Genomic DNA, 55,539 nt, shown 5'->3' on the forward strand with positions numbered 1-55,539 from the left:
GCAATCTCTTTTATTAGGAATAAAATCATATATATAATTTTATAATAAAACTATTTTTATATAATGCTTGTAAGGATTTTTTTTATATATATAAAATACCTATCTATCTATTACATATTACTAAAGGCAAAATTAGGATGGACACTTGGCAGCAATACATTAGATATTTTCCCTCCAATAATACTTGCTTAAAAAATAATCTTCTCCAACAATACTTGCTTAAAAAATAATCTTCTCCAACAATACTTGCTTAAAAAAATAATAATACTTGCTTAAAAAGGGATAGTATTTAAATTATCACATATTCCTAACATAAAATATAAATTAAACTTTCTAAAATATTAGATTGTTCATTACTATAATTTTATATGTGGTTATTTAGTAATGTACTTTCATACTACTTACGCTTTAATAATTGGTGTGTCGACTCCTTAAACTACACTTTTTATAATTTATCATCAATAAAATTATTGTACAATCGTGCATTTATTGCACGGGGTTTAACCTAGTAATTAAAAATGAGTCAATATAGATCGTGTTCTTTTAACCTTATTCTAATAATATTCAGTAAATATTATATTTAAATAGTTGGTTGGCCGGTGTTTTGGTAAGGGGCATAGAAGAGGGGTTTGGGTAAGGAGAGTTGACAAGCTAGAGAAAGAAATTAAAGAGGCTTAGGGAAGGGAGAGCTGACAAGCTAGCAGTGCCGTCTTGGACACTTTTGGGCCCGGAGAAAAAACTAAACAAGGGCCCCTAAACAACGAAAATGTATTTAATACATAATTTACCTACAAAATATTTTACACCTTATAACGAGGAGTTATTAATACGAATTATTTGACTTTTTTTTGGCCATTGTACAGTACCGAAATTTTGTTGTGTACGCCACAAGATTAAGATGAGAGAAAGTGAAGAGGGAAAAATAAAAACTATTGACGTGATTGTGGATATAATTAGAAGAAATAAATAGAAAAACCCGTAGATAAATACTCCACATTTCTCATATATAGTATTTATTATCTTAATTAAAAATTTAAATTAATTATTTTTTATAGAATCAGATTATAATTAAGGGGCGGGGCCCGTCTAAAAGGGGGTCTCGAGCGGTCGGTCAAGGTGCTCCCCCTTGTAGCCGGCTCTGCAAGCTATAGAAACAAAGGGTTAGTGGTGGGGGTGGTTAGTAGTTAGGGTGTGTTTTTTATTTTTTTGAATTTTTTAAAGATAAGAATTAATTAAAATAAATAATTATAGTTAAAAAAAATTGAAAGAAAATGACTTGTTTGGTAGGTTGTAGGCCATTTTTGACCTAATAAAAGAAATTCCCCTTAAAAGTCAATTTATTACTTCATTAATCGAAAAGTTAGCTTATTTTGAGTTATCTGAGGAATGCTCTTGATAATATTTTATTTATTTATAAATCTAATTTAATTGAATTGGACAATCATTTTTGAGAGATTTCTAATATGAATTTATATTATTTATTTACTATTTATAATATAAAGGTGATAGAATGCAAGTCATTACTTTGTGTAATTAAATTGTCTTTGTTACACAAGTTACAACCTCATTTGGTTGATTAAAATATAAGGTTTTTTTTGGTTTTAGTTTCATGTTAATGATAAATGTTTTGAAAATACCTTGATCCAAACCTAGCTTGTCTAGCAAACGAGTAAAAAATCAATCCTAATATAATATTTTTAATCATTTTTTTAAAGGTAAGGAGAAAGATCCTAACAGTTGCTCAACCCTCAACCGTCATAGAGAGTGATGGGAAAAGGGTAAGGGATCCCCACCATCGAAGTGTCTCCAGTAGAGATTGAACCCTCAACCTCAAGGTTAAAATTGAAGGTGTAATCTTTCCCACTATACCATGCTTAGCTTGGTAACTTTTAATAAATAAGTTAACTGTTTAACCTATTTCTTACAAAGGAATGCTACCATTAAAAAGAGTGAAGAATAGCCCAAGTGGTTAGAGCTAAGGCATTTTAGGATCGATTTTCATCACCCGCCACCCCTTGTGGCTCGCTACCAAAAAAAAGTAAACTAATAAAAAATAAAAAATCAAGAAATCAAATTCACAATTTATAAAAGAAATGGGCATGATTTGAGGTATATATAATTGTAATTTTTTAAGGCATGATATGCGGAAAATCTAAACAATAGTGTAATACCAATTGTTTTGTTTTTATGTTTATACAAGTCTAACTTTATAAAGCTCCATATGTACTTGACTTTTTTTTCATCCTCACATTTTCTCGATCTCACATGAAAAATAATCTAAAGATTATTTAACTCCATTAGAATACTTTTAACTTTTCTAGTTATTGTTGAAACAAACAGATCCTTAGTTAGATTTTCTATATATTGTTTCCATTATGGCGATGATCATAGAACAATCTTTGCTAGTTAGATTTTTATTTATCGCCAAACACTACCTTCTATTAATCTCGTGAAAGGTAATAATTAAACTCCTAAATTTTCATACTTCAAACAAAAATTTCCTTACAAACTTCGTAATAAAGATAATCTAACAAGACTATAATAATGAATTTTATAACCATTATGAACTTCACATTCTTTCGCGAACGACTTAAAAAAGGGAAAAATAAAAAAGAAGCTAGGTTATAAGATTGATCAACAATAATTGATTTACCAAATATTTCGTGATTCATCATAATCCATTTTTCTCCTCTATCTCAACTTCTCAAGTGTCAAACACATTGTCTGCATTTGCCACCTTCCTTGATTCTTACTACAAATTTATCCTCCCAAATTACCGCCTTTATCCCTACCCTTCTGCCCTTCTTCTCGTCTCTACATGCGTGAACCCTAATCTCAATCTTTTGGTATATCTCTTTGTCTCAATCTTCTGATTATTGTTAATTTGTTGATTATTTATTTCATTTTCATGTTTTATCATTTGGGAAGTTGTCAATTTGTCTTTGTCATTTGAATATTCCTGCGTTTGTGTATTAGGGTTTCATGAATTGGTAATTGATTTAGTTTTCCCCTGTAATTTCTGTATATTTTTAATTGGAAAATTTGGGCTTTTTTTTTTTTTTTTTTTTTTTTTTTTTTTTTTTTTTGTGGGTTTGAAAAAGCGAGTTTGTGAATTGGGTATTTGGATGATCGTGTGATTATTTGTTTTTGGTTGTTGCTGAAGAATTTGTGTCAATTGTGATTCTATGATATTATTTGGGGCATTTTATTTGGGCGAGGAACTGATCACACATAATGTACTGTGTCAGTGGCAATGGGTGCTCCGAAGCAGAAGTGGACTGCGGAAGAAGAAGCGGCCCTTAAAGCCGGGGTTCTTAAACACGGGTCCGGGAAGTGGCGCACTATACTTAAAGACCCTGAATTTAGTGGAGTGTTGTATTTACGATCGAATGTGGATCTGAAGGTACTGCATTTCTTCGTTCTACGAGGATTTGATTTCACCTGTGTTTGCTTGAAATTGCTTGGATTGTCACATTTAGGAAAGTGTAGCATGTGAAAAGGTCTAATTCTGTTATATTCTAGAGCCTTTCATATGTTTTTAATCTAGATTGGATTGTTTATTACTGAATGATTGAGTTGATTTTAGGAGGTCTTTCAGATATAGTTAGGCTGTTGTATTTTATCAGTGAATTAGTGTGAACTGTAATTTTAAATTTGGTTGTGGTGATGTCGTTGTGCTAAGGCTTTTCCCGGTTGATTGATTAGGACAAGTGGAGAAACATGAGTGTGATGACAACTGGATTTGGGTCCAGGGAGAAGTCAAAAGTCGCCCTTAAAAGAGTTCCAATGCATTCATCTCCTGTTAATCAAGACGAGAACACTACTAGTGTTAGTGATGTGCCTCAAAGTGATGAAGAGATGCCAGACGTCAAGAATGTTGCTACTTCAAGTGCACCTGTCGAGATTTCAACTGCCCCCAAAAGATCCATTGTGAGGTAAGATATTCACTATGTTGACTTGTGTTAGATACTTGAATCCCATTGCTGTACTGTTGTATATTGTGGATAAGTTTTAAGTTGTTATGTTCCTCAACGTGTTTAGTAATGCCACTATCAATTCTTTTGGGTATATGTAGGTTGGACAATTTAATACTGGAAGCTATAACCAATTTGAAGGATTCTGGTGGTTCTAACAAAACTGCTATTGCTTCATACATAGAGGTAAACTGTCAATTGGTTTTCAGGGAGCATACATGAACCATTAAAATGCAAAGTACTGATAAATTTACTTATTAAGTGTTGGATTAAAAGTTTTTTTTTTTTTTTTTTTTTTTTTTTTTTTTTTTTTTTTTTTTTTTTTTGGCAAGCATCTGTTTGTAGAAGAATAGCTTGTATGATTTATTGTGTATGCCAGTGAATCAATTTCATGTCATTGCTTACTTGCCTAAACATATACTTCCTTCGTTTCTTATTTATTGCACCATGCCAATGCAGTACTTTGGTTATTTATATCTTTTGCTATACTTTTGTAAAAATTATAAAAAGTTTATATTTGAAAAGTAGATTTTGAGCCGAATCTAAGTAGGTTCCACATGATTATGTTTTTCCTTATTGATAAATCATAAAAGATGGTCAAATAAAATAATGTGAATAGTGTAAAAGTCTTTCTAGTGCAATGAAAGAAAAAAGGAGGAAGTAGTACATTTGGTTTTTGTTTTAAAAATGGATTCTTTATGGTAGTATTGGACTATTAGTAGTACATTTGGTTTTTGGTTTTTGGAGTTGTGCAATAAGTTTTTTCATAGTAAGCAAGTAGCAGCCATAGATAATTTAAAAAGACGGCTTGAATATTTAGCAATAGGGATTGGATATTGATTTACCAAGCTATTAAAATGACTATGATTTTTAGGATATCTTGGCTAACTTAGAAAAAAAAAAAACACGATGGTGACTCGTGATTAGAGGTAATAAATGTTGTGTAAGTTTTGATCTACGTTAGTTAAGCAACATGCTCACGGAATGTGTATCAAGCTTGCTAAGAATCTAAGATGATACTTCTTTTGTTTCAATTTACTTGACTAACATTCCTAAAATGGAATGTCATATTACTTGACTTATGATATATTTGGTAAGCTTTTGGTAGACAAATTTTCTAAAATATCCTTATAAAGTGCATATGGGGATAACTTTTGAGGCTAATAAGGTGAACCATGTGCACCAAATACAATTTCTCTCTCCTCTTCTTAAATGATATGCCAAAGGCTATGGGGAAACAAAGGAAGTATATTTTATATTCTCTTTGTCGCTAAATAAAAGTCTCATTTGCCTTTTGCATACAAATTTAGGAAAGGTGAATAAAAAATATCGAGGTTGGTAAGTAAAAAGGTGATAATGTAGTTTGGTTAATTAAAAATTTATAAGAACATATGATAATTGTTATTTTAAGTGAATAAAAAATAGATTTAAGTGAAAAGTGACCCTTCCCCGCCCCCGCCCCCGCCCTCTTTTTTCTTGGACAAGATTTTTTGGGTGAAATGTTTCTTACTTCCCTTGGAATAGTTGGAAAGGTGTTCAAGTGTTTTAAATGTGGGTTGACTCGTGGGCTTGCCTCATTTCTAGGCTTAGGACCACCTCACTTTTAGCCTTATAAAGTTTTTAATTCGATGATATGACATTGTGTTAAAAGCTTAAAGTTAATTGGAAAAGCTTAAATAGCCATATTGTACTTAGTCAAAAAGTGGACAAAATAGCAGTACCAAATTGCCCTAGGATTGTTTATGGTAATATTGTAACTTGTTTGTGGCATTAAGATGGCTTGCACCCAATGTTACATTAACACGAGTATGGGTTCACCTGTGAAACAGCAGTGTTAGGTATAACAATCCTAGGTATTGATGATATTGTCCTAGTTTTGGTCACAGATAAGGACATAATGTGATACGGTATTTTCAAATTATTTGTGCTTTATCTTTTAGGGTTATGGGGTGGATTCTTGTTATTGTAATTGAGAAGAGCTCTACCCTTTTCCCTCTTTATTATCTTAGCTTAAAGCAGTTGTATTGCTTGGCTTATATAAGACTTATTTATCTTCACTAATCAATGCAATCAAGTAAACACGATTCTATTTTATTATATGTAATTTTAACCAAGTTGCGGTGTTTTTTGTCGGTACTTTCTCAAAGTATAAAATTTAAAAAAAAAAAAAAAACCCTATGGATACCAAGATAAAATTATTGAAGGGAAATACTTTTACTTCTCTGATTAATAAAGACTAGTGTTTATGCATGTGATACATGCTTAATAATTTATATAAAAAGTATAATCCCATAAAAAGTCATATGGTTGGGGACCAACTGCATGCTCCTTATCCCATTTTCCGAGTTGCCGTGATAAATGATTTCACTTTAATACTTAGTTGGCCATTCCCTTTAATTGTTGATGAGAATTCCGAGAAGATGGAAAAAATTTCCCACTGATTCCATCTTGTCCAAGATATAGCAAGTAAAATAGCTTGACATCTCTTAAAGACAAACCCTTTAATCTAATACTTTGCGGAGGAGAGACATGCTACTCCTTTTGTTACTGTGGATATAAAGGCATTGATGGGAATATTGAAGGGAGGATAGTGTGGGTCTAAGGTGTCTCGAGGTTAGACTGGGTTGAGTGGTTAAAGGAGGGGAATGGTGGAACTCCGTGGCTAGTCAAGAGATTGATCTTTGGATAATGTTTGAGTTAGTTATATCTGGTGATTCCTCTCATTCCTCCTTTTTCGATGAAATTAAGGGATAGATTTTAAGAGATTTCGAGGTGGAATTGGTCCAAGTAGATTGGGGAATGGAGAGAAGGTTCCATTTTTTAAGGCCCTTACAAAATTCATTAGGACATGTAGTGGGTCATCCCTACAAAATGGATAGAAATTCTCAAAGTAAAAGTAGGTTTTGGATTCCTTTGCTAGAGAGGATTGATTTGGTAGGGATTGCATATTGAATGGCTTGCCATAGGAAGAAAGCTATTATTGGCGTACGGGATACCTTCCATATGATGGACCAATCCATTAGGGTGAAGATAGGTCGGATTTGATCCATAGATCATGGAGGAGTTAAAGGAAAACACGAGATGCATAGTTTCATATGATTAAATCAAAGAAAGATGGAAATATTTTGTTTAAAAGGATCCAATTTGGGGGATGAAGGAGGGTAAAAGATAAGAAATTTCAATTGCCATGGAGTTTGATTTGAGACAGTTTTTTGAGCCACATGTACAACATTTCTTTGAGGCCCAAATGGGGTCCATGGGTGTCATTTTCAATGGTCCAAGCAACATGTACGTTATTTTTATAAGGTCCAAATGGGGTCCATGAGTGTCATCTTCCATGGTTTAAATAGCAGAGATGAAAAAGTCTAATAGTTTTGCCAAACATAGGAACCTAAAGAAGTTTATTTGGGAATGGTTCGTTCCTAATGCAATATTGTAGGAGGAATGAAGTTTACATCCTAGTTTTACCATATAGAACTTGTTAGAAATGGTATTTGATTTATCCCTAATTTCCCCATGCTCTTTGATCGACATTTTATATTCCAAGAGACCATACAAGTTTTCCCCCGTTTTTTTTTTTTTTTTTTTTTTGCTTATTTGATCTCCAAATAATATTTCTAGCAATCTTATGAAGAGATAAAGGATAGCCTTAGGAAAATGGATACGTTGCATAGTATAAAGTGAGATAAAGTTTATTAGAAATAAAAAGGAGAGAGATAAAGTTAAAGTTTGGATTCGATTAGCACAATTCTTCCAGTTTTGGAAAGATAGTTTGTCTTCCATTTAGAAAGTCTGTTTGCACTTTCTATATGACTCCATGTAAGGTTGATGTAGTAGGTCTTCTATAAGTTGAAGGGATAACCAAATATGCTAAGGCCACTAGAATATTGATTGGCTCATTGGTGTTGTTGGTAAATAGATTTTGCTTTTGGATGGGATCATTTTGAGACTAGAGGATAAATAAAGATTGATTAGTGTGGATCAAATGACTTGAGTAGTGTGTGGTGAAGCGTCTCCAAACAACAGGAATGTCATCATAAAAAAAGAAGATAAGGTATTTGGAAGGATGATATGGGAAGGGAGAAAGGGTCCACTAACATTTGAAGCATGAGTAATTAATCATTTTAGAGAATAGCTCCATGCAAAGGATGAAGAGATATGGGTTATCTAATTTCCTTGGAGGGCTTGAAGGTGGACTTAAGTTCCCATTGAAAATGAAAGATGTGGAGCTAGTATAGATGTAACTCATTATTAACTTTATGGTGTTGGCATTAAACCCATAGTGGCATAAGACTTTGTTAATGTAATCCAAGCAATCATAATCTTTTCCTAGGTCAATTGTGATTGCAAACTAACCTCACTATCCCTTCACTCTCATGGAGTGGAAAATTTAAGTGATAGTAGTTTAAAGCTATTCTGATTTGGATAAAACATGGAGTGAAGCATGAATCTAATTCTTTTTGAGATGATTCCGTAGGAAGTTGTGCTACTCTTATGACTGTTGATTATTAGGAATGGAGCGGGTTTGGATAATGTAGAGGATTTCGATATAAAGGTCATCATTGAATGAATTTTTGAAAAATAAACTATGGAACCCATCCTAGCAGGCTTTAAAGGGTCCAATTTAGAAGAAGGAAGGCGCGACCGCGTGACTTTTCTAAGAAATGCATTTTGACTAGGTGTTTTTGAACCTAATGAGGAAATTTAGGCGTAATTGACTTCTTTGAAGAAAACAAGTTTTGGAGTTAATGGTGATGTAGATTGCATTTGGATAGTGTTGGATATTTTCTTCATGTCCTCATTTGTTTATTTTGGCCATTTGCAATTTGGAAACCAATGTTTTATTCCTGCTTCTTCCCTTCACTTATATACCTAGGGTTGAGTAAGCCTTAGATAAGGCAAGCATTACAATTTATTTAAGCTAATGTAATGGAAAGAATGTGGGCAAAATTAATGACCTACTTATTTACACAACTTACGATATACGAAGTATGAGCTCCAACATAAATTCATTTGAATGAATGGGATCAAAAAATATTTATACACGCACTCTAGTTTTAAAACAAAAATTACTAGAGGAATACATTCAAATAGCTTTACTAAGGCTTTTAAACCTTGTCCCTAATGTACCAAACAACCTTTCAACTCCATTACTAAACAAGTTTTTAACCTATTTTATTTGAGTAAACCTCGCACAAGAAATCTTTTATTTTCGTGTTTGCAACCACGAGGACATTCTGTTTTTTTATTATGTGAATAAATTAGTCTAGGCTAGCTTGCTTAGAAGTATTAGCATTTGCACTGATGCTAGCAAACATGATCACATAATGAAGGCCATGATCCTCTTGATTGTGACTTGTCTGATTGCCCCGCAAGCATCAGGGCAACACATTCCTCAACTTCTTACGTTCGCTTTATCGAAAATTTGGATGAAGTGGACTCCTATGTATGGGGAGTACCAATGTCAGCCTTCCTATAGAAAGTTGTGTAATGTTCATCTAAATTTTCGATGAAGTGGACGTAGGAAGTTAGCAATGTTTGCTCTGATGCTTGCTCATCGGAGCAATCACATAAGTCTTTGATCATCCTGATTGCTAGCATTATGGCATTCAAAAATTTTATTTACATTTTCAAAAACTGAAAAAACTCGTTGAAGAGTTCTTGGGTCTCTATTCTTGTTAGGGACAACGGCTGGACCCTTAATCAACAAGTTGTTAAACAAACATAACGCCCTGGGCGTTCATGTTCTAACCGCAAATGCGGAAACAAAAGATATCTTTTGAGGGGTTGACTTGAAGAAAATAGGTCTTGGAAGGTTGGGTGGTTCATTAAAGACAAAGTTTAAAAGCCTTAGAAAATGCTTCCCGCACCATTCGAATGTATCCTTTCGATAATTTTTGTTTTAAAACTAGAGTTTGAGTTTAGATATATTTTAATTTCAAACGATGTTTCTAGTTTCGAACGTCATTTCCTGTAGAATAGTGAACACAAACCTTATTAATTAGGATGATTATGTGCAAAGTATAAAACAGTACATACAAAATTCTTATATATATATATATATATATATATGAAAAATTAACAAAATTAATTATTGACTTCCTTCTCATTTTAATCCTAACTACTCCCTTCGTTCCCTTTTGTTTTTGATGTTTGGAATTATGCGCGGTTATTATTAATTGTGTAAAATTGAGGTATATTGACATAAATTCAATCATTGAAAGTAGGGCTGGCAAAAGCCGACCCGACCCGAACCCAACCCAAAATAAATGGGTTTTGAATGAGATTTTTAACCTGTTTATGTAATTGGGTCAACCCGAACCCGACCTGAAAATAAACGGGTTAGGTTCAGGTTGAAAATCTCAACCTGAAAATAACCCGCCTTAACTCGTTTAACTAATTGGGTTGGTTTCAGGTCGGGTCAACCCGAAACCAACCCGTCTAACCCAATAACTTTTATTGACCTTAGGCTTTTTGTTACGTAGAAGTATTAAATATGGGCCTAGTCCAATTTGGTATTCCATTCTTCCACGTAATACTATTTAAGAGACATTCTTTCTAAACCCTAAATGTTTTCATTTTTTCACACGCCGTTTTCATTTCTTCTTCTCCTCTCCTTCTCAGCTTCTCTCTCTTCTTTTACATCATTGTTGATTCTCAATTCTCAGTAGGTTCAAATTTCAAAGTCAATAATCTTCTTTAGCTCTCTCATTATTCATTCAAGCAATATTGAAAAAGTTGAATGCTAAAGGGTAGGGTCATTGCGTGGGTTTTGTTTTGTTTATTGATTTCTTTGTTTTAACTATTTTCTTTATATGTGTGATAAGTTCATACGCCTCTTCTTTGTTTACTCATTTGGTGTTTCAATTTTCCCCAATTTCTAGGGTTTGTTTCATTTTTAATTAAGTACAAAATTCATATTGATATGTAATTCGGATGATATGTTTCAATCTACTTTATTTATTCTTATCATGGGACTTCTATGCACAGGTGAACTAATTGCCTTCCTAGTCCATTAAGCTAATAATTCAAAGAGGAAAGACTATTTTTTTTTACAAGAAAGACTTGAGCTATATTCTAATATTTCCAAGAATAAGATTGGATTATTGTTTTTGTTTGAAAACTTAATTTTTTTTTAAGTATTAACAGAACATATTATAACATTAATTAAAATTGTACATAAGGTTAAAAAAGTACCAGGTTAAACAAAAAAAACAAATCGTGTAAATAAAAAAAAAAGTCAGATTCATATTAAAAAAACAAGTCAAATCAGGTTGGGTTCAGGTCAACCCGATTAACACCAGGTCGGGTTCAGGTTCATATTTTCGACCTGTTTATGTAAACAGGTCGGGTTCAGGTTTGGGGGTGTTGACCCGTTTATGTAAACAGGTCAACCTCAACCCGACCCGACCCGACCTGTTTGCCAACCCTAATTGAAAGTACAAATTTATATAAAAAATAAATATTATACATCTGGGGTAAAGAAAATAGGAAGAAAGTAAAAGAGAGATGAGAGAGAAAGTAATAATGAGTATTGAAAACCCATTAAAATATTATAAAAGGTGCAATTGCACATAAAAAGTGGAGGGCAATTGAGTATTTAAATTGTAAAGCAAGGGTCCTTTGTCCAAAGTTAATGTCTTAAAAAGGAAAGATCCTAAATGTAAAGAATAAAAAGGAACACCCTAAATGGAAACGTAAAGAATATATAGGAACAGAAAAAGTACAATTTTACTTAAAATAATCCCAATTATTAGGTGATTCTTCTCAAAATACTCTCTTTTACCTCTCTTATCGGTAATATTTTTTTTTCGTCCTTTTCTTTATTTTTAATGTTTCACCTTTCTTTATCTCCCTACCATCACTAAAGGACCTTAATAGGCAAACAACTTTCCCTTTTTGTAATCTCTATCCTCCCCAATCCATGTCATCTCCATAATACGAGTACTCTGTTTGTTTGTTTGTTTTTTTTTTTTTTTTTTTTTTTTTTTTTTTTTTTTTCCAAAATGAAACAAATAGTTAAAGAAGCTATCACTTTCATAATTTAATTGGTTGGGTTGCCTCTAAATAATTTCAAGCCTCTATTGGATAATTGTTGATACTCTACTGTGGTTATAGTAGCTAATAGTGGTTGGGTTGCTTTTTGGGTGGTTGGACATGTATGGATGGAATGGTGTTACTAGGGATGGCAACGGATCGGACTCCGGTCGGACTATGCAGGGTCCGAATCCGATCCGTTGACGGACCTAAAGTTCGAGTCCGACTCCGGATCCGACTCCGCTTATATAAAACCCGAATCCGAATCCGATGGACTTGACCTCCTCCGACTCTGAATCCATGTCCGTTTTCCAAACATTATTTTCTTCCGTATCTTAAATCAGAATTACAAATTTCTTCCATTTCTTAGATCAGAATTTAAAAAAAACAGAAGTTTAGAATTTAATTTTTACACATAAAAATAATAATGATTATCACTTGAACAATTATAAAAAAATTAAATAATTTTCAGATCTACACAAAAATAAATACTCGTACTCCAAGAACTTTCAGTTCTACCCAAAGTACTTAGGGAAACAGAAAACTTCCAAGGTTTTTCTTTCTTGGCTTCGGCCTTCAGATTTTCAAGTGAAACAAGTGGTGTGTAATCAAACAACCATACAAAAAACAAATATTACTTCATAATAGATGATGAGAGACTGTTCACGAGTTCTTATTATTTTGGTTTAGATTTCCATTATTGATTGATATTTGGAGTAGTTGATAAAAAACTCTCAAATAAATGAGGAGAGAGAAAGGGGGTTAGGAGAGAGGAAGGAGAGGAGTCAGGAGAGAGGAGAGGAAAAATTGAGGCCTTGAGGTTGAATGGTTGAGGAAAAGTGGCGAAGGAGTAACAACAATAGGGTAAAATAAATTTATACTCCGTGTAAAACTCGCGGGTCGGACTTGGTCGGATGCTATGTAAGGTCCGAGTCCGATCCGAATACTTCGGATTCAGAGTTTTTAATCGGATTCGAACTCGGATTTCCTTATTTCGGACTTTTTTCCTCGGATCGAACTCGAATTAAATTGCCATCCCTAGGTGTTACTCGATGGCTAGGCATAATGAAATGTGGTTTTCGACGCTCCGGTGGCTAGGCTTGGCTAGAATGGTGGTTTCGAAGGTTGGGTTTGCTAGAATGGTGGTTTCGGCGGTTGGGTTTGGCTAAAATGGTAAGTTTGGTGGTTGTGGGTGGCTAAGAAAGTGGTTCTGATGGCTTGAAATGAAGTTGCCGGAGATGGTAGATGTGGCCATGTGGGCACTGATTAGAGAAGAAGAAAGAGGGGGTGTGTATATATATATATATATATATATATATATATATATATATATATATATATATATATATATGTATGTATATATATGTATATATATATGTATGTATATATATGTATGTATATATATATATGTATATATATATGTATGTATATATATGTATATATATATATATATTTATATGTATATATATATATTATCAACTTCACACATCACTCATATATATATATACATATATATACATACATATATATATATATATATATATGTATATATATATATTATCAACATATATACATATATATACATATATATATATGTATATATATATATTATCAACTTCACACATCACTCTTTTACGGTTTTACCTAAACAATAGGTTGAAAAATGAGTAAGACTATTTTGAGTAGGGTCACCTAATAGTTTGGATTATTGTAGGTTAAATTATAGTTGAGATTAAAATGAGAAAGAAGGCAATAGTTAGGATTATTCTTGTCAATTTTTCATTTTTTCCATAAATTTATATTAATCATGACTCAACACTCTCCCTTGCTATAAAATCTTGGATTCTTGGTGAAGCACATCTGTCAACGTGATACACTTCTTATCGCTAACATCATATTTGTTAATGTAATCAATCACCAAAATTGTATTGTGTGAGTGTGCATGCTCGCTTTACCAACATTGTATTGTGTTGTGTGTTCGATTGTTCGCATAAGGCTTCTGAAGCAAAGTAGGAGTACATATTTATGATGATGTTTTTAATATTTGCAATGTAGTGGCTCTTATTAGAAATTGAGGTCATTATGCATCATCTGTCCCACCTCGTTTAATTGGGGAACAACCCGAAATTTAATGAGTTCATTAATAGCATTCATGGATGTGAATGTAGTGAAAAAAACTTGGGGTTAGAGTTTTCCAATGATGAAATTCTTACGAATGATGATTTAGAGCTAGTCACTTGCCATGGCAAGGCTACTGTCTGTACTTTTGGGCGGAGAGAGGAGTATGCTATAGTGGGAACAGAAGAGTAATAGCTATTGGATAATCTTAAGGAAGGAGGCTGGTTTTAAGAAAGTTAAAAATGTCATGTGGTAAGAATGAGATAGTATGGAGAGTAGTAAATGGAAATTAATTGAATAAAACTTGCTGGTGGTTGACTATCGTGAGTCTGGTTTCTTGTTTTAACATTATAATTCATGGTCATGTGAGCTGTATGAGTCCTATGAGAAGCTTCAGTGCTGGGATTTAAATGTATAGGAAAGTATGTCACCTCGCTTTCAACCATCTATTTGGTGCAACAAAAGATAACGTTCTATTTGATAGACATCTGCACCTTGCTTCACTGTCAACTTTTTTTGTGTACTGTCTCTAAATTCTTGGGTCGCTTGAGATAACTTGAAATCATCCCCTTCCCTTCTCAATTTCTCACACTACCGCCTCCATTAAAGCCCCCATCGATAGTTTCACTCTCCCCACCATCGTACACTCCCGCATGTCCATTTGAAAATACTCCGGGATCTATATTTAATCTTTTCTCTTTGTCCTAATGCCCTTCCTTTGTAGCTACTAGGACCACCACCACAACTGTCGCTGTTTCTTTCCAGTTTCCAAGCTTATTGTATGGTTGAAAAAAATGACTATCCACATAGTGCATTGCAGTGTCACTGTTATGTCCAAGTTCTGCCACTCGTCCATCCTGTACCCTCACCCTCACCTTTAGGCGTTTGGACCACCCACTAGTCACCATCATATCACCTTCCTTTCATCACCACCATTGTTTCTCTTGCTTCCCTTTGTTAAACCTAAAAACATTAGCAGCAACAATGCAAACTATGTTGGATGTCGCGTGTCAGATGTTCAGGCACTTTGACACGATGTAACACCCAAATATGTAGTGGCCTTATAGGGAATTTTATAAAAGGACGGCACCCTAATCCAAGTCTATGCAACATACTCCCTCTGTCCCTTATTTAGTGGTCTGTATTCCATTATTGGGTAGCCAAAATTAGTGGCCTATTTCTATTTAAAGTGTACTTTTTTACAATATTACACTCTTTTTGATGAGTTGTCATCATTTATTATTTTTTTTTTTTACTTTTGACATCATTTTTCATCTCTCTCTCTCTCTCTCTCTCTCTTCAATAATTAGCAACTACCGTTTCTTTCTCTCTATCTCTCCCTAACCCCCCACATGCATATTTTGTACTCCCAATCATTAGTTTTAAGGAATATACAACTTTCTTAATTTTTGTGAAAAAACCCAAATAGGCCACTAAATAAGGGATGGAGTACGTAGCATTCAACAAAAAAAAAAAAAAAATGAAAATAAAGTGTCTCTAACTCACCAATAGAATCCGAAATTTCTATCATCACAGCCTTACTAACCCATGCAGTCTTTGGTTACAATGGCATTGCTGCCGCTGTTGTGTTTCATGTCTTCAAATCTATTTTTTTTTTTTTGCTTTATTAGATCAGACAGTATTGTGGTGAGAAAGGATGTCGGGGAGTTTAAAAGTATGTGGTGCTGTTGTTTTCTCTTCGCCATTCATGGTGGTTGCTGGTGTAGGACTGCCTGTCATGTAGGGCTGGGTTGGTGGTGGTAGCCATTGGTAGGAGGCGGTGGGTTTACATGGTTGAGTGATAAAATGACAAATTGTGATGTCAATGAGGAGCAAGAATTATTGAATTGGGGGTTCATTTTAGATGGAAATGGATTTACCTTTTTCTTTTATAGTAAATATGGAGGGGTGGACCATGAGCATTTCTTAACTGCTCATGAAGGATTATGGCTGCATATGCATGACACCCCTATAACCCTATCCTTGACCCCTCAGTTGTAAGCCCTGTGGGACTGTGTGTGGCTAAGTTAGTTAATATTGTTATGAGTATTATTAAAATGGCTAAGGAAACATACAAAAAATTCTAAATTCAAGGGCCTAAATTTAGTTCAACAGAAATGCAAAATGTTCCATCATTAAATAACATAATATGCAGCTGAAATATGATATGTGTTTGCATTTTACTGCTATTTGAAGGCTATTTTCACTTTCTTGGCGTGGTTAAAGTTTTCCAATTCACGTGTCTTCTTTTTCTTAGAAACCATCTTCAGTTTCCCACCTTCAGTTTACAAGCTTTAATAATTATTGTTTAATATATATGTAGGATCAATATTGGGCACCTCCAGATTTCAAACGAGTATTGTCTGCAAAACTAAAGTTTTTGACATCAAGTGGAAAGCTCATCAAGGTAAATTAATATTGCATTTACTGCAGAGCCTGATTTGGTTGGATAACAAAAGCAGTGCATTCCATGTATTGCTTTATATGAAGTATGTTTTATGTTTGACTAACTTTGATTTTGTGTCTCTGTTTGTATAATCGTTCTATTAAGTTCAAAATATGACCACAATGTCTCCTTAAATGGGTCTTCCTTCAGACGGACAAATATCCACTAATATATCCTACTTACCCACCACAGCATTACCCCTTAGAGCCTACTAAACCTTACTTTTCAAATCTTGTTTTCATTCTCCCATACTCCCATCCCCAACTGAGTTTTTTTTTGTTTTTTTGTTTTTTTGTTTTTTTTTTTTTTTTTTTTTTTTTTTTTTTTTTTTTTTGGGAAAATTTGTCTGGAACCACCCACTGAATTTGCACTTTTGTCCACAACTACTTGCTTAAAATTTTATTCAATTAAACCTGCCGCTGAAATTTTAAAACTTAGCACTACCCATTTGTATTTTGGCAAAAATCTTCAATAAGTGGGGCTCTCTTTTTATTTTTCTCTTAAAATTGGGTCTAACCCTCGTCTTTATACCTGCCAACCTTCATTTTTCATCTTCTCTTCACAATAAAATCCAAACATCCAAAAATGGTGGATGTTTTTTGTGAAGAGAAGATGGGAAATGAAGGTTGGCAGTTATAAAAACAAGGATTAGAGCAAATTTTAGGTGGAAAAATAAAATTAGGGCCTTTCTTACTGGATATTCTTGCCGGAATTCACAAATAGGTAGTGCTACTCAAAGTCTTAAAAATTAGTGGTAATTTTGTTGAAAAACATTTAAAGCGGGTAGTTGATGACAAAAGTGCATATTTGACAAAAAAAATTTAAAAACTTTTTTATTTTTATTTTTTATGCTGCCTAATGTTTGAGAACTGAGCCATCAAACCTTTGAATGTGTAAGCATGTGCTGGTTTAGACATGCTTTTGAAAATTATTGGGTTGGAAAGATTTTAATCTGGTTGTCTGACCTTTTTTTTTTTTTTTTGGTGTGTATTGCGCCTTTTTTTTTATTGTATCGTACCTTTAATATGTTTTTCTAAAGGATAGTGAATCCATGGACTTAAAGTTGTGATGAGATGACAATGAATACTGAGATGTTAGTGTGATTTAGACAAGTATAAGGTATGGACTGCTATCTGTTGATTTTGTGCCATTTCATCTTTTGGACCAACTGCCATTAGATGCTATGAGATCACAATTAACTTGTTAGTCGTTAACCAGCTGAACTTTGTTTTAGGCTTAGTTTTAAAAAGCGATCCAAGGCTTAATCACCTTGACAGTGAAAGGTGTAGCAATGTCCAGAAATAGTGGTGTCAATTCGGGTGTCAGGGTTAGCTTTGGCTGCGTCGGATCAGGTCAAGTCTAGATTGAAGTTGAGTCATGCTAAATCGTTAGGCACATACAAGCCGAAATCTGAATCGGGTTACTTTCTAATCAGGTCGGCCAGGTGAGTTTTTGACACCTCTATCCAGAAGGCCAGCCAAGGTGGAAGGCAATGTGCCTGGGCTCTCTTCTATTGAGATATGCAGGAAGAGTAGATTTGAGTTGAACTCAAAGGAAAAAAAATACTAACTGCATAATTCTATTATATTAATTATTATCCAGGCTTTCCAGTTACAGTTTGAGCAAATGACCTCAATCATTGACATGATTTATTTTCTATTTTAACCTTAAGTCAAAAACCATAAAACAACTAATTTGTAAATTGGTTTGCAATTGTGGTCACCAATTTGCCAATTATGTCAGATTGCTGGTCAAGTCAGTTTTCTCTTTTGCTCTCTTCGATCAGCTCCTCTCTGTCTCTGTCTTTATCATTCCCTTTTGCACATTTTCAATACTCTCTTTCCAATCTGGATGGTTGTGCTCTTAATTCTGTCAGCTCTTTGGCCTCTGCAGAAAGATGCGCTAGACTGCTTTTGTTTCCCCCCAAGTTTTGGTTAGAAATTTAGAATGCATCCTTAGTAAGCTACTATATTTTCAATGTCTTTTGTATGATGATGACAACAAAGCCTTAGTTTCAAAATGATTTAGGGTCGGGCTAACATGAATTGTCATAAGGAACCGTCCGAAAAGGGAAAAAAGCATAGAAAAAATAATCAATTGAATAAAGTTGGGAAAAAGTGTGTAAAAATGAAAAGCAAAAAGACTATATAAATAAATAAACAAATTACAAGAGTTTTGACTTTTGAAAGTTGTATGGGGATAAAAAGGAGAGGGAAAACATGTGATAAAAATATTAAGGTGTGATGAACCAACAATGAAAGACAAACTGCTTTAGCATTCCTCTAGGAGACAGCTATGCACTAGGGGACAAATGCAATTAACATTCCACTAGGAGAGGAAACAACATGAAATAGCAGATCTGAGATGCTCCAATACAATGGGCCCAAGATACATACAGTATATGTTACGGTTATTGTAGTTGCTTGAATGGCAAACAATGTAGATTTGAAACTCTGGTTTGGAGTATCTCCAATATAGCAGACCTGAGCCTAAATTACTGACAAATTTACAAAATTCTGAGCCTTTATTGCTTGAATGGCAGACAATGTAGATTTGATACATTGTGTACACTCTGCATATAACAACCTGGATGACCAGAACTTGTTTTCGATGTGTAATTTTCTCCACAAATAATCTGCAATCAACAATAGACACTCTGAAAACCCAAATTTTCTCCAAATATCTAATTTGAAGATCACCTTTCTGAAAACCCAAATTCTTTTAAATCTCCTTCTTTAACACAGGACTTAAAGTTCCTAGATTTTGAAGGATTTGCTCTCTAACCTGGTTCTTCACAAAACTTCAGAAACACTCGAAAATACTGTTACAAATATATAATCCCTTTTTGTAAACAATCTAAAATCATCTGCAAATTTGTTATGTGTGATGCACTTAAGCACATATGGGAGAATATTTGTAAAACATTATTATTTTCCTATTAAAGCTATCCATGCCTAAAGCAAACAAAAGAGTGGACATAGATCCCCTTGTTTCAGACTTCAGCAGGGAAGGCTCAGATTTTGATTTTTTTTTTTTTTTTTTTTTTTCCCATTGGCATATATTGAGTACCGAGTAGCTGACAGCTGTAACTCTGTGAGCTTGTGACACAACATAATCCAATCAATGAATATACTATGAGAACCTAGATCCATTTGAAGTTGTTTACAAATTCCCCCTCAATTGAGTCATGTGCCCAGTTAGTAGCTTACATCTGTGAAGATCTAGTTGGTTTTTTCTTCTCTGTGGATAGTTTATCACATGGTATTAGTTTTTGTTATAACACACACACACACACACACTGCACACGCATACACATGTAATTGGTATGGAGAGTATATTTGGAGTACTATGTAACTTTCTTATCTACACTTATGTATGTTTGGAAGCCTATTGTGTTGCTTTGCATCTTTTTTTTTTAATTTGAGACGTACGTAGAACACTTCAATGCTAAGCTACCTCTTTCAGGTTAAGCGGAATTACCAAATATCTCCATCTTTTGCATTTCCGGAAAAGAGGAGAAATCTTCCTATGTTGGCTCAAGAAATCAGGCAGGTGAATTTACCCAAAATGGATAGGGATGATTTGTCTATGCTTAAATCTCAGATTGATCTAGAGCTTGCTAAGATGAGAAGTATGACCCCACAAGATGCTGCCGCTGCTGCTTCTCGTGCTGTTACCGAGGCTGAAACTGCTTTGGCAGAAGCTGAAGATGCTGAAAGGGAAGCTGATGAAGCAGAAGCAGATGCGGAAGCAGCTCAAGCATTTGCCAGTGAAGCAACGAAGATGCTTAGAGGAAGGAACGCTCCTAAGGTGGTAAGAACTGCCTGCTGAGGAAATCATTGGTCCTCCTTTCATTGTGGAACTCTCACCACTTTTATGTGGAATGTATCAGTTGTGGTCGGTGATATTTCATAAGGCTTACCAATCTGCTGTTGAAACCACTGTTGAAGTGTTAAAATAGACTTAAAAATTGGCCACACTAAATGGATTGAAGATTTTAAGAAGATTTAGTGGGTAATTGCAACTGAAGGCCCCACTTTGTAGAATTTGATTAATAAAGTTCTTCAAACATATTTAGATCCAAATGGTAGAAACACATGCTTTGAATTAAACAGTTGGTGTGATTAATCCTCCATACTTGACAAAGATATTTAATTGTAGATTGATTATACCATACTTATATTCAAAATAAGCAAGGCATCTAGAAAGAATTTGTACATTTATCACTTTCTACTTTGGTTAAGCATCATTTTCTTACAGTTGTGGATGGTGCTCGCCGAGCAATTTGTTTAGTCAGCATGCTCTTAATCCTATGTTTTGCTTCTGGTGTGCAGATGATGCGAGCTTGATAGATGAGCTTTGACAGACAATTTTTGGCCGCCAACCATGCTTACTATTGGTCCCTTAAGAGAATGAACATCTGCAGCTTACGTTGTCTTGTAAATATGCCTGTAGAAATGCATTTTTTTGGTCTATCAATGGACTCTTGGTGGATCTATGTTTGTAAACATGTATTTTGTAATAGCTTTTCTGCCGTCGTTTTCTCTTGGCTGTTGTAGGCTGTAGTCCAGATGGAAGCAGAAATGTAGTTCCCTGCAGGTCTTGATAGTTGTCTAGCAATTATTTATATACACAGCTTTTCGAAATATTTGTAAATTGTACATCGTATAACAATTCATGAAATATAGGTTTAATCTACTGAAGATTTAGAACTGTTGTTGCTGAGACCATCTGATTAGCATCTTTTAAGCTGCTGAAAAATTCGTGGATTTGTTTTCCCTTCTAAAGTCCTAACTGTCAAACCATTGAGAAATTTTTGTTCTCGCATAACACACTATATGTCTACCTTTGATACTTGTGTTAGACTATGATATACATGATCCACTAACAGGGGCGAAGCCAGGAATTGAAACATGTGGGGGCTGAGATTTATTAAGTAACAAAATATTGTATTTTCCGATGGTATTTAATTTGCGATATTATAAATTAGATCTGACTATATTTTATTAAGCAACATAAAGTATTTCATCAAAATAATCAACATTGCAACCTATGAAGTCTTGCCTTATTGGTTCAAGCGAAGGATTTGTGTACGATATAAGAGTATAGGCTTGATTTCCTCCTATGTCCTCCCGTTTATATTTTGTATTGCTCTTGTGGTTTATTTGCACAAAAATCAATAAAATAAATAATTTTTTTTTTTTTTGGTGAGAAATCAACAAAATATATATGGGAATAAAGAATAATTTTTGTAAAAAAAAAGTTATGCAATTTACTAATTTAGTAAATTAGAATATAGAAAAAATAATAAAAGAAAGTTTGAAATCTAAACAATTGATAAACAAATAAATCGTAAGATTGAAGGGATAAAAGAAATAGAGTAAAAATAATAAGTCATTTCAAGTGGGGAAAAAAAAATTCCCTTAAAAAAAGTGAGAAAAAAGGGATTGCCGTTAAAAAGAAAAAAAAAGAATAATTTTTTTTAAGAAAAACATAAAAGTGACACCCACAAGGATCGAACACCATACCAACATGTGATAAAGCTTACATATTCCACTCTAACCACTAAGTTATACACTAGAAAGTTACACATAAGTCCACCTTTATTGTATATATCTATGGGGGGCAGCCTTCAAAATATAAAGGCCATCAATTGGGCCACGGGGGGCCGGGCCTCCACCAGCCCCCCCCCCCCCCCCATGGCTCCGCCCTTGTCCACTAATCAAATACAAGTAACTACTACCTCCGGTCCACTTTACTTGCAACTATTTCCTTTTTCGGATGGTCCACATTACTTGCAACTTTCCAATTTATTTCCTTATATAGTAAATTTTTAAAGGCAAATTTACCAATTTACCCTTACTATTTTATTAATTCATCATTATTAGTTTACTAACAATATAAGATTAAAAACTAAAACTGATTAGTTAGATTAATCACTCCACCAAAATTATACCCCAGCCCTTTAAATTCATCAACTCCCCAACTACCTCCATTGAATGCTCCTCATTCAATTCATCCATCAGATGAATTGAAGTTCATTTATTCTGGAGAAATCTCCAGAATAAATCCCTCCAACATAAACCCTAGATCTAAAACTCTCTCTCCTCACTCGCCGTTTTCGAACCACTCTCTCTCTCTCTCTCTCTCTTAGTTTCTCTCTTGCTTTCTCCTCTGTTTTCTCCTCTATTTCCCTCTCTGTTTCATCATTGCAACTGATTTCATGGCTTCCTCCTCTGAAAAGAAGGTTGATCTATGACAGGCTAAAGTCGTATCACCTAATCAAAAGTATTACCTAAATCCTCTAACTAAAGTAGATAGGGAAGTAGGGTCGAATCCACAGGGAAACTGGTCTTTCTATTCCTAATTAATTAAAATAATCTAAATTATTAAAGTAACCAAATTGTTGTTTTTAATATGAAATTATACTACGGAGATTGAGTTTAGAGAGAAAGTCAATAATAAGAAGGCCTAGGGTCATAGGTTCACCAATAATTAATATTTTGGGATAAAACATAACAATCAATAATTAACATTGCACAAATAACATGATTAACGGGCTCTCGCAATTTATTAACCAACATAGATCTAACAGGCTCTCGCAATTTACTAGATCTAAGTTCCTATTGAAAATAGCCTTTAATATCAAATTAACATCTGCTCGATTCATCAATTCAATATTGCTAAACATTCACAATCAAATTACATCTGCTCGATTCATAATCCAATTGCAAAGAATTAAAACAATTCAATAAAAAATTATCATGCAATATCGATAATCAACAATAACAGATTATCCCATCATATTAATTATGGATCCCCTTAAATCCTAGAATTAAACTACTCGGACATAATTAAATCTAAAGCATGCAAAGTAATAAAATAAGTCATAAGGAATTGAAAGGAAGAAATTACTGAAATTAATTGAAATAGAAATCGTACCAAGACGACGGAATTACAAAGTAGTCAAGAACAAGAGTAAGGTAGAGAGAAAAGTCTAGAGAGAGAAAATATTAAGTAGAGAGAGAAAGTAAAAGGAAAAAGTAAGTAAAAATAATTATCCTAAAACGTACTTCAACGAAAATAGTTAACGATCCTAATTAGAAACTAAGTGCCTCAACAACTCAGCTCCCCAGAAACACGCGCCCAATCGGGCTAGAGGCCGCCCGATCGGGTGCGCCTTTTGCTCGATGCTCCTTTGCTGCGCACTTCGCCCGATTGTGCTAGGCCTCGCACGATCGGGCGCGCCTAGCCACTCGAGGCTTGGTTGCTGCGTTGCCTTGCCCGATCGGGGCTATGCTTTCCCGATCGGGCCCTTGTGGCTCCTCGAGGGTTGGACTTCCGATTGGGCTCGACTCCTCGGCCCAATCCGGATCTCCTCTTCGGGTCTTGAATACTCGGTCCAAACCTCGGTATTCCAAATACCGAGCCCTTAATCACCGGCTCGATGGCTCTAGCCGGCCTTGGGCTTCAACGACGGTCGTGCTCCTCCAATGCTCGTAGTTGCTTCATAAAATCCCGGGAAAATGCTCCAAAGGTGCAATTCCCTACAAAACTCAACCAAAACTACGAAAACACTGGAAAACACATATTAGTAATAAAAGTGGCTCTAAAGAGCCAAAAACACTACTAATTATGACCAAGGGACGGGGGTAAAATACTATATAAAATAGACATATCAATTTAACCTTCCATGAAACCCTTGAGTCCAGTGAGTCAAGCCGTCGGTCTGGAAGTGTGCTTTACAAGCCGCGGCGGGGTACTGGTGTCATGAAACCAGTGCGACGCGCGTCTTTTATTGCTAGGAGGAGGATCCGGGGAGCGAAGCTCGTGGAGCACTTGAGCGATGAGGAGGAGACACCATAGGTGGTGGTCTTTGAGGGGGTTACCCACCAAGAACCACCAGCTGAGGTGGTTGCTGAAGTTAAGGGTGTTGTCGGTGTTGCTGCTGGTGATTCTGCTTCGCCAGTGGTTTCTGCGACCGGATCTGCTACAGGGGAGACGAACCCCCCCAGATCTGGAGGCTGCTGAGGTGGTTCAGCCACCAGAGTCCCTGGAGCGTAATGAGGGCCCTTCCTCTGGAGCAAAACGCATCAAATCTGGTCCCCCAGACGGCATGACGAGGGAGGAAGTGATTGAGGCATACTTGCAGATCTACTACCCTCAGTTTGGTCCTCCTCGTAATTAAAAGCGCAGCGTATACTCTATAAACCCTAATTTAATTTTGCTTTTTTATTTATTTACATATCTGCAATTATATCATGTGATGGGCTTTGCTTTGTTGTTTATGTACTTTTTGCATGGTTGTGGGAGTGGATTTATCTACTAACACATGTGGTATGCTGATAGTGTTAGGAAGCTTGTGTTAGCTTTGGTATAAACTCTGTGTTGGTGTTGAAAATATGGTCTTTTTTCCATGTAGGTTGTGTTTGTTGTTGATTGTTGTGTGGCACCATTTTGATTCCCTTTTTGGGGTGCTGATCTCCTCCCTGACCTATTGCACACTCTTAATGTATACCATGTATGCTGTGAGTCCCTTTGATGTAGACCCTAGATCTGGAGACCTTGTGTTGTATGCACTGAGTCCCTACTGTTTGTTATGCATACTCCTTTATTTGTTTTCCATGTGATTGATATGTTCATATTATGTAGTGTTTTACCCCCGTCCCTTGGTTATAATTAGTAGTGTTTTTGGCTCCTTAGAGCCATTTTTATTACTAATATTCGTTTTCTAGTGTTTTCGTAGTGTTTGTTGAGTTTTGTAGGGAATTGCACCTTTGGAGCACTTTCCCGGGATTTTATGAAGTTACTACGAGCATTGGAGGAGTTTGACCGACATTGAGGCCCAAGGCCGGCTAGAAGTCATCGAGCCGGTGATTAAGGGCTCGGTATTTGGAATACCGAGGTTTGGACCGAGCAATCAAGACCCGAAGAGGAAATCCGGATCGGGCCGTGAAGTCGAGCCCAATCGAAGTTTCAAGCCTCGGAGTGAAGGCGCGCCCGATCGAGCAAGCTTAGGCCCGATCGGGCGATGTGCGCAGCAAGGGAGGCTTGCTAGGCCGCGCCCGATCGTGCGAGCACCTAGCACGATCGGGCAAGGTTGTTGCGTGGGAGCACGAGGAAAAAGGCGCGCCCGATCGGGCGGCCCTTAGCCCGATCGGGCGCGTGTTTCTGGAGGACGTTTTAAGCGTCGTTTAATTTGTTTTAACTTAGGATTTTCTAGCTTAGTATAAATACGCTTTTGTTAAGCGAATTTAGGGGGGAATTCTTTGCTCCCTTCCCTTACTCTCTCTTTTCTCTCTCTAACTTTTCTCTTTCTCTCTTCTCTTAAACTCTTAGTATTATTTTCTCTCTCTACAACTCTTGTTCCTTTTAACTTTGGTAACGATTTCTTCTCTTTTAATCTCAGTTATTTATTTTATTTCTTTACTCTATCATGACTACTTTAATTCCTTTGTTTAGTTTAATTTTAATTATGTGTGAGTAGTTTAATTCTAGGGTTTATGGGGATCCATAATTAATATGAAGGGATAATTTGTTATTATTGATCATTGATATTGCATGATAATTTCTTATTGAATTGTTTTAATTCTTTACAATTAGATTATGAATCGAGCAGATGTAATTTGATTGTAAAAGTATAGCAATATTGAATTGATGAATCGAGCAGATGTTAATTTGATATTAAAGGCTATTTTCAATAGGAACTTAGATCTAGTAAATTGCGAGAGCCTGTTAGATCTATGTTGGTTAATAAATTGCGAGAGCCTGTTAATCATGTTATCTGTGCAATGTTGATTAATTGATTGTTATGTTTTATCCCGGAATATTAATTATTGGTGAACTTGTGACCCTAGGCCTTCTTATTATTGTTTTTCTCCCTGAACTTGATCTCCGTAGTTTAATTCCTTTTTACAACAACAAATTTGATACTTTAATAATTTAGATTATATTAATTAATTAGGAATAGAAAGACCAGTTTCCCTGTGGATTCGACCCTACTTCCCTATCTACTGTAGTTAGAGGACTTAGGTATTACTTTTGATTAGGGGATACGACTTTACCCTGTCAAATTTTGGCGCCGTTGCCGGGGAAACGGTTTTATTTTTGTTTCTAGTTGTTATTAAAGTCTAGATTATTATTATTATTTTTTTATCTTTTATTTTATTTTTATTTTTTTTATGAGTTTAAAATACCCATGCTTACGTCACTACAAGAATTATATGATTTTTATGCAGCACCTGAATACTGTTGTTGTCAATATCGTCTTTGTCATGAAAATCCTGAATGCCCTTATAGTGAGTTTTTCGTGCGTGCTCCTGATGATTTTAGAGTCTTTCCATATACATATGATCATATTCGGAAACGATTAGTTGCTAATGACAGTTATTGGAAGGCTCTTGATGAAAAAGTCTATGGACACTATAATAATACGAATGTTATTGAGGTTGAAGAACCATTGGTTATAGAATGTGTGGTTGAAAAATCATTGGGTGACGAATCAGTGATTGAAAAATCATTAGTTGTAGAAATGGTGGTTGAAAATTCCTTTGTTGATGATGAGGTTATTCATGAGGGTAAAATATTCAAATCATTATTGGATGATAAAGACAATGACTACCTCCATGTTCGTTCTCCTAATTCTAAATTTTTACAGGAGGAAGTAGAAGGTTGTGGTGTATTTTCATCTCTCTCTTTTGATTTTTCTTTTTATCTTGAGTTCTCTTTATGTGCTCCTAACCTTTTCTTTGTAGGGATTAATGTGCTTGCTATTAAGCCCTATGTAGTGCTTAATGAAATGTTTGCAGGGGCGTTTGATAAGTTACTCAAGGCGTTTAATTCTTCCGATTGAGAGAAAGAGTATGGTCGAGCGGGACCTTGATAAACTAGCGCTTTGCGGGAGGCAACCCGTATTTTGTTGCTTTTTATTTAGTTTTTTTTTTAGTCTTTTATTTTTGTGTTTTTTCTTTTTGTTTTGTTATAGAGAGGTAAGGAGAGTGTATCTTATGCTTGTGGGAGTACCTTTTTGTGCAGGTTTTGATCAAGGGAGCGAAAAAGACGACGACAAACTAGTACAAGAGATATTTGGGCAATTAGCAGCAGCAAGCTGCCCCGTCAAATCAGCAGCACGGGCCCGATCGGGCAGAGCTCGCCCGATCGGGCGCGCGTACGCGTCAGCAAACTTTGTCAACTTCGACAGGACATAACTTTTGCGTTTCTTATCCGATTTTGGCGTGTGACCTATCGTTGGAAAGCTCTTCAAGTCTACTTTCCAATGAAATTGGAACCACTGCATTATGATTTATAGATCAAAAGTTATGATCAGAATAGTGAAACTGACTCAAATTTAGACTTTTTCCCACTAACACTTTGTTTCATTCTTGCCCAATTTTGTTCTAAAGAGATGCATTGCAATCTTCGAGGCTTTGGTGACATTGATGTGGTGATGATGATGAGTAGTCACCTTGACTACTAGCTTCCCTTTAAGACAATGAGGACATTGTCTAATTTAGCTTGGGGGGAGGTTCTCGTGTACGCATGGTATATCTTTCACCCTCTCTCTTTTTATTTATTTATTTTTCTTTCGACGTGCTTAGTATAGATTTTATTGTTTTCTTAAGTTAGTTTCATTCCAATGAATTATGAATCATGCTTCCCTGTGCCCCTTGATTAAAATATTTCGAATTTGTTTTGATTCTTGGTATTTGATGATTAATATTGTGGATTTGTTGATCATGATTTGAAGTTTAATTGCTTTGATTCCTAAACATGCGTCAATTTTGTCCAACTACTTGTGAATATAGTGCTTGACTAGTTGATTTGGTTAGGAATGTGTGATTAGTTCCTGGTATGTCAATGAATTTGAGTATTGGTTTGCAACTATGAGTAGTGTTTCATAACTCAATATTATGCACATGTGGAGGACAAAGGCATTTGTTCTTTTAGGTGGCCTTCAGATTTATTTAGATACATTTGTTCCCTTCTTGCTACCCATGTAGTTGCCTTGACTTTTTGTTGTTTATTTGCCACATTACAAGCCTATTTTGCCCCATTGGTTACTAGTCCCAAGCTTGGCTTGGGGGAGCTATTAGTGAGTGAGGTGAGGGAGTTTGTAGTGTGCACATTATTTGCACAATTTGGGTGGGTTTGAGAAGTTATTTGTTCTTGATCATATTTTTATTTTGATGAGTTTTTATTGTGAATATTTTTGGAAAATAAAAGTATGATGAAAAAGAAAAAAAGAGAAGTTCAAAAAATAGTGAGAAAATAAAAAAAAAAAGAAAGTGAACTTCCAAAGAAAAAAAAAGAAAAAAAAGAGCAAAAAGAAAAATAAGATTGATGTTCAAATTGTCTAAGTGAAGGTTTATCGAAAAGAAAGAAAAAAATTTGAGTTTCATTGTAAATATTTGAGTTATGAGTTCAAAGTTTGTTTTTCACTCTAGTTCATTATTATCATATTTTTATGAGTGAATTTTGTAAGTTTTGGGATTGATTTATATTGATTGGATTATAATTGGTGGATTTGTGTTGGAGTTAGTTTTGTTGGAGATGATTATGACTATTATTTTTGGTCATGGGTTTATTAGGATATGGCTCCCTTTATGCATTGCTTTTCTCTCACATATTCCCAAATTTATCCTACCCTTTTCCCTAGCCTTACATTACAAGCTTTAAAAGACCTTTTGACCTTGTGTATAGAGTTGTGTAGATATGAAAGTGTTGTTTATCAATGCAAGTTATGATTTGACATATTCCGAGTCGACTATTAGGTTGAGTGTATGTCTTTTTAAACACACGAGTGTTGTGAGTTTGGGAGGGCATTGTTCACATTAAAGGGGTTGGGATGGAGAGAGATCGAGTACATCTTTTACTCGCCACATAAATAAGAGTTGAGTGTGTGAGCACTAGTCTTGAATTCTATATGCTCTTGTGGTTTGCTCTACTTGACAATTGTTGGGGATGAAGGGTGATTAGATGGATAGGATTGGTTGATTTTGAAGCATGTTCACTTGATTTGCCTTGAATCGTTTGTGCTTGATTTTTATATTGGGGTGAGGCATGTTTTATTTGTTCATTGAAGAGCTCTTTGCTTAGGGACAAGCAAAGGTTTGGCTTGGGGGAGTTTGATATGTTCATATTATGTAGTGTTTTACCCCCGTCCCTTGGTTATAATTAGTAGTGTTTTTGGCTCCTTAGAGCCATTTTTATTACTAATATTCGTTTTCTAGTGTTTTCGTAGTGTTTGTTGAGTTTTGTAGGGAATTGCACCTTTGGAGCACTTTCCCGGGATTTTATGAAGTTACTACGAGCATTGGAGGAGTTTGACCGACATTGAGTCCCAAGGCCGGCTAGAAGTCATCGAGCCGGTGATTAAGGGCTCGGTATTTGGAATACCGAGGTTTGGACCGAGCAATCAAGACCCGAAGAGGAAATCCGGATCGGGCCGTGAAGTCGAGCCCAATCGAAGTTTCAAGCCTCGGAGTGAAGGCGCGCCCGATCGAGCAAGCTTAGGCCCGATCGGGCGATGTGCGCAGCAAGGGAGGCTTGCTAGGCCGCGCCCGATCGTGCGAGCACCTAGCACGATCGGGCAAGGCTGTTGCGTGGGAGCACGAGGAAAAAGGCGCGCCCGATCGGGCGGCCCTTAGCCCGATCGGGCGCGTGTTTCTGAAGGACGTTTTAAGCGTCGTTTAATTTGTTTTAACTTAGGATTTTCTAGCTTAGTATAAATACGCTTTTGTTAAGCGAATTTAGGGGGGAATTCTTTGCTCCCTTCCCTTACTCTCTCTTTTCTCTCTCTAACTTTTCTCTTTCTCTCTTCTCTTAAACTCTTAGTATTATTTTCTCTCTCTACAACTCTTGTTCCTTTTAACTTTGGTAACGATTTCTTCTCTTTTAATCTCAGTTATTTATTTTATTTCTTTACTCTATCATGACTACTTTAATTCCTTTGTTTAGTTTAATTTTAATTATGTGTGAGTAGTTTAATTCTAGGGTTTATGGGGATCCATAATTAATATGAAGGGATAATTTGTTATTATTGATCATTGATATTGCATGATAATTTCTTATTGAATTGTTTTAATTCTTTACAATTAGATTATGAATCGAGCAGATGTAATTTGATTGTAAAAGTATAGCAATATTGAATTGATGAATCGAGCAGATGTTAATTTGATATTAAAGGCTATTTTCAATAGGAACTTAGATCTAGTAAATTGCGAGAGCCTGTTAGATCTATGTTGGTTAATAAATTGCGAGAGCCTGTTAATCATGTTATCTGTGCAATGTTGATTAATTGATTGTTATGTTTTATCCCGGAATATTAATTATTGGTGAACCTGTGACCCTAGGCCTTCTTATTATTGTTTTTCTCCCTGAACTTGATCTCCGTAGTTTAATTCCTTTTTACAACAACAAATTGGATACTTTAATAATTTAGATTATATTAATTAATTAGGAATAGAAAGACCAGTTTCCCTGTGGATTCGACCCTACTTCCCTATCTACTGTAGTTAGAGGACTTAGGTATTACTTTTGATTAGGGGATACGACTTTACCCTGTCAGTGATGATGGGACTCATCTGATAGCTACTTGGGTGGTCTGGATGCTCCAAAAACCTTGTTACCAAGGTTGTTGTTGAGGTACCAACACTCACTAAAGCTTTGACTGAAAACATACCCATTCTGATGGAATTCACTGAGTGAACACTTAAAAAACACATACACCTTTGATCATTGTTTAATGCTTTAGTAATTGATATGAACCTCATGCATTACATGACTGCCAAAAAATAGATCTAATATTGTCTAACAAAAGTACACATAACCTATACATAATCTAACTCAAAAAGTTGTTTGAAAAGGATAAGGTTATATGTGGCAGTCAAAGTAAAACAGAATAGTAAATTACCTATACTATGTTGCACATCTTTAATCTGCATCAACTTCCATGTACCCTTGATCATCTCCTGTATTTGGGACTGTGTCCAAAAACTGAACAACTTGTGCAATGAGATCTCTGTCCACCTGAAGTAGTTGTGGTAGGATACCTTGGTTGTCCAAACTTCTTTTCTTCATGTGTGGGGGTGAAAAGTTATTACCACCTTGTTTTTCCAAAATCTTTATCATGCATGATTGAAGTGTGATCCAAGTGTACTTGTTCAATGTAGGATCAAATTCTTCAAAAGCTCTAGCAACTTCTTTGATTAAGTCATCTAGATTCCTTGGAAATGATTGATATTGTAAAGATTGAATCACACTAAAGAGTCCTAAATCTAAAACATTTGTTTCTGGTGATTGAGCTGGTTGGAAAATGAACTGAATGTTGAATCCATTTGCATGACATGCTGCTTGAAATTCTTCATCCTTGGGCACTTGATGAGGCCTAGCATTATCCCATTGTATAATGATGTCTTTAGGAAGTTGTTGTGGCCATTTCTCATAATTGTTGGGATAACATGAGTTAGCAGCATCTCTCTTATGCACTCTTTTGTTACACTTAGTAGTGCCTTTGTTTCTAGAGTCCCTGCATCTCTGTTCTTGCTCTTTTTTTTTTTGCCATTTCATACTTCACAAAAGGAAAAAGACCATATTTTCCATCATGAATCATGTTATTTGCATCATCATACAATGGCTTCCCTATCATCCCCATAAACATTGCTTTGATCTTGAACCTCCTTGATTGTTGTGCCCTATATGGATCTTCTTCAGTTGGCAGTAGGTAGAAAGTTCTTGTCTCAAGATTAATGTAGAACCATTTCTCATCTAGATGGATCCATTGTTGCATATCTCTGAAAGTTGGGTCCCCTACAGTTGGAACAGGATCAATGTGACTTAAAACCCATTTGAGTCTTGCTATTTTGTGCTTGTCTGTCAATGCTGGGTGATTTGTGCTTGTGTGAGTTCTTAGCCTACCTTGCTGCCTTAGCCTATGCAAATCTGTCTTTGGTATCTTGAGTGCAGCAGCATATCCCCTTTCAGTTGTCCTTTTGTACAAAGGCACTGAAGTCAGAAACTCATCAATGTATTCATTTGGTTTCCGTCCTGTTCTGCCTTTTTTTTTATTGACATCAACAACAACACCTTGAGATAGACAAACTTTGATTAGTTGAAACCATCTTGTTGTTGTGGATTCGTGCACATAATGTTTTCTTGCCAAATTGGCTAAAAAGCCTCTAGGTAATGAGTCCCCCTCCATGTGCAACATAATCTCATCAACAATAGCTCTTTTCTGTTCTACAGTCATCTCTCTGTTTGGTCTTCCTTCTTGCTGTTGTTCTTCATGGTTTGCATCTTCATCTTGTTATGCTTCATGATCAGAATCTAAGTCCCATTCATATACTGCTTGTATGAATTGTTCATCGTTCAATTCCTCTTTTATTAGCTGCTGCTGTTGATAAAACTCATCCATCAGTTCATCCATGAACTCTGCCATAAGTCCCTTTTCCTTGTTTTTTTCAGGACTGACATTTTTTGGTGATGAAGTGGCGGCTGGTGGTTTTTGGACGGTCTTCAACGGAGCCTATTCCTGTAAATAATGAAGCTGCATCTACTAACACAGCTTTAGGAATTAGGATTTAACAAAGCTGAAATTAGAAAGTTGTAATTTGATAGGGCTGCCTGTATTTTGGATTTACTAAACTAATTTCTGATGGTGATGAACATGATTTTATATCCCCTACCCCCCTCCCCAATTCCCCCAGAACTGATATTGTGAAAATGGGGAATTGGAAGAGAAGCCCTGCTTTTATATAGGGCATTTTGTTTGAATTTAAATGAAAAATTTGAACTTTTGGGGAAATTGGCAAATTTTTTGAATTTGGATGAAATTTTGGGAGGGAAGAAGGAGGGAAACAAAAATTCCCTCTTCTTTGTTTTCCTGCCAGAAAGTAAGTGGGGAATTTCCCACTAAATTCACAAAAGTACAAGGGTAACAAAAGTCAATAAAGGGACCACAACAATTCCCTCCAACTTTACTCTCCTAATTACATACCCTTACTTTTTCTAAATCACCCCTTAAAATTTTTGCCTCGACCTCCGCAAACCCCCCCAAAGTTGCTACTAAAGTGGACCGGAGGTAGTATATTACTTTCGATAATCGATATGGAGTAATAGAATTAGACCCTGTTCTCTTCACCTTAAAAAAAATAATATTCAGTAAAAATAATTTCAGTTCAGTAAAAATAAGTTCAGTTGAATAAAATTCAGTTTTCTTAAAGAAGAATTATAATAGAAATCAGTAAAAATAATTTTAGTTCAGCAAAAATAATTTCAGTTCAGTAAAATTAATTTAAGTTCAGCAAAAATAATTTCAGTTCAGCAAAATTAAGGTGAAGAGAACGGGGCCTTAATATAAATCATTGAGTTTGTAATGTTCCTTATGATGATTCATGTTAATCGACCCCGAATCATTTTGGGACTAAGGCTTAGGGCCTGTTCACATTAGGGATGGCAATGGATAGGAGGTGGGTCGGGTGATGCTTCATCCGCCTCCATCCGCCAAAAATCCATCCATCACCCGACCCATCCATCACCTAATTTTCCTTCATCCACATCTGATCCATCCGTCATCCATGGATGAATCGGGTGATAATACGGGTGAATATATATATATATATATATATATATATATATATATATATATATATATATATATATATATATATATATATATATATATATATATATATATATATATATATAACTTTGCACTTTAATAATTAAAATTGAGATTTGAAAAAAAAATGATCAATTAATTAAAACTTCTATACATCCTTCTAATACTCGTTCCTTTTTACTAAATTAAAAACAAATGTCAATTCCTAACACTACAATAGACATAATTTATTAAAAAAAAATTCATTTTTATTTTTTTATATATAAATTTAACGGGTGATGGATCGGGTGATGGGTTGGATGTATCATCATCCGTATACGACCCGATCCGTCACCCAACCCATCCATCATCCATCCGTCATCCGCTTAAGTTCGGGTTTTCATCCATATATTTGGATCGGGTGGATGGTTATCCATCGGGTTTGGATGATATTGCCACCCCTAGTTCACATTTATTGAACTGGGCTGAACTGAACTGATTGGATCTGAACTGAATTGATTGGAGCTAAACTGAACTGAACTGAGCTGAAATGAGTATTTTATGAGAGAGGGAAATTAGGAGCCGAACTGAACTGAACTGAACTGATTGGAGCTGAACTGAACTGATTGGAACTGAACTGAACTGAAATTAAGTAAATGTGAACAGGCAGTTGTTATTGTTTTTGAATTTTTTTAGACAATATATTTATCAATCATTTTTACAATCTTAATTCATAAACACTTAAATAATAAATTCCATCTAGAAATTCTATGTACAAAAACAACTATAGTAATGAACTTTTGTAATGTAATGACTAATGAGTATCAATTATTCGAAGGTTCAATAGTAATGTTAAATTCAAACGATATAAATTCTGATGAATTTTGACAAAGTACAAAAGATAAAAGGAATGCGAAGCCCAAAGAGTCAAGATTACACAAGTTCTCGGCCCAAATATTTCAATGCGCTTTGTTTTAAGTTTATATAATTAAGTTCAGCATAATTTACAACAAAATCAGAGTGGCGCAGCGGAAGCGTGGTGGGCCCATAACCCACAGGTCCGAGGATCGAAACCTCGCTCTGATATAGAGTTGCTTCCAGTGCCAAATTTTTTTGTTTTGTTTATAAAACTTTTTTAATGAATTTTGTCCCCACAAAAAAAAAAAATATATATATATATATATATATCTTAATAAATCCAAATTATAGCATTCATGGTTTTCAGATATATAATTAAAAAGCAATAGAAAAAGATTTCAATAAATGATGCTTCATTATTCTGCCTATATCTACATTTCTATTGATAGCCATGTGAATTAAATCTTCAAAAAATAATTGAGTAGCTTATAGAATTAGTAGAAATAAAGGAACCGACCAATGTCTAATCACAACTTTTTTTTTTTGCCTTTGAAAGATAAAGGTTTCCTTTTCTTTGCTAGATCATTTAACACGGTAGACTTTATTATTCTATTTTACTTACTATTCTAATTTTTTTTCTTTTTAAATGGTTTTCAAAATTAACATAATGTCAAGTCTACCGTGATTTTCATATTTACACGTAAAACATATTACAACTAATAGCTTCAACAATCAACTTCACCCGCGTAGGTAACTCCTTTTAAGTTCTCAAAAAATAAATTTGGTAGAAAGAGTATTAAATTCGCGGAAATTCATTGTTGAAAGCAATTTCCGATAACTACTCCCTCCGTCCCTAAATTACATTACTCCTTTCTATTTTTAGTATTTCAAAATTACATTCCTCCTTTCTTTTTTTGGTAAGTTTTTTTTTAGTAAATCAACTCTCTTTTTCTGTTTTATATTTAATGCTTTCTCGCTCATCCTTACATAATCTCACTCATAATCCTTGTGCCAAATTACAATGAATATGATTGGTTAAAAAATTTTAATTAGGAGCATGTGATTGGTCCTTTTTTTTTTGCAAAGGATTGATGACTTGTCATGAGTAATAACTAATCTATTTTTGTACTTCCCATTGCATTATCTAATTATTGTTATTTGTCTTATTATTCCCTCCTTAATTTCCGTGTAAATTTCCAAAGAGGAATGTAATTTAGGGACGGAGGGAGTAACTTAAATTAACAAAAGGTTTAAACAATTGAAGCTTAGAGAAAGCCTAAAAAAGATGCTCCGTATTACTAATGTCACCTTTATAAAAAGATATTAATAATATCATAAAAATGTATAAGGGTCTGTTTTCATACAATTATTTTCAGTTCAGTTTAGTTCAATTCAGCTTCTAATTTCCTTCACTTATAAAATATTTATTTCAGTTCAGTTCAGTCAATGAGAACAGACCCTAAGTGCATATGGAATATTGAATTGCATCTCCAAACATCTAATACATCTCTACTTTTACCGGTTTTTGGTTTTCTCAAAACACATATAAAAACTGAATTGTATATATTAGATGATTAGTACCACGAATTGAAAGCAAGCTAAAATCTAAAATCAAATTTATACCAATCATCTTTTTTGTACACATGATAATTTATATTAATAACATCATTCCACAATCTTTAATGCACTTAAAAACTCCTATCAATATGATCTAAACATCGAGATGTCAGTGGGACGGGTCAAGTAAGAGACCCGCCCCATCCTCGCCCCAGTGGGCCGGGGATGGGTCACGCTTAAGCGGATGGTGGGGTGGGGATAAAACCATACCCGCCATGGGTGATGGGGCGGGGGTGGATTTTAAGTTGTACCCGCCTCATCCCCACCCCACCCGCCCTACTTCGTACCCGCCCCATCCCACCTCATATCCACATCTATATACTTTTATACTATTTTATAAAATAATTACGTGAAATAAAATATTAATTATAATACTTTATATTACACTTATATTATAAACAAAAAATGTGTGTAATATTAAGATTTTTTTTTTAATATTATAATCCGATTTAATTATGTAGGATTGTGTATTTGAGAGACAGAGATTAGGTGGGTCTTGGGTGGGGATTAGGCGGGTATTTGGTGGGGATTAGGTGGGGATGGATATCCAAGTGGGGGGTGGGCGGGGATGATTTTGGAGTTGTACCCGCCGGGGCGAGGATGGGAATGGATATTAGACTCGCTGTGGGGATGGGATGAAAACGTTAGGTAGGGATGGGGATGGAAAGGCCAATATCCGCCCCGCCCCATTGACATCCCTATCTAAACACCACCAATACTAAACTAAAATGTCAATATCATATATGCATCGATCATATCTCTAAGGTACACTTTACTATCTACTCTATATTTACAATGCCCAAACTTCAAGATAGCACTGGTCATGTGTCATGTCAACATGAAAAAAGCATTGCACGCTATTGTTAGGTCGTGGGTTGAGCCTAAGCCAGACAAGAGGATTTCTAAACCTCTACCTACTTGATACCACTTTGGTCTCTACCAAGTGGGGACCAAGTGTATTTTTACCGACACTTTTGTCTTTAATGGTTTGGTTCTGGTTTCAACGTGGATGGTATACCAACAATAGCCAAGGTAGGCTTAGATGGTATTCATTTTTGATACCTACGAACTCTTACATGGTATTACTTTTGATACTATCTAACACCTTTTCAATACCAACGAACACCTTACTGGTACTTACAAACTTATATATAGTATGATATCAACTAATGTTTACTTGTTTCTTGATTAATGACTTTTAACGGTACTAGCTATTACTACTCTTCTACTTATACATCAAAATAAGTTATTTTAACAGTTTAATAGCCCACCATGCTTCGCAATAATTATTATTTAACCAGAGAGTTTTGACCAATACCTGAACTTAGTCGACAATGGAACCTCCGGCGTTCTGAGCTTCCGGCTTTACCGAGGTAGCTAACCCCAACCCTGTCTTCCTTAGATCAGGCTCAGCACAGATCTATTTCGTTTCCTACCTTAGACTGTAATCTCTAACTAAACAATCCTTATTGTGTTTATGAGGGAAATATTTAAACAGAAAGATAACTCATTTGATATATAAGGTTCAAGGGGATAACGTTCCCTTCTTGAACGAAACTTTTATTTAAATTGAAAAGATTACAACACTCATATCTTACAACACACACACACAAACTGAAAGCTTAAACAGACATAAGCTGAACTAGAGTTTTCTCTACGTTAAGAGAGATGGAGAACCAATCTGTCTCTTAAGGTGAGTATTTTTCTCTAGAGGACTCTCTATTATTTTCAGAGTAATTCTCTAGCTAACTCTTCCAACTCTGCCTTCACTTCTTTGCCTAAGTCCCTTTATATAGGGAAACAAAGTTACATAGGATTCCTACCAAGCAATTCTACACCATTGCTTTTTACAGAGATATTTTGAAACAGAAACCATTAGTAAAACGTGGCTACAGTGAAGATTCCTTGCATTATTGCTGGTGTGGGCTCAAGCTTTTATAATTTCATCCATCATTATTTCTTGTAGGCCTCCCTCACTATCTTTGCTGTCTTCATACATAGGATTCTCTCTGCAAAGGTCTGCAACACATTTGGCTGCATACTCCTCATCCCAACTCATAAATGCTTCAAACAGATACTCATGGCCTTCAAATGACAGAAAATTTCCACTTTCAATATCTTCTAAATATTTGTAGATTGACTCGGTGTTGTTTATGCCATCTACTAAATATTCTTTCATCTCGTTTGGCGCCACAATTATAGTGTTACCAATATGAAACATGACAAGAGGAATTCCTTTCCTTTTTATAAAATCATTAAGATATTGTGAGATGTAGAAAAATCCCAGTGCTCTGGCTTCAGTTGGATTTCTAACAGTCTTCTGACGAATTAGTATGGGATCTTTGCAACACCTTGTTCTTCCAAACATTATCAAGTAATGCGGTGGACTAACTTTTCCTTCCTTAACTTCGATATTAGCACATTGCACCTTTACACTTAGCTGAAACTCATCCTTTTTGTCATCACAATATTTTCGAACCCTGTTGAATGCATACTGTTGGAACTTCGTGAGTCTTGGAAAGAAAGAGTCATTGGGAGTAGGGAATTCATAGAAGTCGTGTACCATCCCATAATCCCAAGCCTTGTAATGTATATCAATGAATGGAGCATTTTTATCAAGAGGATATGGATAGAGTCGCACTGATGCAACTTTAGAGTTTTTGGGAAACTTTATCCTATCTCCCCATAGATCTCGAACATCAAAGAATTTGCTGGACCTCGTGACCACCAACTCGTACCATGTCCTAAAATCGTTATCTCTTATTTTATTTAATATTATATTTCGTACATCAGGAATGAGCTGAAATAACATAATTGTTATTTCGAACATCAATAACCTCTGGACTGCTCGATGGAAACCCTTAATTAAACCATCTCGTGAACGTTGTTTTGCTGATAAGATTAAGCCTTGCATTAAGGCCCAACTGGAGGGTGAAACCCGCTCCATTGCCTTTTCGGTCTCATCAATGAGAGTTTTCCTCTCTACATCCATCTTTTGAAGTTGGTATGCAGGAGGTTTTTGTGTAGTCTTGAGCTTCTTGGACGACATTGGCTAATTCTCTGGTTAAGCTGTCTGCCAAAGAATTCTTTGTTCCCTGTATATGTTCAATAGTAAAAGAGAATTGGTTAAGCCATAATTGCCAACGCAGGAGTCTCCCTTGCGCTTGCATATTAGACAAATTCTTTTTAACAAAACCGAGTATGCCTTTGCAATCTGTTCTTATTAAGAACTGTTTAGGGGCTAAGAAGATTAAGAACTTCTCGATCCCTCTAATAACTGCAAGGATTTCCTTTTGCATTGTAGGATAATTTAACTCAGCTTTATTAAAACTTCCACTGCTATATCTGCAAAGTCTCTCTCCTTCTTTTATTTTTAATACAGCACTCCAGTGTTCGTTACTAGCATCTGTTTCAAGGGTTAAGTCATCTTCACTAGTAGGTAGTGTTAGTACAGGAAGATCTTTACACATAGCTTTTAAATTTTGAACAATTTTAGAATCACAATCCTTCCAGCTCCAAGTTAATTCTTTCTTGAGTTTGTGTTGTAATAGTTTTCTTAATAGAGCAAGATTTTCTATGAAATCAGAAGCATAAGTTAAACATCCTAGAAATCTTTCTAGTTGTTTTCTATCTTCAATTTTATCAGGAAATTTTTCAATCTTTTCTAAGATATGTTTTTGCAATATTATTTGTCCTGCTTTAATTTCTAATCCTAGAAACTCAATTTCTTGTTTAGCATATACACATTTATCTTTTCCAAGGATTATTCCATGTTCAGCACATTTTTGAGTTACAGCTTTTAGATCATTCTTATGCTGTTCTAAATCCTTTGAGAAGATTAAAATATCATCTATGTAAACCAAACAACAATGATTAAGTTCTCTAAAAATATTATCCATTCTTCTCTGAAATATTTGTGGAGCATTCCAAAAGGCATGACTAACCATTCATAATGCCCTTGAGGTGCACTAAATGCAGTTAATGGAATACTTTCTTCTTCCATTTTAATTTGCCAATAACCACTCTTACAATCCATTTTAGAAAACCATGTGGCTCCTTGAATTCTATTAAATAACACAGTTTTATTAGGAATGTAATAGCCATCAAAAACAGTATTGTCATTTAGTTGCTTATAATTAATGACCATTCTAGCTTTGCCTCTTTTTTCTTCTGCATGGTTTCTAACCATGAACGCTGGACTATTATGAGGACTCTTTCTATTCCTAATTAACTTCTTATTCAACAATTCTTTTATTTGCTCATCGAATTCTAATATATCTTGGTAGGTGTAAACCATTTGTCTTACTCTGATAATCTTATTAGGATTTGCTAAAGTTATTTTAGCAAATGCTTTATCCCTTTCCCAATGTTCTAAAGGATTTGTTGAATATAATTTTTCACATAACTTTTCTTGTTGCTTATTAATTTGATCTATTAATGATAATTCACACTCAGAAATTCTAAGTGCAACCTCTCGTTGTGTAGGTGTAACCCTATCACCACGCTGGCTGCGCGTAAATTCCATAGTCTGATGGGTATAAGCCTTTGATATTTTCTGTATAGGAACAGAATGACCATTAATAGTAAAGATTATCTGATCAATTGCTTGAGTGCATGGGGAGTATAATCTTTGAAAGTTATTTCCTATTATCATATCATGACTTGGCTGATCAGTCGCCCATAAAATAGGAATAACACATAGAACTCCTCCAATTTCTATTTTTAAATCTTCAATTATCTCCGTATGCATCATGACACTATTATTAGCAATTCTAACTTGCATAGGACTTTTGGCCTTTTTCCATAAGAATTCTGGAAATAGTGATCTTTTTCCAAAACACGTAGAACAACCGCTATCAATATACGCACATAATTTATATTTATTATAGTCTTCAATGCATATATCAATTGGAATATAAATGCTATTAGGATTAGTACTGGTTACTTCATTACAAGCTTCCATTTGCATATTAACTTCATCTTCATATACTGGTTCACTCACAGTTTTAGTCTTATATCCAATTACTTTTCTTTTATCAATAATAGAATTATCTTCATGCACTTCTAGATTAGAACATGAACCAATATTTATACTATGTCTTGCTGGTTGTTTTAGGGCCTTTTTAGCTTCATATTTTTCATTTAACTTTTTAATTAAGTCTATTATTTCTTCTTCATCTTCTTCGGGTTTCTCATTGACTTGTTTTTCCATTCTTATTATAGTTGAATTTTGTCTACTTAGGCTTGGCGTTCTAAGACTCATACTTCTCTGCATTTTAGGATTCGTAGTTATTCCAATATGGAGTAATCCTGATTCATCTATTAACATCTTACTTGACCTATTTTTTACCGTAGGATTCATAAAGAACTCTTCCCATGTTTTTTCAATTTCTATATCATTAGGATTTACCTTTATAGGGCTTATTTTCTTTTTAGGACCTCCTCCTTGCTCATATTTCTGAGCGTCTACTATTTGTTTTTTGAAAGATGAATCTATAGTGTTTACTAACTTATAGACTACCTTCCATTTTAATTGTATAGGTCGAGTCCCTATATGCATGTTTACTCCAAGAGTTAATAACTTGATCGCTAGAAACTTTGGAGCATATGAATCTTCTAAGCTCACATAATACCTTGGTTCACATATATAGCTTACCGTTCCTTGACTTAAGCTACAAGTGATGCCACTAACAATCTGATCATAAAACTCTTTATGTCTAACACACAGACAAAGCTTAAACATTTAACATTTTTACCAAAATCTTGTAAAGGAGTTATGTATACCTGCACTGCACCAATACAAATATAACTATAATTTCCTTTTTCTTTATGGTTTTTAATGCTTTTCCAGTTTATGATATTAATTTCTGCTGCTTTCTTTTCACAATTCTCAATTACTATACTTCCTTCCATTTCTTCACATACATATTTAGTTCTAATTTTGAAGAGAGATGTTTTAAAAATTTTATCTTTAGTAATCTGGGGAAAGTTCCAACTTTCTTTGTTCATTTGGTCTAGGTCTTTATCATCAATAGAATACTCTGCTCTTTTTAGTTGACCTATAGTCATTTTGCTTTTATCTTCATCATTGTCATCTGATTCTGAGTTTTCTACTTCTTCTCCTTCCACAATATTATTTATTTCTTCGTAATTTTCATCTTCAAACTCGCTGTCTTCAGGTTCTTCATTGCACTCATTTTCTTCTTCTATTATTTCTACTATTCATTTATTATTACTTAAAGCCAATTCTAAAGCCTCGTCTTCTGGTATTTCTATGTAGTCCCAACTACCTAAGGCTTCCATTAATTTATGATTAGCTTTCTTACATTCATTAGCATAATGTCCTAATTCTCCACAAGACCAACACTTGCACGTTTTCTTTTTCTCGGGACAATATGTTGCTTTTCTGAAAAACCTAATTGGTTTTCTATATTTATGTTTATAGTACTTCTTTTTATAGGTTTCTCCTCTTGATTTGTCAAATTTATTTTTCTTATAGTTCCTTCTCTTATTATAGTTTTTTCTTTCACATCCATAGTTATTTGGGAAATCCCAACAAGTGAGAAATTGTCTCTTCATTTGTTGAGTTCTTGCAACCTCTCTACATTTCTTTTCAATCCATTTTCTTAAAAAAGCAATTCTGTTTCCTAGGGCATCCCTAGCTAAGAATTTTTCTTTCCATTCTTGATATTTTTCACTAATTTCTTCATTAAGGGGACTTGGTAATTTATCATAGAACATTCCAAGATTTGTTTCATTTTCGCCAATCTTATAATAATATGTTTCAAATTCCAAAATGTAACTTTCAACATATTTCATATTGCAGATGGACAAATTACTTAACTTTCTTTGATATTCTATTCGTTTTTCATTAGGATCAGCTCTTGGACCAATGAATTCTAACTCAATGAATTGGCATAACTGCCTAAACATTCTAGTAGGAGATTCACTAGTTCTTAATGTAGCTTTAACTTCTTCATCTATACCATCATACCAATCTTCTACACATCCATAAAAACTATGTTCGATATAATTTAAGAAATTCTCAGAATTCCAGTCAGTGTTTAGGTTGAGTACACTACTCATGCTCTTCTTCCACTGATCTAATACATTTTGTCTATCTCTTACTCCATCTAACTTAAGCTTATATCCAGTCTGACTTATAGGCTCAAGTGTTACTTCTTCTTGTTTAGGAATTTGGTTTGGCATAACCTTGACACTAAACCGGGTAGTTTTCCCTGGTATGTATCTTGGTCGTGTGCAACTTCCTTCTCCTTGATATCTAGGTCTCTGAATAACATTGTTTACGTTAATGTTTTCATCAATAATTTCTTCTCCCACATCATTATTATCCATTACTCTTTTACCTAGTTTATTTTCAATCTTTTGTTGGACTACTTCTATGGGTAGAAAATCTAAATCATTTAACTTCATTAATCCCATTTGTTGATATAGATCTTCTTCTAAAGTAACATAATTATTTTCTTCTATAGAAGATATCCCTTTTTTAGAAATTAAATTCATGATTTCGTTAAGCTTATTAGGGTCTTCTTCCTTATCGAATAAGACTTGTAATTCTTCAACTGTTTTCTCCTGAAGATGATGGCTCATTTTTAGCCTCTTGGTTCTTTTCTTGATTACTAATAGGTCTTTTAGGAAGTGATACAGTAAACTTCTTATTTTTATCTAGATTTTGAAAAGGATATTTATATTTATATGGAACAATCTTTTCTTTACTAGGTGATACTTCTTTGTTAAACTGATATCTAACCTCGTTTGTCAAAGCAAGTTGTACTTGTTTAACTTGTTCTTTTAGCTCACTTAAATTTTTATTAATCTCTGATATTTCTGTTAATAGCTTATGCTCACTGCTCATGCAACGACAATGTACACTACCAACTTCTACTTTAAGCTCACCAATTTGATCTACAATATAATTAAGGACTGGGCCAAGATTATTAGAATTTTCTGGAATATGATAGTAATGCTTAAAATCAGGCTTTTTACACTCAGTAGATGGTCTAGTATTCTCCAGTTTTACTAAATTAATTACAACCTAATTTTAGCTTTTAATAGTATGGCTCTGATACCAATCGAACGCAGCTAGATACTAACAAAGTTTTAATTAGGATCCCAACTATAAAGCTACTTATACCAACAATAATATTTGTTTAATATGATACCAACCGCAGTACTATGATAATACCAACACGTTGTAGGATGGTATTTTGAAATTACTCAGGATGGTATTGTCTATATGTATATCGTTGGTACTCACAGATAAGGTTTTTTTTTTGTCTTTTTTACTTTTCGTTAAATTACGAAAATAACCTTACTAGAGACCACTTTGGTCTCTACCTACTTGAGACCAAGAATTCCTCGCCAAACTTAGCTATGGGCCTAGCCTAGCCAGACACAAGCCATGTAGGCTCGGTATAAGACATAGCCCACAACAATCTTTAGCATTAAAAAATGTATATTAAAAGAAATAATAATAATCTCTTCTTTGAGGAATTAGGGTTTTCCTTAAGCTGAAGAAATTACAGGCTGTAATGCATTAAAATGTAGCACAGTCATTGATAGACAAGCTACGGTTGATAAAGCAGTGGGCAGTGGATGCTGCCAAAGTAAGACCACATTATAACATGTAATGGGCCAAATATTATGTGCAGTAGCCAGTAGGACTCTTTATATATATCTAGGACTAAACTACAGTACTATTTGTCTAAGTGTAATAACGTTAAAGACGTGCCTGCCAAAGCAAAGGGGGCCTCCTTTAATTTGGTGGGTGTGTCAAAATGAAATTATATCACATTTCATCATTTCAATTTCCATATTTCCCAACATGTGTAAAGCAATGTTTTTTTTAGCTCTGATTCCCATCAGTTTTTCTTTTTTGGGTTAAAGCATTCTATGTTGAAGATTAGGATGTGGGCTCCAACGCCAGTCCTAATTCATCCCAAGTATCTGTGTCGGATTTTTGATAATTTACATGACAGTAACACTTAGTTACACACTTAATTGTCTATGACCCAAGTATCCGAGTTTGAGTAACATGATAGTTATCCACTTATCCCACACAAACTTATTAGGTCTAGCCCTAATCTATGTGACAATGTTAGAATTCAATTGAATTTAGCTTGTTCTTCATTTTTTGTTATAATGCTTTGCCTACCTCAATACATTATCTGCTTTATAATTGAGTTCTCGGCATTTTAACCTTAAATTCAGTGCAATGACAAATACACTACTTTTTTTTTTCTTTCTTTTTTTTTTTTTTTTTTTTGAAGGATGACAAATACACTAACTAAAACATGAGCAAATTGGGTGGGCAGTTGCCACTTGTCCACTTAGTATCATGGCTTTAGAGTCATACTTCATAACAACATAACATGATTTGTACTACGTATGTCTTAACTCTAAAGATTGATGCTACTGCGCTACTTTTAGTGAAAGCAAATCTTAGCCGATATTAGTGATCATTTAATTTATCTTATGCCTTGATACTACACATTACTTCGGGTATAAAAAATCACCTAATTAAGAGGTATTTCACAATGTGTTTGGAAGACTTTACATTTAACTGGCACACTAATGAAATTAAACTGAACTCAGAAGGTGATTTGTCAATACTTGCACCAATGCTTAAGTCAATTCTTAAGAGAGACTATGGGATCTTTATGAGCGAATAATAAATTGAACGTATCTAGGGATTGCCCCTATTGACAACTATTTAAAATTGTCATAATTGTCTTTTTATCGGGTGGTTCTAGACTATAATGAGCCGTTTGTGTTATTAGTAGCCCAAAAGGGTTGATCGTTGACCTCACTTGATGAAACGAGACCGGACTTGACTTGTGTTGCCCAAGTTACTCTTGGTTGGCCTTATTCTTGAAGGCTCAGATAGCAAAGATATTTGGGCACCCAAACAAGATAGCACATCATTTGTAGTTTCTGTTCAAAAATATAGCTATAGATGCTGATTCCCAAATACTTTAGTTGATATGTTTTGCATTTCAACACTTCCAATATAACTTATTCTAGCTTCCTTTTGTCAAGTATACTTAGCAAAAAACAAAGATATACAAAACATTGCTTTTTTTCGTCTCAATGTAAATTTTGCAAAGATAAACTTTTATAACGTTGACAAACAACTAAAAAATTGACCAGCTTAGTGACTACTCTCAAGTTTTTTCCAAAGTCTTGACAGCAAGGACACCTTGCAGAAATTCCCGTCGTTTTGACAACAGAAGACATGATGGATCAAACTAACTTGGAAACCAGACAAATTAAATTGAACATTTTAAGCAACCGAAACGAATCCAAAACGCTAAGCGAGCCAATTGAGACCGGTGATTTCTTTCTAACGACCAACTCATGTTTTATATGCCCATGTTTGAGTGAAGATATTATAGGAATATGGAAAAGTTTGCAGTTATATGCTCCGTATTCGCCTTCTTTTTATCCTTTATCATGCTTGGATGGCTGCTCAAACTGAGCTTTTTAGATCATATACTTCATACTTGTACTACATCGACATATTTATGTTGCTCTTAACGAAATGTTTGTTTCATTCATAACAATTTAAGAAAGAGTCACAATCAAATGAAAACTAACACAAATTTCAAATACGTAGTAGAAAGAATACTGAGATATATCTTACATTGTTAACGATTGATAACTTATCTTCCTACATGCATACTGATTGCAATTCAATATGCAAGCTGACAAAATTGATACACTACTAACCTTAAACAATTTAAAACAAGTACTAAGATATGCTCTTTATCATTAGAGTTTTGAGAGTACTTCTAGGATAGATGGATAAAAGTACAAGACTTTGGGAATTTTTTTTACCACTAAAGGGACTTGAGGCCAAGCACCTGTATATGACTGTTTCATACAAAGACGTGATTTGTGCTCGAAGAGCATGCAAGTATTACTCGAATATGTTCCCCGAATGAGGATCATTTGCACCCTAGCACTTGTAATAATTTTCTACTGTCCATTATTAATACACATTGAATCATTCATACATACAAAAAAGTGAACATTTGTTCATCATCAAAAGTACTCGTGCACTAGGTGAAATGCATGGCACCAAGTAATTCAAAGTGAACATTTTCATGACAATAAAATAACATCAATAGTTTAATACGCATATAACTTTCAACCTTTAACAGAAATAAAGATGGGAGTTCACAGGAATTACTCCTTAGTCCTTACATGCCCTAAACCCCTAATTTTGAACCAAGTGCAAAAAGTATACGAGTATGCATATCGGGGGGGGGGAGGGGAGGGTTAATGTCGAAAGCCTGCAATAGCATTCTAAATTTGCCCATAAAAAATGGAGCTAAAACCCATAGCAACCGTTCCCAATGGTAAAGCATGAGCAAGCTTGCATCTTTAACATAAAGAATTTACCAAAACTAAGAAGCTTCACCATTACAAGAGGTTTCTTAAAGTAATCACTAAAAAAACTCAGTAGTTTCCCAGATAAAGTAATCACTAAACTCTTTCATATAAACTTAGTAGTTTCCCCCTTTTTCGCATTATTAAATTTAATTCCCTTTTTACCCCTTGATTTTATATTTACTTATGGATTAAGCACTTGACAAAGATACACGGTTCCAGAGATGTTTAGATTTTACCTCATGCCTCACATGAACAAAAGAACCACAGCACAACAGAAGACAACAAATGTTTAGATTTTACCTCATGCCTCACATGAACAAAAGAACCACAGCACAACAGAAGACAACAACCAGTTATTACGGAGCGCTATCACTGTCTGTACTCTTCACCCGAATAATATAAACAAGCAGCAGGTATTAAAAAATGATTTCTAACTGAGACAGCTGATTAATTTATAATGCTTAAGACAAACTTAAACATGTAGCAAAGTCCAAAATGACACTTGTGCAAGGGTTTCTATGTAACACTACTAAACTAAAACAAGCAGTTTCCACTATATAATACGGAGTATCGTACATGTATACTCCGTAAAACACTGTAACACAGTTCAAAAGCATATAGAACAAAACACGGCTAATTAAAAATTAAACAGAGCCAGATCTGTCTGACATATTCCGCATTTCCACCAAACTCGCAGGATGTCGTCAAAGAAAAACTAATTGTTTATCATGATCAAGTCGTTTTATAATTAGGGTATATCAGCTACATATAATAGAATCTACCAATTTAAAACAAAAAACACCAAAAGAAGCAAGAAGCTTGCATTGCTAAGGTTATAAGACATACCTTGTTTAGCTGAAAGGGACGTGATGACTTAATCTCCCTGCTTACCAAAACTCCCTTCTCAACCGCCCCGAAAAGAACTTAACTTGAAGGATTGGTAGATAACAACACAGAATGTTTCAACACCAACTAAAGTTGGATTTAAATAAGCAAATTAAACATTAAGAAACATTATAAGATTCAAAAAGGCCACCCACCACAATTAAGGGAAAAGGTATGCATTTGCATGCGCAAAACTGTTGAAAATTGTGATTCTGTTCACTATAACAAGCGAGAAGCAGCAATTAAGGTAGCAAAATATATATTAGACGCGGATTAAGAATCAACACATAAATACGGTTCCCATATAGTCAACATACAGGCCACGGATTCTACAAGATACACAAAACATAGAACCACAATTCTACCAGTTTGCAGAAAAAAGGGGTAAAACATCATACCCATATCTAACATTCGCCACTAACCGAAAGAAAATGAGCACCAGAGCGTCAGCAGCTTCTTTATGACATAGGGTAAAATAGGTGCTATCCAAAATGAATCCAGCTAAAGATCGTAAAGCAAATTCAACATAGATTCACAACATTGAGTCTGTACGAGCAGGCAACCTTCTGAAGAAATTAAGGGGAACAGACGGAAGCTTATGACGGAACCTTGGGTGTCTTAGCACGTAAAACCCAGTCAGAAGAGCCACGACCTGGAATGGTGTGACGTACAGAACAATGGCAGCAACCAAGCAGAATATAACAAACAATGCGGTGGCTCTAGGGTCCCGCCAGCTCAGCAAAGACTGGAGCCTCTCACCCTGAGTTGCCAAGTCACCAACAACAGTCTGAATCCTCCCGGCTATACTCCTCAAACGATCATACCTCATTCTCACGATATCAGCTGGCTTAGAAGTTGGAAATGTATCAAATTCTTCATCCAATTCATCGGGGTGTGCAGAATCAGCATGAGATAGGCGGGTGTCCATGTGGGGTGGATTCCTTGGCCTCCATCTATAGTACCATACTCCGATGAGGAACAAGTACAAGAATATTGTGGGCAAAATCAATTCAGGGTACATGACTAAAATGAAGAACAAGATGTGGATAAGAACAGTGGTGATGGGGTTTTTCCAGTTGCATATTTGGTCAAACCATTTTCCGACAGCAATTACCCCACTCAAGACGTTCATGATCCTGAAGAAATTCGCCTTACTCCGTCTCATACTCCACATATGAGAACCCACATCCAACATGTACTCGACCACTTCCTTCCTCAAAGGCGGCTCAGCACGACTCAACCTCATTGACACTATCTGAGTAGCCTGGTGCCTCAAGTTATCAAGCTGACTCACAGTTAACGGATGAAGATAATGCATCTTAGGAAGCAATGGATGAGAGTACATATGCATCATATTCAGCAACGATGAACACGTGAACCTCACAGCCAGTTGAATTTCACCCATCTTCTTCACTCCTGAAGGATGCAACACCAGAAGTGGGTATGCATGAGTGTACACACGATCAGTTTCGAGGGATGAAAGTCGAATCCTCACTTTACCAATTCTCGAATCTCTTGCTCCGCCAGCTTTATCTCCTCCACCTCCTCCGTGTAGATGACAGTTGTCAAATACTCCAACAGTGATGACAGTGCAAGGATCAAACACCTCCCATGTATACTGCTCATTCCACTTAGGACTAAAACTATCAATGATGGTTCTTGTTCTCACCCATTTTTGACCATATTTGGCAACACAATAAGCATCCGTGGTCTGACGGCCATCCTTCACCTTCATCGGCATCAAACCCTGTGCAGTTAAGACACCAAGTTCAAGAACTCCAATGCTATGCTTCCACAACTGTTTAGCTGTTGGCCTGAGATCACTACTGTAGTGTGTCGACTCATCCAAAACATGATAACCACCTTCCAAACAGACCCTCAGATGAATGCGACTGGAAAACTTGATTTCCTTCTTTTTCTCACCGTCTACAACAATATGTTTCTCAAGATTGAACCACCTGGTGTTAACTGGTTTATGATCCAGCCGCCTATCAACGTATTGCAGAGGAATTGCACACCTGCCCAGCACTTCATCCTTGTTAGGCCCAACTCTATCCTCCACACTCAAAATCAAGGGCTCTTCAAAAGGCTCTGCCGCTACAAACATAAGATCCTCATTCCACATAGGATTGATAGTCCTGCTCTGAGAGACTCTAGTTCTAAGAGCTTGGCTTCCAAGAATAGCCTTAACATAGACTTCAGGAAATCGGCCTTTGTCACCCGGAACCAAGTCCTGAGCCTCGATCACATTAACCCTCAGGTACCAAAGCTTAGGAGACAGATACACCTTCGAACGAATATTAGCAAGAGCATCAGTCCCACTAACAGTAGCAGCATCCGAATGCCACGCCTCAGGAAACGCTTCATCAGCTTGAGTACCCCACCACACAGCTAACATCAACTCTCCCTTACCCTTATCACCCTTCCTGTCCTCAAGTCTATACCACTGCGGCGCCAAAGGACTATCCGGTGGCACTCTCTTAGGAACCTCATTAAGATCAAACAATACACGGCCAATAAAATCATCCTTAACAACATCCTTATCCTTCACAGTAACCTCAAGAACCGATGCCTGAATTCGCTCCTTCGAAAAGGCAAACACCTGACTCCATTCAGGATTCGACTTCTTCTCGAAATGTCGAGTCGTGCCCTTATAGTTCCCAAGCCTCACTTCAACATAAGGATCACAACCACCAGTAACATCCATACTAGGTAAATCTTTAGCCTTAACAACCCTCACATAGAGGTATTGCATTTGCTCAACAAGATCATAAGTACTAGTAAGTTTATCACCAGTTACTTTTCCACCACCAAGGTGGGGATTTGTCTCTTTCAGAGAGAAATCTTCTTGAGGAGGTTTCTGCATTTTTCTGGGTTTTTTTTTTACAATCCTTCAAATATTCAAACTTTAACCAGAAAATGTAATTTTGAAATTTAAATTTTTGTTATCTAACCCTTAAATCTCGGAAATAAGTTCAACCCACCAACTTAAATATGCTCAACACCTAACCACTATGTTTCCTCTTTTTTTTTTCAATTTTTTTAAGAATAAACATAAATTAGCTGCAAAACCCCAAAAAAGACCTGAGTTTAAAGCATTCACCAACAGATCTCAACAGCTCAAATCTGCAAAAACCCAGAAAAAACAAAGCAATAAATACCCAGAAAAATCATGTTTTTAATACAGCAATAAAAATGACAATGCACAAAAATTCCACCACATGCAACAAACTCTGCAAAAAAAATTAAACAAGAACAGAGGATTTATGTAACAAAACATGTGAATCAGAACTGAGCCTTAAAATAAACAATCAAACCTAGCAAATGTGCCAAAAAAAATTAAACTTTAACATTAGAGTATAAAAAAAAAATTAAGTGCAAAAAAAAGGGACAGTTAGGTAGCAAACCTGAGTTCTGGAAGCTTGAAAAGACACCAAATTGGAAGAGTAAAAAACCCTAAATTAGGTGACTCCAAGAAAAGGGTATCATCAAACTGTAGCAAATTGAAGATTTACACCCATAAACTTAAATTTTAAAAAGAAAAAAAAAATCTAAAAAAAATAAAAAATCAGATAAAATAAGTGAAAAACAGAGTAAGAACAGAGTTAGAAAATAAAAAAGAAAAGGAGAATGGGATCTGAAGAATCGGAGAGAATGTGAGAAGAAGGATACCCACAAAAAAGAGAACGAAGATTGAGATGAAGAAAAGTGGGTTAATGGGTAGAAGAGTATGTGTCACATTCAGAAAACAACCTCAATTTATCTCTCTTGAAAAAGTTGTAATTGGGTGAAGAAAGGATGATAATTGAATTTTCTCTCTCTAACTTTAGCTAGTTTTGTCCTGTGGTGGGCGCAATACCGTAGCACAAACAATTAACGACGATATGTCACGCGTGAAACTTGCTTACGGTTCGATTTTGCCTAACGTATGTATCAGTAAAAAAAAAAAAAGGAATTTGAATGTGGAGTAGATAGAGGTGTCAAAACTTGATCCATCGATTTGATCTTAACTGATTTGAAAAATAGTCGATTTAACTTGTATGAACACAATAATTTAGCATGACTTAGGACTTGTTCTCTTCACCTGAAACAAGTAGATCTGGTCTGATTTTATTAAGGTATGGTCTGGTCTAATCAGAATAATTCTGATCTGGTCTGATTAAGGGCTTGTTCACATTTATTGAACTGAGCTGAGCTGAACTGAATTGAACTCAATTGAACTGATTGGAGCTGAACTGAACTGAACTGATTGGAGCAGAACTGAATTAAACTGAACTGAAATTAAGTAAATGTGAACAGACCCTTAATCTGATTCAATAATTTGACTAAACTTTGACCGCGTTTTAATACTAATCTATAAAGAAAAACATGATCAAAATGGATCTTGTTTTTTTTATCAAAATGGATCTTGTTAGATTCATCTCATTATGAACTTTTCAAATATATAATTTTTATTTTTTTTTAATACGCAATTAACAATATTTAGCAATAAGTAAATGATAATTAAAAGTTCTGATTTGATCTGAATTTATTAAAGAACTAGGTTAAAATCCCGTGCAATGCACGGTTGTTAAATAATTTTGACAATTATATTACAAAATAGTATAAAGTATATAAAAGATATTAAGAAATATTTCATTTGGCTATATATGAAATATGATTGTAAAATTGGAAAGAAATATCATAATATAAGGTATAAATAGTTTATTAAAGATTTTGCAAAAGAAAAAAAAAAGGCGAAAAAGGCGAAAAAAAATTTCACAAGATCACGACAAGTGTCATGGAAGGCTTTGCTTTTAGTATAGGTTATTAGATAAGTAATAAGTACATGAAACAAGTTGAAGAGAACAAGTCCTTAAGTTTAAAATTAGACCCGACCCGATCTTACCAAACTCGACCCGCACATTCGAATTGATACCTTCTTTTTTTTTTTTTTTGGGAAATTCGAATTGACACCTTATTATATTATTACTATTTTATTACTACCTCCGTCCCCTTTTTATAGTCCCTTATGGGCATTTTTCACGGGAATGAATAAACATAATTAAGAATAGTAAAATTACATTGAAAAAGTAAATTGACATTGGGTATGCAAAAAGGTAGATAGAGAAAGTAATAAAAGTACATGGGAAAACAAAATTTACATAGGTTATTTAAATTTGCACAAGTATTGTTGCAAATTGGAAGAAATTTTGGTACAACTTTAATATTAATAGTTGTTGGAAAAATCAAATGGGGTGAACATTATGGGACTAAAATTTGTCCATAAGAGACTATCAAAAGGGGATAGAGGGAGTATTAATTTTTTAACTTCTAGAAACATGGAATATTTCGTGTTGATAGTAAAGGAGTTATATTAGGGAAATTTGGAATTTTTGGAAACGTGGAATATTTCATGTTGATACCTTGGTCTTTGGCACATCAAATTTGCTACTTCCCCCTTGATACCTTTGCATGTCAAAATTAGTACTTCTCCCTTCGCTTTCGAATCAATATTGTAATTTTCTAATTTGATACTCTTTTTAAAGTTTTATAAGCGGTCTTTAATGTATACTTCATGTATTGATTAGGAAACTTTGCGTAGAACTACCCTAAAGATAGGTTGTTTTTTGAATAACTACACATTTTTTTAATTGGTTTAAACTACCCGTAAGTTTGCAAACGTTTGTCTAGCACTACCCATTAATGTTATACGTCTAATTTTGGCGTTCTTGGGGCCCGCGTGTTCGTTTTCTCACCCAGTTAAATCCCCTCCCTAACTTTCTATGTCCTCTATATTTATTTTTCCCTCTAAAAATCAAAGAGAAAAAAAATTAAGTAATTCATCACAATTAATTTGGTGACATTTATCTGATTTGGTGGCAAATAGTGATTAAAACCCCTTAATCAATTAAATAAGCCACAAATCAATGTAATTAACAAAATTACTAAATAATTCAGATAATGTTTTAACCTATTTTTTAATTCATGGTCTCTTGGATTCGTTTTAAGGTTTTAAATCTTTTAATTTATAGCAATTAACATAGATAAGGATTCAATTTAGGATTTAAGGCTTTAGTTTAGATTGGAAATTTTCATTTCTAGGGTTTAAGGTGGAATTGAATTTGGGTTTTCCTTATTTTGGCTTTGGGATTTCATTCAATTGCAGTAAATTGTATATTTACTTCGCTTTCCCCCTTATCCGTTGTTGTACTTTCACTGTTGACTTTTTTTTTTTTTTGAAACAAACTTTCACTATTGACTTGGAATTACCATAAACAACAACAAGATGAGTAGGAAAGATAGAGACATTAAAGAAAATGTTCGGGCTGTCAATTTTCCAAAAAGTAGATGAAAATTATGGTGGAAATTCGCTTAGGATAGAAGTATATAGTGAAATGTGAAATGTTAAAGAAGAGATTGGAAATGGAGGGAAAATAAATGAGGGAGAAGAGAGGTAGTTGGGGAGGGGAGTTAATTGGGTGGGAAAACGAAGAAGTGGGCCCACTAACGTTTAATTTGGACGGAAAATGTTATTGGGTAGTGCTAGACAAATGTTCGCAAACTTACAGGGAGTTCTAAACAAATAAAAAAAAACAGGTAGTTGCTCACAA

General features: G+C 34.9%; 3 protein-coding genes and 1 non-coding gene across 6 annotated transcripts; 2 read left to right on the top strand and 2 right to left on the bottom strand.

The window, feature by feature from the left end:
• Positions 1-2,640: 2,640 nt before the first annotated feature.
• LOC145608219 (telomere repeat-binding factor 1-like) lies at positions 2,641-21,287 on the top strand. Of its 3 annotated transcripts, none has more exons than XM_081663833.1 (7): positions 2,641-2,846; positions 3,249-3,403; positions 3,706-3,935; positions 4,076-4,160; positions 16,453-16,536; positions 20,041-20,388; positions 20,910-21,287. In XM_081663833.1, exons 2-7 carry the CDS (start codon positions 3,254-3,256, stop codon positions 20,922-20,924), a joined length of 912 nt encoding a protein of 303 aa, XP_081519959.1. In that variant the 5' UTR covers positions 2,641-2,846; positions 3,249-3,253; the 3' UTR covers positions 20,925-21,287. The 3 variants fall into 3 exon arrangements, with proteins under 3 accessions (XP_081519959.1, XP_081519960.1, XP_081519958.1); XM_081663834.1 differs by having other exon boundaries at positions 20,041-20,385; XM_081663832.1 differs by lacking the exon at positions 20,910-21,287 and having other exon boundaries at positions 20,041-20,642.
• Positions 21,288-31,506: 10,219 nt separating this feature from the next.
• Positions 31,507-32,821, bottom strand: LOC145606925 (uncharacterized). Its single transcript, XM_081662749.1, has 2 exons — positions 32,164-32,821; positions 31,507-32,120 (listed from the first exon to the last, which is right to left on the bottom strand). Exons 1-2 carry the CDS (start codon positions 32,819-32,821, stop codon positions 31,507-31,509), a joined length of 1,272 nt encoding a protein of 423 aa, XP_081518875.1.
• A 2,364-nt stretch (positions 32,822-35,185) lies between these two features.
• TRNAM-CAU (transfer RNA methionine (anticodon CAU)) lies at positions 35,186-35,257 on the top strand. The gene has a single exon. It is a non-coding gene; the product is annotated as a tRNA-Met (tRNA).
• A 13,931-nt stretch (positions 35,258-49,188) lies between these two features.
• Positions 49,189-52,755, bottom strand: LOC145609487 (FT-interacting protein 3). The gene is made up of 2 exons (XM_081664960.1): positions 52,354-52,755; positions 49,189-52,072 (listed from the first exon to the last, which is right to left on the bottom strand). The coding sequence occupies exon 2, from the start codon at positions 51,810-51,812 to the stop codon at positions 49,479-49,481; it is 2,334 nt and encodes a 777-aa protein (XP_081521086.1). The 5' UTR covers positions 51,813-52,072; positions 52,354-52,755; the 3' UTR covers positions 49,189-49,478.
• Between the last annotated feature and the right edge of the window lie 2,784 nt (positions 52,756-55,539).

Source organism: Chenopodium album, chromosome 23, assembly GCF_948465745.1.
Source record: "Chenopodium album chromosome 23, dcCheAlbu1.1, whole genome shotgun sequence".
Lineage (NCBI taxonomy): Eukaryota > Viridiplantae > Streptophyta > Magnoliopsida > Caryophyllales > Amaranthaceae > Chenopodium > Chenopodium album.

Bases quoted from the DNA above. Each gene is read 5' to 3' on its own strand.
- LOC145608219 (XM_081663832.1), top strand. From the start codon at position 3,254: ATGGGTGCTCCGAAGCAGAAGTGGACTGCGGAAGAAGAAGCGGCCCTT. The intron at 3,936-4,075 runs GTAAGATATTCA...GGGTATATGTAG, and splicing joins CCCAAAAGATCCATTGTGAG to GTTGGACAATTTAATACTGG. The intron at 4,161-16,452 runs GTAAACTGTCAA...ATATATATGTAG, and splicing joins CTATTGCTTCATACATAGAG to GATCAATATTGGGCACCTCC.
- LOC145606925 (XM_081662749.1), bottom strand. From the start codon at position 32,821: ATGACTGTAGAACAGAAAAGAGCTATTGTTGATGAGATTATGTTGCAC. The intron at 32,121-32,163 runs GTCTTTTTCCTT...AAAAAAAAAAAG, and splicing joins GATTCATGATGGAAAATATG to AGCAAGAACAGAGATGCAGG.
- LOC145609487 (XM_081664960.1), bottom strand. From the start codon at position 51,812: ATGCAGAAACCTCCTCAAGAAGATTTCTCTCTGAAAGAGACAAATCCC.